The 72,089-nt window shown below is 30.6% G+C and overlaps 6 protein-coding genes across 10 annotated transcripts in view; 3 read left to right on the forward strand and 3 right to left on the reverse strand.

The window, feature by feature from the left end:
- Positions 1-12,151: 12,151 nt before the first annotated feature.
- LOC113846766 (serine protease SPPA, chloroplastic-like) lies at positions 12,152-21,414 on the forward strand. Its single transcript, XM_027475384.1, has 13 exons — positions 12,152-12,578; positions 12,666-12,849; positions 13,670-13,807; positions 16,499-16,669; positions 16,745-16,848; positions 17,176-17,240; positions 17,388-17,554; positions 18,247-18,316; positions 18,620-18,774; positions 19,600-19,705; positions 20,608-20,695; positions 20,783-20,926; positions 21,014-21,414. Exons 1-13 carry the CDS (start codon positions 12,264-12,266, stop codon positions 21,242-21,244), a joined length of 1,938 nt encoding a protein of 645 aa, XP_027331185.1. The 5' UTR covers positions 12,152-12,263; the 3' UTR covers positions 21,245-21,414.
- Positions 21,415-22,768: 1,354 nt separating this feature from the next.
- LOC113874797 (basic leucine zipper 43-like) lies at positions 22,769-23,422 on the reverse strand. The gene has a single exon (XM_027513011.1). The coding sequence runs from the start codon at positions 23,420-23,422 to the stop codon at positions 22,769-22,771; it is 654 nt and encodes a 217-aa protein (XP_027368812.1).
- Positions 23,423-26,102: 2,680 nt separating this feature from the next.
- Positions 26,103-27,588, reverse strand: LOC113846768 (E3 ubiquitin-protein ligase CIP8-like). Its single transcript, XM_027475387.1, has one exon. It carries the CDS (start codon positions 27,433-27,435, stop codon positions 26,338-26,340), a length of 1,098 nt encoding a protein of 365 aa, XP_027331188.1. The 5' UTR covers positions 27,436-27,588; the 3' UTR covers positions 26,103-26,337.
- An 11,791-nt stretch (positions 27,589-39,379) lies between these two features.
- Positions 39,380-42,377, forward strand: LOC113846767. Its single transcript, XM_027475386.1, has 3 exons — positions 39,380-39,812; positions 40,290-41,547; positions 41,834-42,377. Exons 1-3 carry the CDS (start codon positions 39,531-39,533, stop codon positions 42,067-42,069), a joined length of 1,776 nt encoding a protein of 591 aa, XP_027331187.1. The 5' UTR covers positions 39,380-39,530; the 3' UTR covers positions 42,070-42,377.
- A 13,075-nt stretch (positions 42,378-55,452) lies between these two features.
- On the forward strand, positions 55,453-63,685 carry LOC113845811 (transcription factor BIM1). 5 transcript variants are annotated; one of them, XM_027473407.1, is made up of 12 exons: positions 55,453-55,763; positions 55,968-56,456; positions 56,570-56,647; positions 58,471-58,866; positions 60,179-60,284; positions 60,426-60,553; positions 60,930-61,038; positions 61,304-61,373; positions 61,456-61,551; positions 61,822-62,270; positions 62,932-63,067; positions 63,198-63,685. In XM_027473407.1, the coding sequence occupies exons 2-12, from the start codon at positions 56,420-56,422 to the stop codon at positions 63,300-63,302; spliced, it is 1,710 nt and encodes a 569-aa protein (XP_027329208.1). In that variant the 5' UTR covers positions 55,453-55,763; positions 55,968-56,419; the 3' UTR covers positions 63,303-63,685. The 5 variants fall into 5 exon arrangements, with proteins under 5 accessions (XP_027329208.1, XP_027329206.1, XP_027329209.1 ...); XM_027473405.1 differs by having other exon boundaries at positions 55,470-55,763; positions 61,819-62,270; positions 63,198-63,620; XM_027473408.1 differs by having other exon boundaries at positions 55,470-55,763; positions 60,933-61,038; positions 61,819-62,270; positions 63,198-63,620.
- A 4,640-nt stretch (positions 63,686-68,325) lies between these two features.
- LOC113846848 (rhamnogalacturonan I rhamnosyltransferase 1-like) overlaps positions 68,326-72,089 on the reverse strand; it is a 3,875-nt gene continuing 111 nt past the window's right edge. The window contains exons 1-8 of the mRNA XM_027475539.1: positions 71,405-72,089; positions 71,231-71,298; positions 71,054-71,142; positions 70,755-70,920; positions 70,289-70,578; positions 69,960-70,164; positions 69,707-69,864; positions 68,326-69,414 (exon numbers count right to left, since the gene is read on the reverse strand). The exon at positions 71,405-72,089 is cut by the window's right edge and continues 111 nt beyond it. Of these exons, the coding sequence (XP_027331340.1) occupies positions 69,162-69,414; positions 69,707-69,864; positions 69,960-70,164; positions 70,289-70,578; positions 70,755-70,920; positions 71,054-71,142; positions 71,231-71,298; positions 71,405-71,726 (1,551 nt within the window). The 5' untranslated portion in view covers positions 71,727-72,089 and the 3' untranslated portion in view covers positions 68,326-69,161. The remainder of the gene's footprint in view (positions 69,415-69,706; positions 69,865-69,959; positions 70,165-70,288; positions 70,579-70,754; positions 70,921-71,053; positions 71,143-71,230; positions 71,299-71,404) is intronic.

Here is a 72,089-nt window from a genome sequence, read left to right on the forward strand (position 1 = left end):
ATTAACTTATCATGTGATACAATTATATATATAAGATTTTTAAATCATTTTAATTAATTGTTAATTTTATAAAAAGTCATCTCTTTTAGACTTCTACTTTTTTACTGTTATTTTATATTAAAAAGAATTATAAAATAAAAAACCAATTAGAAAATTTTTTAAAACAATCTAAAAGATAAATTTCAAAATTACTCTGGAATTTTGAGTTGTAACAGTTGATTGATTATCGTTTATCAATCACATTTTTATTGAGAAAACTAAAGAGTTAAAAATACTAAAACACAGACCTAAAATGTTATGTGAATAAAAATGAATAGAAGAATAATTATTTGTTGACAAACAAAAATAGAAATAGGTTAAGCTAGTTTAGACTTTGCATAAATAAATTTGACTTATCTAATAATTTTAAAGCTTAAGTCTTGTCTATTATTTGTTATAGACTTTTTATTAAACTTAATTTAACTTTTTTAAAAACCTAATTTGGTCTATTATCCTTTTTAATGGCCTACTTCATATCGAGACATTCAATAGATCAGGAACTTTCTTATAAATAGACTATTAAACTATCTAAATAGGTATATCTTTTAAAAGTCATAAGGCTTATATCTAAATAAAATATTAAAAAAATTATATAATATAAACAAATGCACAAGATTGTAAGAAGATGATAGATGAGATGAGACAAACTAACGATATATGTAATAAAGATAACACAATGTAAATAAGTGTTATTCATATAAAAAATGCAAAAAACTTTAGCAAGTTGAGCGCTTTCTCTTAGAGGGTATGTAGTAGAAACATTATTTAAGTCTAACAAAAATGATTAGGATTTTCAATTTAAGATTTTATTATTTTAAAATTTAATTAATTTAATATATTATTATAAATTTTCTAAATTTTAAATAGGTCATTTTAATAGGTTTTTTTTTAAGCTTAAGTCTGACCTGTTTAATTAATTAAGCTTTTCTAAAAATTATAAATTAAGCCTATTAATTAACTAGGTTTTAAAAAAGTTAGACCGTAAGAACCTGTCGAATAGTGTAGTCTATTTTTATGCCTACTTATAAAAGATGAAATTAACAAATTTCTTGTATATCATTTAATTTTTTAATTTTTTTTAGAAAAATAAAAAAATAAAAAAATTATTGATTAATAATTTTATGTATACTAAAAAATATAATAATAAATGTCTTAATTATTAATAAAATATTTTATTTTATTTAATATAAATAAATTATATAATATTTCTAAAATTAATTAAAAACAATAAACTCAAATTATTAAAACCAAGAATTATCATCTTTATATGATATTAAATTAATATGGCATGTCGAAATTAAAATTCGAAAACGCCTTTAAGTTGAAGACGATGTGTCAAAATTTTTATCTAAATAAAATTTTAATTTGCATTAATTAAATTCAAATAATAATTTTTTACAAGAAAAAATAATTAGTATAGAAGTGACACAATACAAAAAAATATATATAATTTTTAAAATTTTTCTTATTAAAAAATAAAGACACAAATTTATGATAAAAGAATTAATTATTACGAATAAAAATAAAGATTACAGTAACATCTTCAAAATTTTTCATAAAACGTTAGGGATTTTGGTTCTAAATTACAATACTTAATTTAAACATGTAGTTTGAGTTTTATACAAATTATTAGAAAAATATTACATTATTTTATTTTATTTTATTTTTACTCTTAAAAATAGAGAATAATAAAAACATAAATATTTATTATTATTTCTTATATTATTTATAAAATATAAAGAAAATATTTAAAAATAATAAATTATTGATAAAAAATGAAAAAATAATCAATTAAAAAACGAGAAGCTAAACTAAATAAAAATGACGCATAATATATTTATACAGTGTTACCATAAAATTTAGTAAACATATAATTTTTATATGAAAATATAAAAAATTATATAAATTTAGTATAACCACTGTTTAATTTAATTTTAATAATAAAAATTTAAAACTGAACTAAAGTACAACATAAAATAAAAGATTTTTTTAATTTTTAATTTTTTAAAAATTGATTTAACGGTTTGAAAATAGTTTGTTTTGAGGGGTAGGTTGAAAAGAAGCATAATCAATATCCGCAGGTGGAGCCTTTAGAAGAGAGACACTTGAAATAATAACAGTAGCATTTTGGAATGGTAAAGCAGAATAATGAAATTTTAAAGTGGGAAACTTCCCCAAAGTGTATCTTAAAGTGATAATGGGGAATGGCATGTCCAAACCGATACCAATGAAGAAGGGACCCATCTCTTGTTATTGAGTGGGGGACTGCATGTCAACAAATTTCATGAACAGGTTAATTTTAACCAATATATTAATAATTTGCTCCAATAAAGTCTCAACAGAGTGTGATAGAATATAGAAATATATAAAATGTGATTGGATGGGACAGTGGGTAATGGGATTAGGGGAAGGGAACCATGTACATTGCATACTGAGTGAAAATAGTCCTTTCAAACGTCAAAACGTCTACTCCTAACTCATCTGCCTCGTCATCGTCACTGTTATTTCCACCAGATATATGTTTTTTTAACGATTAAATTCTCATTTTAACCGTTGAGAGTATTTGAATCTAGTATTTTAATTTTTAAACTTAAATTTTGTTAATAAATTATAATAAAGAGTGTCATATCAAATATTTAAGTGATAAAAAAAATATCATTTAAAAAAATGCAATAAAATATTTTAATTGTTAAAATAACATCGTTTTACATGTCTTTAGTTGAATGACTGATATCCCTTAAAGAAGAAACTTTAGAGCAACTACCGAAGAAAGTGTTTCCTCTACAACAACATATTTTAAGTCATTCTTAAACTTTGACAGAGAAAGAGAAATGTTATTATCACTCATCTAACAATTTTAGAAATGTTAATTCAACACACCAAGAAATTCAAATAGTGCCATCACTTCAAAAGTGCAAGAAATACCCAATTTGTTTTGACAAAATGCAGCACTAGTTTAATATTAAAGACTTATTAGTAGAGTAGGAGTAACTAGATCTATATGTAGCAAAACCTCAACTACTTTAATATGATAATTACTTACTGCTTCATGTAATCTAGTGTTCACATTGCAATTTTTGGCTCTAATGTAGTTTTTGTCTGCTTCTATCTTATGCTCAATGGCAGGAAGGAAAAGATTGGCATGTTCAATTAGTAACCTTGCGATTCTATAGTGTTTATACTTAGCAGCAACATGAATGAACGTTTCTCCTTTAGCGTTAGGAAGTATAATGATTTGAGATCTAAAATTATATTTGTGAAGAACCCTAAGTGAATATGCCAAAATCTCATCCAGAGTATCACACAAATTCATGTTCACAGAATAACATCGTTTTTTGACAATTAAAAGTATTTTGCCACATTAATTTTTCAAACGACGTTGTTTCTTGTCACATAAACATCTGACATGACACTTAACGTGACAAGTCAGCTATCTGTTATAGTTTCTTAACGGGGTCTGAGTTTAGGAACTAAAATGAACGACGAAGAAGGAATTGGAGAATAACGTGATATTTTAAAATTTTTAAGAACTAAAATGATGGATTCAAACTTTCTCAAAGAATAAAAAAGGGTTTAATCTTTTTTTTAACACTTGAAAATTATTTTTTAAAATGCTTTTAAATATACTTTTATAAGTGTGTATAAATTGATCAAAATTATTTTATATAATATTAACTTTTGTTTTCGTATAATATAAGATATTGATTTAGAAGAAGAACATAGTATTAGACAAGGACTGAGCTTCAGCACATGTTACCAACCGTGTCCTCCCCCCAAATAAGATAATTTTGGATTTTAAACTTTTATTTGAATTTAATTTCTTCACATTTAAATTGTTATAAGAATTCTTTTTTAAACTCTTTTTCCTTTTACTTTTAAATTATCATGAACTAAGCTAATTCAATATGTAACACTATTTTTATTAAAAATTTATCAATCAAAACATAATATTTTTTTAAAATTTAAATCCTCTTTAAAATCTTAACTTCACATCCAACAAAAAATCATTCAACTTCAAAACCTTTTCATTATTTACCCATGCCATATATTCAATTACTTAAATTAAAAAAAAAAAAAAAACGATGTGAGAGTTTTGTGTACGAAAAACATAATAGAAAAACGATGACTGTAATGATTTTGAAATTTTGATTATTAAATTGAAACAAAAATTATCAATAGATGAAAATTGCACATCAATATTTGTAGGACACTATATATATTAATTACTTTTTTAATTATATTTTATCTATTTCCTATTTCAACAGAAAATCATATTGTTTACCACTAGTTTGATGGATAAGAAAAAAATTGAAAAAAAGAGTTAACTTTTTTATTGTTTAAATGTGAAAAACTTCTTAAAATAAGAGAACTCAACAAAATATAAAAGAAAAAGATTTTAGAAAGTATTTAAAAGTATTCAAATCATTTTTCTTTATTTTAAAAACTTTCAAATAAATAAAGGCATTTTAAAAGTTACTCCTTCCCTTTTCTTTAACTCTAACTTTGTGTTTAGAATGTATTTTTTATACACAAATATAAAGAATAAATAAAAAAATAAGTAAAAAATAGGAGCACTTTTATAAAATATCACGTAAAAAATTATTTTTTATTAGTTTAAATGATAAAATTATATTTTTTATTCTATCTCTCCCTTCCTCTTCTTTTTATTTCTCTTTTATTCAATCGTGTATATACACCTCAAATCGGTGACAATTTTTTTCCTAATATAGCTACGTTTCTTGTTTTCAAAACATCTTGTTCCTTAATTCTAGTATGTGCTTTTATAGTTACTTTGTCCTTTTGGATTGACACTTTTTTAGTTGCTCTAACTAATCCTATGTCTCGACGGAAGAAAAGCAAAACAAGAAATAACTTTTCTTAACATTAAAATCTTAATTATCTAATTAAAAAACAAATGAATATAGAAAAAGAAAAAAATAGTAAACACAAATTTTTTAATATTTTTTTTTCTAACTTATCTTCATCTTAAATTCTAATTTTTCTTCTCTTATTTTATTTCCTCCAGTTCAAATCAAAGACAAATATGAAAATGATCAGGACTAGATTACAAATTACGTTAAGTTTTAAGGTAATCATAAATTAAAGATATAATGCTAAAGCACAAAGGATTGGGCGAAAATAACCTGCGTAAGTAGTCCTAATTGCAAGTTCAAGACGAGTGTATGAAAAATATAAACTTGAAACTAAAAAGGCTATGGTGGTGGGATACACTTTGCCGAACAAGAAAAACGTGGGGCATGTGGTTTCTCATAATAGGAACTAGGATTGACTATGTTTATCCAAAACCATAAACCCCAATAGATAGACGTAACAATCCAACACTCATTGAGAACCTTGTCGCATAAAATAATTTCCGTGACATATATTATCACAAAATAGCTTACGTATAACTAGGTTTTATTTAGGAAACAAAAATCCTCATTGGCATTGAGATGACAGTAACTTTGGTTACTCCCCTGACAACCCAAAGAAACCAGAGGAATTTTCAACTCATCAAAGAGGTTCTCTGGCGTGGGCTTAATTAAAATTGTGGAACTCCAGTTGGATATTTTGCAGTTTTTGAGAAGAGAAAATAAAAAGCGCGGTTGTTTCTTACGACAGGACAAAAGAATTAAAGGTGCTAAAGCTAAATCAGGTAATGAAGAGGTCCTCTTGCGTACTACTTAAACAAGGGGTCTTATATTCTCTCCAGTTTTGTAGCCTGTGTTACCTGTGCCAATCCACCTATGCATTTAAATCTGTCTTTCTTATTTAATGACATATGCAGAGAAATAATGATGATTGCATCTTCTCTTATGAAACCCAATCACTAAGTGAACAACCCCCTTTGTCCTTTCAAATTCAACAAAACTCTTGTATTTATGCTTTCTGTGAGGTTAATTTCACTTTCATTGACAGCTTCTACCTGTCTGCTGCTGGGTAAGTCAGAGAATTAATGGGTTATTTGGATGCCCAGGTGGTGTGGTGTGGTGAGACTTATCCCTAAGCTCATTAAAGACACCTTCAACATTTTCTAATTCATTATTTTATTTTTTGGTTACAAAGAAGTTTTGGTGAGTTAGGTCATAGGATCTTATACTAGTACTAAGGCATATCTCAATGCTCAAGCAGCTCTTACACATATACTTACATATAGCTATCCACTAAGAGAGTTCTTGCATCGACAATGAAATTTCAACTCATCTCCATGTAGGATATGAATTCAATTCTTATCCAACTAGACCAACCATCGTTAGCTTTTAATTCACGATCTTGGTGTACATTATATTATTATAATTATATATGTGTTGTGTGAATTTAAAACCGTTTTGAGTCAGGTACACAAGAGATAAGTGGAGTGGTGTTTTCACTTTCAGGTGTCCATAAACAGATTGTTGTAATTATTTTTCCTATTTAAGAGATATATATCCTTTGGTTTAGTGGTTTACCATTCTCATTCTCCTTCTTCTTGGCCAAGTTCTGCAGGATGGAGCCATCCCAGATGTTTGGAGGTGAAGAGGAGTGTCACAGCTGTGAATCTGGATGGACCAGGTATATTGCATCTCCCATAGATGATGATGGAGACAGTGACAAGAGAGATGATGAAGGAACTCAAGATTATCCACATGATGATGATAGTGATGATTCTATGGCTTCTGATGCTTCTTCTGGGCCAAGTCATCATGGGATTAGTCATAGCTTTGCGGATTTTCAGCCAGGTGCTGAGGAGAAATATGATGAAAACAAGTGTTGCTTAGAAAAGAATGCAAATAAAACTCGGGAAAAGCAAGTGGAAGATAAAAAAGTGGAAAAGAAAGAGATGCTATTCATTGATAGCAAAGGTAAGTCTCCAGTTGAGGGCGGTGGCAAGGTGAGAAAAAATTACTGGGTGGGAAAAAAAAAGTAGCTTTATTCACTTCTTAGTTCTCAGCAGCTATAGTTTGTTGCTTTGGTTTATTTTAAAACTAAATAATAGGTGCAATTACTGTAGCAGTGATTTGCATTTCCAGAGTTGTGATGGTGAGATTTGAACCAAGAAAATTTCATGGTCATCTTAGCTACAGCATGCAAGGAGTAAAGAGTATGGATTTGCATATAGGGTTATTGCTAAATAGCTTGTTAAGATATGTACTAGTTTGTCACTGTTATATGAGCTGAGGCATTACTAACATTGAGGGTTATTTCTCTATTGTTTTGTTGTTGTAATTTTCATGTTTAGACTTCATTTTGATGTTCGTAAAACAAGGCTAGGTAAAGCATCCTCAATTGCATGGGATTCTTCCGAGTAGTAGTGAATTGAATAATTTTTATCATATATTGATTAGTTTTGTCAAGAAAGGGAAAGTTTTGTCAAGAAACTAGAAATCTTCATCTATTCACTTTTAACGAACCAAGATTCTCTAGAAAAAGGCCGACTCACAAGATCCAAAATAGTTTCAATTCGTTCAGATTGTCGTAATTGTATAGTATGACACCACAGTCTTCTATGCAAGGTTTATTACTATTTAAAGTGAACTATTCAGATTAGTTAGAACATTGTGACGGGCCTAGGAAAATCATTTGAAATCATACGTGCTTGTGACTCGCGGACACACAATAATCCCAATAACTTCAGAAAATTTGCTTGTCTATATCAATACAATTTAATTAAAATGCAGTGAGGGAACAATTTTTTTATATTGTAATTCAATCATGAATATCATATTAACAAATTTCATTTATTTTTATAATATTTAAATTACAAACTATAATTATTTTGAATGAAAAAAAATTACTGATAATATATCCAAATTCAACTCATTAATATTGCACTCTTTGAATTAAATTTGTTTAATTATTATTCTTTCAGCAATTAAAATAAGCGTTTGTTGATCTTCGTATTTTCTTCTTACATAGTACTACTGGTTACATTTATTCTTTTGCATGTTTTGAAATCAATGAATCATTGGGATGGTTTGTTTTGTAAACAGGAGAGTTTTTACGAACTGGGGCGATATATCAAATCATAATACTGCAGGAACTACAGTTCATTTTCGTTTGACGACAAATGCTAAAATCATTTCGATCTCACTATTCATATATAGCTCAGTAGAAAGGAAGAAGTAAGTAATACACAAATTAAAGAAAGGTAAATTCAGTCCTCAAAAGTATAAAACTCAGACCTCTAAATAAGTATTTTTTATCCTCTAGCATCTCAAAATAATTAAATTAAGAGTAGAACTATTAAATCTCTATTTTATACCAATAAAGATTGAGTCTTGTGGAAGGAGATAGTCACTCAATGAAAAATTACAGTTTTAATCAAAGATACATATTTAAAACCTAACTGTATTTTAGGTGGATTATCTTTTTTAAAATACTCTTTAATATATTTATTTATAGTTCTCAGCTTTTAAATATATACCAAAATTTTTAAGGCATAAGACTCTCATGCAGCTATACTGTCCAACAAGAAAGCAAAAGAAGCATATATCCCAAGTTCGGCAAGAAAAGAAGCCTGAAGTATTCACATCCATAGAAACTAACTTTCTTTCGATGTAAGAAGTGGCTTTCTCTGCATGTGATTCTCAGGCTTGGAACCACCACCACTGCTGCAGAAGGAGCCAAGAAATATCAATTAATTGCTCCCCCCACACAAACACTGAACCATCTTTCTGTTGCATTTCACTGACAAATACTTGAGGTGAACACAAACACGAATCTTCTCACCCAGTTACCCTTAATTTCACTAATACGTACTTTTTTCTATGTTTTGTATAATATAGTAATATTGTTTCTCTTTTATCCATCCAGTGACCAAACTAATTAGTAGTAATTATTAAAGAATGTCATTACTCATTATCAAATGAGGTTCTACTCTTGCATTGCTCATTTTGTGTTGGCTTGAGTTGAATTATTATTTTATAAAAAATATTAACCTTAATTTTTAGACTTGATTTTAAGTAATTGAAAATGATTTTTTATTAAATTTTTTTATTATATTAAAATATAAAAACAATAAATATTAAGAATTAAAATGAACAAAATCATTATTTTTTTACTAAGGTCACCAGGAGTAAATGTAACGGCAATTTTTTTAACACGTGGTTTAAAATTTCTCTTGGCGGAACGGATCTGTGTACAACTAATGTTCTGTATCTTGAAAAAGAGGTATTTTAATGTTTTATTAATTCCTTTTGTGCTTTAAGGAATTTTTTTCCCTTTTTTTTTTTTTACTGAGATCAAGTACGCTAGCATTTTTGGTAGATGGGATCTTTTATAAATTTATAAATTATATGAAAAATTTTAATTTTTTTTTGTGCTGTAAATTATAAGGATTGAAAATTAGTTGTTACTAGTTTGGAACGTGAATAAAAAAATATTAAAGAAAGGTATTTTGATATTTGTTCAGAAGAAAAATTTTTGAATAAGGAAAGTAATAGTAGGAAGTACAATAAGGGAATAAATGTAGAACAATAAACATATTTTCAATTTTTAAATTTTGAATTAACAACTATAATTGTAACTTCTTTGCTTTAAAGTGCACGTACCATTCATCATAGAGAAAAATAAAATAGAATACATATCTTCAAACTCAAAAAGAAATTTATAACAATTAACCAAAAAGGATTTTGTGTAATGCTAAGTGCACTCTCATACCAAGTCATTAACTAAATACCTCAAGAGGTTAAGTTATTTAGTAAAAATAAGGAATGGTCTTGTGCTTTTTAACGAGAGTCATTTTTTAACTTAAAGCGTGAATATTGACATACGCGTTGACTTAGAAAAGAAAATAATTGTTAAAAGGATAACATAAGGGATCGTTAATGAAAAAATGATACAGTTGAATATTAATAAAAGAAGCTACTAATTAAATTAAATGTAGGGGACGAAAAAATGAAATGAATCTGAAATGTCGTGTCGGTCTCTCCAAAGGACACACGGTTTCTTTTATTATATGATAAGCTTCATATGGTTGGAGTAAATGTTAATGTGACATTTAAGCTTGAAACCACAGTATGGTTAACATGCTGGTACAGGTGTTTGTTGGAGCAAATAGTAGTACGCAATTCGACATTATCAATGCTAATGTATTATGCAGGACATCACATGTGAATGAACTACTAGCTAGCTACTAGGTTCTACCATTAATAACTACTAGCGTGTCATTCAAAAAGGGGGCGAATTCATTAACTTGCTTTTAGGACAAAATCGTTTTCCACATGGAAAAGGGAACATCTCCATGGCCTTTAAAAGCATTTCAATATTTTAAAATACCACAAATTTAATAATTAACTTTTTAATATAATCTTAATTATTAGTTTAATTTTTTTTAAAAAAATACTAAATTATATATAAGAAAGAGTGAAAATACACGACAAATGTGGCCTATATGTAATCTGCAAAAGATAATGTCTAATGTGACTTTTTTTCTTTGGGTAAACTAAGGAGGCGAGCGAAGATAAAAGAATCTCCAGCAGTGTCAGCCAAACGTTAATTCAATAGGCAAGGAAGGGGAAAACTACGACTAATTAAAATTGAAATGAGTGATTTAGCAAGAATGTCCTTGATGTTATAGATTAAAGGAGAATGTTTATGAAAAGAAGAAACATTACCCTTGCTAATTAGTAAAACTACTTTCACACCATAATTTAACCTAAGGAGAATCTTGAATCACATAATCACATCTCCAACACCAGCAATGCCTGAATTTTCCTTATTAACGTGACTTTACAAACCAAAATGTGATTCTATTCCATTCATTTCACTAATTAATATTTTAATAAAACAACTATTCCATTTATTAATATGATATGTTTTTGGATCTCCAGTCTGAATTTTCTCTTTTTTTATTCAATAAAAAATAAAAAATTTGAATAAATTCATTATTTTCATACGGAATAGTATTATGACTGAAACAATCATCGTAGTACAGTATACAAGTTATATGTAACTCGTGCTTTATACAGTTTGTTAAACCTATACATTAAATAGTGTATTTTTAAATTTATTTTTTCATTTTTTAATTCATATTTTAGTATACATGATAAACTATTTACATTTTAATTTACATATTAATAGATGTAATTAACTAATCAAATAAATAAAAAGAAGAAATTTTTATTTTAAGTTTAGAGTTCGATTATCAAAGTTTTTGAATCATGCGGTAACAAATCAATTTTCGTAAATAAATTTATGTTATATAGGTATAGAATTATTTATTATAATAGTATAAAATATTAGTATAATTTTCGTATTTTTGTAATCCTCTTTATTTTTTATAATATAAAAATATAATATAGAAAAAAGTATATATTAAATTTAAACTTTAATTTGTTCTTATTATAAATTAAATTTTATTCAGTTCCTTGAAATTTATTTAATTTTAATTCATTCTTTTAAATTTGTTTGATATTAAATGTATTTTATGTTAAAATAAATAAAAATCATTTTAATTTTTTAAAACTTAATTAATATAAAGACATTTTAAAAATGATGCTAAATAAATATTTGAAGAATTAAATAAGTAGTTTAATATCTTTGAAAATAAATTATAGTACTCTAATTTTAAGTGTATAACAATTTAAATAGTATTGACTTAATTAATATTGCAATGATTAATAAATTTATACGTTTAAAACACGTTAGTTCAAATTTAGTTATTATTTTATTTATTTAATACATGAATTTGTTAATTTTAGACAGATTTTTAAACAGTCTTTACAAAAAGTAATATTATTTAAAATATGATTAAACATTAGAAGATAATTTTTTTTAATCAAACTAAAACTATAAAAAGTTTTTACTATTTAGTCTTCAAATGTATTGATTTATACACTTTTTAATTATTTAAAATGAGAGTAAAATATAAGTTGAACTAATATATTTAAAGGCTAAATTGTAATAATACTTTCGAAGATCATGTAATTTCTTAAAAAATTAAAATGTGAGTGAATTGATTAATTTAAAGATAAAATTATAAAACAAATTAAAAAAATCACTTTGAGGGCCGATTTCGAATTTACTCGAAAATTCATTTAAGAAATAATTTGACGTTATCCAATTTGATCTACTCTTTCAACCTCACTAATAAAATAACTATTTTATATATTTTTTTTATGTTTAAAAATTTATAGAATCTGGTTTGAGTCACATTACATTCATTGGGACGCATAGGGGAAGTTCTCTGGTTCCTTCCTCAGTCCCTCCCACACTCTGCGGTGTGAAGCGGCAAACTGAGTGAAATGTCGCGCACTCGCATTGCCGTTCACCGCTTTCGCTACACCTTCACCGCATCACCACCACCACCATCATCTTCTCCAATTACTCGCTTCCAATTCCAATGTCCCCAACAATATCTCACGCGCTCACCGTTCCATTATTTTCGTTATTCTTCATCCTCCCCTAAACAACGCGATTCAGAATATCCGAGTGGTGACTTTCATTTCGAGCCCGTTACGGGATGGAAAAAGCTCATGGTCAAGCTCAAAATGCTGGTAGCCTTCCCCTGGGAGCGTCTCCGCTACGGCACCGTTTTCACGATCAAGTTGCGCGGCCAGGTTTCACTGAGTGAAGATATTTGATTATGGTGTGCTAATGCTTAATTAACTAAACTAGTTTTTTATTATTTGTGTGATTTCGCATAGATATCGGATCAGCTGAAGAGTAGATTCTCCCCTGGATTATCTCTGCCTCAAATTTGTGATAATTTCTTCAAAGCTACATATGATCCTCGCATTTCCGGCATCTATCTTCATATCGATATTTTGAATTGCGGTTGGGCCAAGGTCGAGGAAATTCGTAGGCAAATATTGAATTTCAAAAAATCAGGTGCGTGCTTTGGACATTCTTACAACTCTCTCTTCGAAAGAGGAATGTAGGAACACGCATTATTGAAATTAGTGAGTTTTTAGGGAGTATTATTAAGTTAAAAAAAATTTAAATAAAAAATTAAAGATATATTATATGATTATTTTAAAAATTATAAAGTTTTTGAAAAATATTTTATTTATTAATAGATTGTTTTATTGTATTAAATAAATTAAATTAAAGAGATGGAATTTTTTAAAAAAATTATGAAAAATTTAAAATTAAAATTGAATTAAAACAAATAAATGTTTAATATAAAGAAAATATACGTAATATAATTAGGAAGAAAATTAATTCATAAATACTCTCGATTAAAAATTAAAGCTCACAATTTATATATAAAGAATAAAGATTGAGATGTAACATTTTCTGTTTATTAGTTACATTCCGTTTTTACAATATTATCAAATGAAGAAGTGTAAAGTCTAAGAAAATGTAATTTACTTTTTAATCAATGTATTCTTTAGAGAAGAGTCAAGCGAATTATTTATTTATTCAAAATGAATCATTATCTATGTTAATTGTTAAAAGTGGCAAGTGCGTACCATTCTTCTTTTGTGTCTAAGTCAGTATGTTTTCTCTTCTCCCATAAAACACCAATACATATGATTTTCTGAGACTAAGATGCAACTGAAGTTTATATTACGTCACGATTACATATGGGGATTAGTGATGTTAAATATACGATGTTACTCTTTGAATCACTAATATCTGGATCTATAAGTACTCATCGTTGTTCTTTATGAAATATGAAAGGCTTTGTTATATATGATGCTTGTAGGAAAATTTATTGTGGCTTATGTCGCTTCATGTCGAGAAAAAGAGTATTACATTGCATGCGCGTGTGATGAGATATATGCACCTCCAAGTGCTTATTTTTCTTTGTTTGGATTGACCGTTCAAGCCCCGTTCCTCAGAGGTAAGCTGATTCTGCTTTTCCTTGTATTTTTCGGGCAAAGGTTCACGTTTTAGTGATTGCTGCTTCCTACTAAATCAATAAATAAAAATTCATGGCATGTCAATTATTCAGATGTATGTATTTATGGCATCAGCTCAGATTTTAGGCTATGGAACAACCATAAGTTATAAAAATATTTTAGATTTCTACAGAAAAGTTAGTTTTTATGGCACAAAAATTAAAAAAAAATGCTTAGAATTGTGAGGAAAATGAACTCATCTTTATTTAATAGAATCTGTATTTTTATAATAATTCAAATAAATTAGAAACTAATTACATAACCAAAAGATTTTTAAGAAACTGGGATAATAAACCAAATTATTTCTAAAATGTAAGAACTATTTGTTGACTGGGATACTTGTGTAATAAATTAAAACAACAAAAAACAAATGAAAGCAATCAGAAAAGTATATTATTAACGCTACTTCTTATTTTTTAAACTGTAAATTTATTTTTTTTTGCAATTTAAATTTGTAACATAAAGTAAATTTATTGTTAATAAGAATTTTGTATTTTCATTTTAGTTCAAATTAGAATTAAATAAAATATTCTCACATTGTTAACTGAGTTATTTCAGTCGCTATTAGTAAAATCAGACAACTAAACTTTTTTACTCATCTTGAAGTTGATGCTTGAGTTACATGTGCATTTGAAATATTTAACTATTCACTTTGCAACTATAATATGTCTTTCATTTACAATGTAGATAAAACAAAAAAACTTACATTCAGCGTCAAGATATTAAGATGAATTGTTGTAATATTTTCTTTGCATAAGAAAATTGTTTGCTCCTCCTTCAATACATTTAGAGTAATTTTTTTTTATTTTTACTTTAAAAATATTTTGACCAACTTCATCTTTAATCAAACAATATTTATTTTCAAAAATAACTTTAAACCCTATTTCAATTAGTTGATCAACATTTGGTAAATTTTTGTCAATTTCAGAAACCAAAAGAACATAATAAATTAATTTTGTGCCTAAATAACTTTGCTATTGCTATTGTCTCCATTCTTTTGACTAAGATGGAATCACCATTACCTATTTTGACTTTGATGATATTAGTTGACATCATATCTTTAAAGAGTTTTTTTGTTGGTAGTCATGTGATTAGTACAACAACTATCAATTAGTCAATCTTCATTTGATTTAAAGTCTGAGAAGTAATTAGTAACAAATAAATGATCTTTTCTTCTTGATCAACAATTTAAACCTTTTCATCTTGGTGTTGATTTTTATTCTTACATATAACACTTTCGTGTCCAAATAAGCATTTATTGCATTGTGTATCAAGTCTCCTCCAATATTTGAAAGAAGAATAACTATTTTTTTCACAATAATGATATGGAGGATAAGATTTTTTGTTGTGGTATCTTGCACTTTTATGATGCGTGACATGTAAGACTCTTTCAAGAATACCTTATTGTCTCATTGCACGTCTTTAATCTTATGCTTATAAGACTTTTAAGAGTTTTACTGGTGTGATTTTGAACAAGTATTTAATATTTTCTAAGATGGTGAATGTAGCTTCAAATCTTTCACACACCATTACAAGGATTTTTCCTACCATTCTAGAATTAGAAAACTTAGTACTTAGTAATCTTACCTGGTTAGCTATGTCAAGTATATTATTTGAGTATATTTTGGTTGTCTAAACTCTTTTATTCTTAGAAGTTCAAATTCTTTCATCAAATTAACCACTTGCATGCTTCAAATTATTTCATTTCTTACATATTCTTCTTTTAAATAATCTTAAATTGCTTTTGTTGTCTTTAAAGTAATGATTTTTGGTGAAGATAAATGTTGAAACACCAATAAAAGGACATGATTTTTCCTTTGACTTTTGTGTTATTCTCTCCTTGTAACTTATTATTTGAGTTATGTTAAGATTGCGCGATAGTAAAAGAACTTTGTAATCATCTTCAACAGCTTTTTAAATATTTGAAGCCTCTAACTAAGTTTCCATTTTGATAGTTCAAAGATCATAGTTTTTTTCATAAAAAATAAAAGAAATAATTTGTGAAAAATTTGACTAAGCATCTATTTTCATAGATATGTAAGAAGACATCTCTTAATACCACTTTCTTAATTTTTATGACACAAAATTAAAAAAATAAAGAAGGAAAAAATGCGTAAAATTGTGAAAAGAATAAACTCATTTATTCAATAGAAATAGTACATTTATAATAATTTAAATAAAACAAAAAATAATTACATAATTGAAAGATTTTTAACAAACTTGGATAACAAATTAAATTATTTCTAAAATGTAAAAACTATTTATTGACTAAGATAATGATATAATAAACTAAAATAAAAAAAATAACTGAAAACAGTTGAAAAAGTATATTTTTAACAAAAATAATTAAAAAAAAAACATTTTCTTATATAAACGTTTAAAATAGTACAATAACAACAACAATCAAGTCTTATTCCATTAGGTGAAACTGGTTACATAAATTACACGGCACCGTTGAACTTGATTAAAATGAAGGAATCATTAAAACAGTAAATAAAATAAAAGTAAGGTTGCATTTTTATAATTAAAAATAAAATAAAAAAATTTATCAAATCAAATAGGCCCTTAAGTTCTTTGATGACTATACTTAGCCTAAAACTATTTCTTTTTATGTCATTTATTATTTCTCTCAGGTGTTTTAGAGAAACTCGGAATTGAACCTCAAGTGGAAAGAATTGGCAAGTACAAAAGTGTAGGAGATCAACTAACCCGTAGAACCATGTCTGAAGATCATCATGAGATGCTGACTGCATTGCTCGATAATATCTATACAAATTGGCTAGACAAAGTCTCCTCTGCTAGAGGTGCATGTTATTTAAAGACCTAGTCGAATCTCAAATTAAAATATTAACTTTCGAGCTTCTGCAAATTCTATACAGGAAAGAAAAGAGAAGATATTGAGAACTTCATAAATGAAGGTGCCTATCAAGTGGACAGGCTTAAAGAAGAGGGCTTCATATCAGACATAATCTATGATGATGAGGTGCTTGATGTACTCTGATGTTATATGACTGATTACTTGCATGAGTCAAGCTGTCACTTGCCGGCATGATTAATATAATCATATTAAGAGAGCATGACAGAATCTCATCTAGAGTGGATGCAAAGTTTAATGGAAACAATCTGAAAGGGAGTTTTTGTTCAGATTCTTTTGAGTTTGTTGGTTTTATTTGCTTCTTCTTTCAATTAACTTGTAGACCCTACTTCATTCATTTGTGTTGATAATTAATACTGGTTTACAAAATGATTTGAAGATACCAAATCACAGGATTAAAACTTAAAAGGATAGGAAACATTATATGTTTCGCAGGTTATCGCCAGGTTGAAAGAAAGACTTCAAGTGAAAAATAAAAATTTGCCTATGGTTGATTACAGGTAATTTTTTCCCCCTTCTAGGGCCTTAAGGAATATAATATGGTTTACATTGAAATTTTGAATTATGACATTTATTTAAGTTGATAAATTAAATATAGCAAATAGCTCACATTAACCATATGCAGATGTTTTTTTCCTCAAATACAGAAAATACTCTGGAGTTAGGAAATCAACTATTGGACTCTCGGGTGGCAAAGAGCTGATAGCTATCATCCGAGCCTCAGGGAGCATTCGTCGTATTGAGAGTCCATTAAGTTCCCGTAGCTCAGGTATCATCGGAGAGAAGTTCATTGAGAAGATACGCAGTGTTAGAGGTACACTTGAGCTAATAAAGTTACCTTGTTTAAATTTTAAGGAAGAGGCTAAGTGAAATTGGAACATAATTAGTGGAATGTCATGAGGCTATTTACTTAAATTATGGCAATTTTTGTTAGTGCAGCATCATAATTACATTTTTTTGTTACATTATTCACTGTTGTCATGTCACTATAACAGCTGGGAAGTGTGGTATTGCACTTAAAATTTTTCAAATAAACATGGGCCTTTAGAACTGATGTGTCTGTCCCAAGACTTTGACAAATGATTGTAGAAAAGAAGCTGCAAGAACATACTCAGGGATTACAGTTCTTATAAGTTCTTGCAACTAAAGATGGACCTTCAGAACTATGGTTTCCTTCCCAAGTCTGATGTATAAATTTTACAGAGACCTGTCTGCTGGAGGAAATAGGAGAAAACAAGTAAACAGGTGGATTGGAGAATCTTCATCCATAAGTTCCAGGATGTAATCAGTGCGGGTTAATTATGTTCATTTAGGTAACTTGAGTATCAAATAGCAAGGTGCAACTGATCTATTGGCTTGTGGGACCATAACACATGGATAGCATTGGCTTCCATTGTTCAGCTATGATGCTGTTTGGCAAAAGCATTGTCATGCTTTATTCTTTTTGCTTATTATATCTGTGCCATAGTTTGTATCCTGGTCACACTGAGCCTCCTTTTTCTACAGAGTCAAAGAAGTATAAGGCTGCTATTATCCGGATTGACAGTCCAGGAGGTGATGCTCTTGCTTCTGATTTGTAAGTTCTGGCAAATTTCCCACTTTTCAAATTGCACTCTGTTGATCTGACATACCAGCAATGGTTGGATGGATACATTTAGGAAAGATCTCTACTACAGCAATAATACTCTGAATGAATGTGTACTATTTGATTTTTCCTTTAGAACATTTTTCAGATGTTGCTTTTAGATTTGAGAGATATAGCTTTAGTTGTCTAGTTAAATTTGAAATATTTCTGTGATCTTTGTCATGAAATTGTGATGCTAATTGCCAAGTATTTTGATGTGATTTTTTGTTGAACTGTTGTTGTCATGATCTGCAGGATGTGGAGAGAAATCAGGCTTCTGGCTGCCTCAAAACCAGTCATCGCTTCAATGTCTGATGTGGCAGCAAGTGGAGGGTACTACATGGCAATGGGAGCAGGAGTTATTGTTGCAGAAAATCTTACCTTAACTGGTTCAATTGGAGTGGTCACAGGTGAACCTGGCTGATTCAGTAGGAGAAAGAAGGGAATGCAAAGATGATAAATTGATAAATTAACTGAAACTTATAATATAGATTTTAAGATAAGTCAAACTGACATAAACATGCTGGTATGTTTGAAACAGATTACCTCATCTGGTATTTTGCTCAATTTAGGAAATGCTTATTATGGGCAGGCACTAAGCTAAAATCAGTTCCCATCCCTCATCCTCCCTGCTTGTGTTAGATGCGTAGAATGTCACTAGATGTCCTTACTGATTAATGTGGTCGTGTAGCTATTTTTCCTTTTGTTGAAATTTTTTCTTGATCTTTCTAGCTCATCTACAAAATCAACTTAAATAGTAGATATGCTGAACAGATTGCTGATTTATGTTAGTGCTCCATGCATAGGAAAACCTTATTATCAACCTGCCTTAGATAGACATGTCAGAATGCTAGTTACAGAGATATCCAACTTATTGTGTGGATATAAATCTCTTCACACACAAATTGGTGTGTCATGTGTTAATAAAAGATGTAATTATTGTGATTTAACATTTCAGTAGACATGATGTTTAGTTATTTTCCATTTTCACTCTATTTTGTGTTGATACAGTACCAGGTATCTTGAGCATTTTATAGGAAGAACAATATAGCTGTTCGAAACAATATTTAATTGGTAATCAAATGCGATCAAAGGAAACTGTAGCTGAAAAGAAACTAATAATTTGAACTCTGAAATATATAGGGAAGAAATTGTAATTTCATTTAGTCAGTGTTCCATATATTGTCCTTGGGTTTTGTAATCTATTAATTTGATGGTATAGCATATTTTTGTAGGAAAGCTTAACATTGGGAAACTTTATGAGAAGATTGGCTTTAACAAAGAAATTTTATCAAGGGGTAGATATGCTGAGCTCCGTGCAGCTGAACAACGTTCTTTCAGGTAATAGAATTAGTTCATTTTCAGTTTTAAAGATTCAGGTGAAGCTGGAGAAAGTATTAACCCTTGCACTGTGCCATCTGATATCTAACTGTGAGGCACTTTCTGTTTGAGAGCTGAAGACTTCTGTTTCTATCTAACTAGGCTTGGAATTCCAATTTTGGGTGATAGAGAAATTCCAATTTTTTTTCTGCAGTATCTGAATCCAGTTAAAATCCTTTTATTTAACCCACCTTTTGGGTTCAATATATTTCTCGTTCTTTGAATCCAGTTATTAGGGAAGTTCCTTAATCAGGTTGTTGAGAGTGTGAACAATTGATTAAACTTGGCTTGGATTCCATATTATTTGTTAATACTTGCAACAGTTATCGGGCTCCCTTTTCAGGATCCCTGAAAAGATGACAATGGTACCCCTAAAAAGCAGGAGCAGAACCAGAGCAAAGACTTTGGAGGTGCTGAAGGTTCAAATTTATAATACAAACGTGTAGAAATGTTTTTCATCAATGGATTGGAGAGTCCCCCTTGCCACCAATGTAGTTCTGCCCCTGACTGAAATATTTTTCAATCTTTGCCAAGTTGATTGTAGCAAAAGAAGAGAGAATACACGGAACAATTTTACTGTCTTTACCCTCTAGGCAATAATGATCACCCTAAACAGGCTCAGGGCTTGCAGTATAGGAATATAATTTTATTAATGCTGATGATGATTTCCATCTAGGTTCTATTTTATATTGCCTGTTTGTCAGTAATGCCTTGGTCTTTCTGTCATTCGTACCTTAATTTTTAACTTGTTGATTGATTTCAGGGTTGGTACTTATCTTTTGTATTAAGTTCATATTTGATTCCGGGGGCAGATTGATATAATCGTTCTCTCTCTCTCTCTCTCTCTCTCTTTTTGGGTACAGACCGGATGAAGCAGAATTATTTTCTAAGTCTGCACAGCATGCTTATAAACAATTTCGTGATAAGGCAGCCTTTTCCAGATCTATGACCGTAAGTTTTAAATCAAATAAGCTATTTTGCATGTTTTCTGTTCATCTTCTTTGTAATTCCAAGTTACAATTACTATTCTGCCACTAGGTAGACAAAATGGAAGAGGTTGCACAGGGGAGGGTGTGGACTGGTAAGGACGCAGCTTCTCATGGTTTGATTGATGCAATCGGTGGGCTTTCTCGAGCTGTTGCCATAGCAAAATTGAAGGCCAATATACCTCAAGACAGACAGGTTGGTCTGAGAATACCTTCATCTTGATATTGAGTATGCTTATACCTCAACACAGACAGTTTGGTTATTGTGCTTGAGCTATTCCAGGTTACTATTGTGGAGCTATCACGACCCAGCCCTTCTCTACCCGAGATTTTGAGTGGTCTTGGTAGTTCTCTTGTTGGAGTCGATAGAACTTTAAAGGAACTATTACAGGACTTGACATTTTCCGATGAAGTCCAAGCAAGGATGGACGGAATCATGTTTGAGAAATTGGAAGGATATCCATACGCCAATCCCGTTTTGACATTGATAAAAGATTATCTCAGCTCCCTGTAGTTTGTTTTCCTTCTATTTTGTGCTTTTCGTTTCAGTATAATATGAAATCTACGTGGAATCCATTGTAAAGCACAGGCCCATGCGTGATAGTGAATAGAGCTCTCATTATGTTGTGTATATGGCTGCCGAGAAAACTATATTCCAAAAACAAATTAGAAATGCTATTTTGCACGAATACAATTTTACGAGGATACTGTGCTCGTTTGTTGGAGTATTTTCAATCAAAAAGTCACTTCTAAAGATTTTGATGTGTTTAATTTTTAAAAAAAAATCTGATTATTTTGAGCAATAATAGAGTAGTTTATATAAATTTGAAATTAAAATCATAATTATTTTTTAAAAATAAAACTACTAAGTAAATAAAAACAATTTCTCCATTATATAAATTTCAAAAATATAAATCATTATTTTATATAATCTTTAAATTACTTTTCTTAAAAGCATAAACGAGTGGGCTCGCAATCTTTTACGCTAAATTGGTTGTCGGAAAAGAAAAGGAAATACAATCGAAAAAATATTGTGAAAAATACCCTAACCCAATATTAGCTATATTACGGAGTACTGCAACAGTGCAATTGTATATTCTTTTTAGTATATAATACATGATATTTATTTATTATATTATGAAATTATTTATTTAAATCATTAAAGACTTATTTATTTAAATTATTGAATCGGATAAAATGGTAATAAAACTCATTTTTTGAGTATTTAACACAATAATATTTATTGAGATTTGAACTTGTAAGCATATTTAGAAAAATATTTTAAATGACTCTTCGAGTATTATTATTAACAATAATAATATCTTGTAAACTTGTATTTTTAGGATACTAGTTAAGAAATTAAAAATTATTAAAGAAATTATGTTAGAATGTATTAAAAATTGTTACAACTAAAAATAGTATTTTTACTAAAACTCATTTAATACTGCTTGTAATATAATTGGACTCGAGGGAGAATTTTGTGTCAATTGCTTATCATATTTTTTCACGCACCCATGGACACAAAATAAACTTTAGCCATTTCATACGCTGAGAGTGTACAATAATTTCGTATTTTCTATTCTTTTGGTTGAAGAGAGGTAAAGTTTTTACAAAGCCAAGAGAACTGGATCTGAATCACCCATTCAATGGAAATTCAGTATGGTATATATGATAATCCCATGGTAGAGTATCTTATCAAAATCATATTACAGGTTATAACATAGGACCACGAATATTATAACATTGTCATATTAAACAATATGTACCATTTCTCAAGCCCACAAGTAACAGTGTAACACCTCTAGTAATTAATTATCTCTTATACTTGTTCAATATTTACCTATGAGCTAGATTTCTGGTACTACATCACTGAAACCGACCACAGCTTCAGGCTAAAAGAGTCTCTGAGTCAGATTCAACACAAATGCTTAAAAAGCACTGAGAATGCATCATAAAAAAACAAAAAGATATAAATGACAAAACAAGTGTTCTTAAAATTCTGATGTACCTGTACCTCAGAACCTGCTACTTAAAATGGCTATGCTCTAGAAGTTGCAATTGGTCGAGTTGAAGGCTCAGCTAGGAAACCATTAGGGATGTGATGAGGTTGTTCAGCACTTCCAGCAGGAACTAACAAGTCAGAGAGGGCTACTTGAAGAGATGAAACTTTCTCTTTGAGTTGAGCATTTTGTTGATGGATTTGTTGGTTACATTCCAACAAGTAAATGATCTTTTGGGACAGTTGATGGTTCAATGTCTGCAGTTGATCAACATGATACTGCAACACTTCAATCTGTTGCTTCTTTCGCATTCGTGACCGGCGAGCAGATTCTCTGTTGGAGAACATTCTTTTCTTCTTTCTGTCTTCAAGGAGAGCCTTTGCTTCATCAGAATTGTTGTTGTTGTTGTTGGTTGTGTTATTACTATTTGATGATGTGTTTGGAGAGGATTTATGGAGTGGGATTTGAATTGGATTGCTGCTGTTGCTAGGAAGGTGTAATTCGGAGCAGTAAAATGGAATATGATGTAAACCATGAGATGAACCCACATGGGTCAAGGTATGGCCTTCCCCAGTTTCCATGTTAAGGAGGCTTGAAGCCATGATTGGTTTCTGGGTTGGAGGGTAGTGAAGATACTGAGTTACGGAAGCATAAGGTACTCCATGGAGTTCATCATCTTCATTGCCTTCCATGTCTCAAATTATCATGTGAGACAAAGGGAGAGCTGGAATTAATGGACTTAGAGCTTTTATAGATTAGATAGTTAATGCAAGTGGAGCACTAGTTGGTAAGGATAAGGGAGTTTCTTGGCATTTAAGTTTGTTGATGTATTTTTAGATATGTTAAGTTCCGTAGATCATCTTGGTTCTGCATACTAGGAAAGTTGAGAATACGGGTGTGATCGAGATTAATAACAAATAATGGCTAGATAACATTTACGCTGCAGTATGGTCTGGAATAATTGACATAGAGACCCAAGAAAATTGAGAATTAAGATGGTTTAATAGCTGGGAAGGCAATGCCATTGAACTTTTTGACTAAGTGAGCCTGAAACATGGTTGAAAGCAACAAATTCAGTGATTCTCCAACCTAGATGAGAGCCGGAGGAATAAATAATGCCATATAAGCGCATAGCCTCATACCCAATTCAGTAAAATGCTGGCTAGGTGACTCTATCTGCAGTTCTTTTTTCTAATTCTGGTCTTAATCATGTAATTATACTCAAAGAATAAATGGCAATGCGCGTTAACTTTTTCTTTTAACTACATCTATTTCAATCTAAATTTAGGAAACAAAAACTGAAGCTCATTTTAACCCAATGAATTTGCTACTACTAGAATTACTGATATTTGAGGATATACTCAAAAATTGAAGACGCTGTTTACTGTAATTTCACGCTCTAAATTAAATAAAATGCCAGGTACTATGGGGAAAGGAATGAAATAAATGGCATTCTTGGCGTCTTCTTGGACTACTCATCATAAACTTCAATTATTCCTTGGTGGGCGATGACAGAGAGATATTAACTTACACGGATTACATTTACGTGCCAAGGTTAATGCTTATATTTAGTATCTGCACTTGCCATTGAAAAGTTCTTTTCTTCCCTACTTATTGCGTATACAGTGCAGATGCTAATCAAAAGTCTAATCTTTTCTATGATACGTATTCTCATCCATAGTAAATCATTGGTTTTTTGACAATATTGTAATGTAGAGCTTCAAACCTATCTTTCCAGCGTCATGTGTGGATGAGTGGATCTTTTAACTCTCGGGCAGTTTAGTTTACCATCAAAATCAGTTTCACTTACTGAAACATATTTACGACTAAAATTTATTTGAGTTCACGTCCCAATTACATTCAACAATATAACATTAATTTTATCAAAATTTACAACAATCAGACACAATTTATAACAGCAGTCACCAACAAACAATAATCTGTGCAGTTTAACTTCTGGTAAAACTGATGTTTTAGTTATTGATAATGAAATAATTGATATCAATAAATTAATTTGCTTTTAAAAAAATTATAGATACACTGATAACAAATGTTTTTATTTAAATAACAAAATAAAATTACTTTTAAAGTATAAAAAAATCTTTTAAAATTTTATGAACCTCAGACATATAAATCAATTCTATTTAAAACTAAAAGTTTTTTTGTTTTCAAAATCAATTCTACTTGTTTTTTGGGTGCTAGAATATTTTTCACCACACAACCAGACACCTATAAATGTACAAATTCATTAATCTCAAGGTAAAAATGTGTTTAATGTCCAAACAGACTAATAATACTCGGGCATAACACGAAAACTCGGAACAGGTCCGGTAGTGTTAATGAAGGTCAGGTTTTCTTCATCTGTCTGTGATTAATCGATTTAATCAGTTAAAACCAAGATGTGCGATAGACATGAAAATCGGCTTAAACTGCTAAATGCGCATCATAACGAAAAAAAATGCTACGCAAATCAATAATAGCAAAAGATATTGAATGTCAATCGGCACTATCTATCCTTACTGATATAATTTTATCTTAAATATCATTATTTGGTAAACAAATTAATTGATTAAAGAAATTATATTAAATTTCTTAAGTACATAGGAGTGACGAAAATCATCGACATTAAAGAGTGAATGGACACTTCAGCTAATATAAATGATCTTCAGCAAGTACCTCAACAAGCACACCCCTAAGAAAGGAATGAACCTCTTTTGTTTATATCATCCAAAATAATATTTTCCACAACAAATGTCAAATTTCGAGCAACTCTCAAAAGGATGCAATCTTCGAATTCCCACATCATAACATTTTCAGGCAATTGCACCAAATTTGACTATACGCAAATAAAATTCCAATTATGAAAGTCACAAAGAAAATGCCAGTTATATCAGAAAATGGCCAAGGCATAGTTATAGTAATCTCCGCGAACATAAAAGAAGGCCATAAAGCTAAACTCTGGTTGTCAAACCTTAGTACTGCAATAACAAGTCCTAGAAAACACAATCCAAACAAGAAAAGAGATTCAGGTAAAAAGTTTCTTCCCCAAAGGCACATAAAGCCACCAAGACTTGTGACACACCATGAAAAGATAAACAGATCAGAATAGAAGCACCGAGCTGAAATAAAGCTAAGAAGCAAAGTTGGTCAATTCATCTATTAACACTAAACTAAAAAGGGCCTAAAGGCTTTTTTTTTCCCAAAACACAAAAGCCTCATCCACGCTCTCTATGGTGGAATACAATCATGATTACTATTAGTCGACTTCATCAATCATTTAGGTTGTCAAAGGGACCTGCTTACACTTGAAAAAGTTCAATCATGCACGTGACTCAGAATGACACAAAGATAAACACGAGCAGAAACATTCAAAAAGCACCACCAAACTATATTCCAGCGAAAATTGGTTCATTTCTATGATGTATCCCAAAGTACAATTCAAAGAGAAAACATTCTCAAACTAAAATCCCAATGAGAAAATTTGAAAATCAACAAACACATGCATATCTTCAGGACCAAAAAATCTATACTTGGAACAGCCTAACGCTGAGAAATTGTCAATTCCCAACTGACCCTAATAACCATATACCACCATCATTCATCATCATCACATGCTCCGGGCCGATCTCTGGGCCTTCCTACGCTCATAATCAGCGTCATCAGTGGGAAACTCGTAGCGACAAACGGGGCAAGTATTCCGAATCCCCAACCAAGGAACGATGCAATCACCATGATAACGATGCGAACACGGCAACAGCTTCGGGCATTCCCCAACACCAAATTCCTCCTTGCAAACAGCACAGAAAGCATTGTTACTATCGACGTCATCTTTGGTCACAACCACCGATGGAAGGTTCTGCATAACGGAAACAGAAGCAGGAGGCCTTCCCATTATGGGGTTATCGTTCTCACCCAATTGCCCAAACGTCATTTCATACTCTGCAGTGTAAATGTATGCATCAGCATCAGCGAAATAAGGCTCTGTATCGTTTTCCAAATCAGGGTTTGTATTCAACAACACTTGCCACTCCAGATTCTCACCAAGGTTCACTTCCTCTTCTTCTTCATCTTCTATGACTTCTGTTATTGGCGAAACGGAAACTGACCTATCGTCTTCGACGGCGAGCATGTTCAGAACCTCTCTCTCGTCCACTCTACCGTCCACTTCCTCCCACTCGAAATCTTCGTAGTTGTCTCTGTTATCCTCTAATTGAAGCGAGTCCCAGCAGAGAGGAATGCTGGAAACGTCGTCGTTTTCGTTGTAGTCATCGTCCGAGTGGGGGCAGATGCCGAAAACGACGTTGGCTTCGTCCTCGTCGGTGTCAGAGAAGGCAACGAAGGGAACGCGGTGGTCAGGGGAGTGGGATCCGGAGAGCGTGGTTCCGACGAAGTCGTCGGCGTCGTCGGCGGCGGCGAAGGCTAGATCGAGGGGGAAGCCGTCGATGACGCCGAAGAGAGAATGGTTAGGGAGCGGATCGGAGAGCTGGGACTGTTCAACGCGTTGGTGGAAGAGATCCATGACGAAATTGACCTTGTTTTCGTTGTCGGAGAGGGAGAAAGGGTTGGGGGGGAATTCGGGATCGGAGGAGTAGAAATCGAAATCGAAATCGAAATCGTGAGGGGAGCAATAGGGGAAAGGGATAAGGGTTTGGTCGTCGTCGGGGTCGCAGCGGTGGTGGCGGAGGTAGGTGGTGACATCGGCCATTGATGAAGCAAAGTGTGTGTGATAGAGAGAGGGTGTTACGCTAATGCTATAACGGGTGGGATATGTGGAATGACTGAAATGCCCCTAGTTAATGTTCAATGTGCATGCCTTGTCCCCTCCGGAATGCGTGGAAGAACACCGTCTCTTTCGCTCTCTTTACGCACACACGTTGTTGCTTCGTCTTCTTTATAAACCTCACAAAATCAAATCAAATATCAAATATATATATATATATATATATATATATATATAATTATACTACTAATTAATTTTCGATTTTGGATCCCCCTTTCTTTCTTTTTATTATTTATTATTTATTATTATGCTTAAAATTTAATCCATTTTTACTGTATATCAAAATAGAATTTTTTTATGCCCCTGCATCTGTCTATTTATTGTAGCCATTTAAATAGTCGATTTATGGCGAGCATAGAGATATTATAACTTTAAATTAATACCACAATAAATGTTAATTGATTGGAGAGAAAATATTTATTTCCATTTTTCTTTCCTGTCACGTAATATTAAATTCATTTGTTTGAAATTAAAGATAAAAGTTAGGTATAATGTTTTTAATATTTTGTATTATTTTTTAAGTAAATTTGCTGTGGTAACGTTTATTACTCTTTGATGTTCATTTTTATTAAGTAAACTGTTAAGATAAAAATTTAATTCTAATTAGAAAACAGTATTAGAAGTCGTTATTATATTGTATCTAAGTTTTATTTTAAAATTGATTTTTTAAGATTTTAAAAGTTAACAAAATATGCTAGAGTAAAAATATAGAATTGTTAAATTTAATTTATAAAGTTGATTTTAAATAATTAAAAGTGAATATTCCTTTACGGCTCTGAAATAGAGGTAAAGGGAGTGATTTGCTGCTCAATTTCTTCAACAAACACAATTTCATTAGAGTTTCACTTTGCTAATTTATGATAACAATAAATATAAATATTTCATTGAATAAAAATGTAATTTAAATTAATAAGAATGTCTAGAAAATAATATATAAATTTTGTAAAATAAAAAAAAAAGAGAGGGGGTTAATTAGATTTTGCAATCCAAGTTGGTAGTACTTCATTGGGACATAGTATTTGTGAAAGGAATAAAATTTGGCTCCATAAATATGTTAATTTCTATTTAAGTGGTAAAAACTTACACTATTGTTCTTGGAGAGTAATAGAAAATATGATTATTGAAAAAGATGAAGAGGAATTGAGATAAACAAAATTGTAAAATTTATTCATATATTACAATTTCGAATTCTTATCGTTGAGAAGAATATTTAAATAAAATATAATTCTTGTTAAGTAAAATAACTACTATTGCATTGAATGGGTGATAAAACGTCATTTTATCATTATTATTTATATGATTTTAGGTAAAATAAAAAAAATTAACTCATTGATTTATTTGTTTTACCTATTTTTCCTATTTGATAAACAAATAAAGAGATTAAATGATGAAAAAAAATATATAAACCATTAAAATCTAAAGCCAATAAAATCATTCTAAGTTAATAAATTAATTTTTTAAATTGAAATTTTACATGTTTTATTTTATTTATCTGTTATTTGTATTTTATGAATTATCTATTATCTCTTGGTTCTTATATATTATCATTTTACTTAGCGACTTAGCTTTTATTTTGTTTAGATTTGACTTGTTTTTTCAAAATCATTCATATATTTTTTTTACGAAGTGATTGCAACTTTTAAACATAAAATATAATCAACTTAGTACATACTCTCTCCAATTGAAAATAATATTTATTTAAGGTCAAACTAAAAAACTTATTTAATTGTCTTGTTTTTATAAAAAAATATTATTAAATTTCCTATTATATTATACTCTTTATATCTCATTTTAATTTTTCATATTAAGTTATCTTTACATGTTAACTTACGTTGACTCTTCGTATATTGTTTTTCATTAATTTTTTTATTATTTATGGGACAGTTATCACATGAAACTCAACTCTATCGTCTTGGAAATGACTGTAACAATAAAGGGGCGATGAAAAAAAAGAGCGAGTGGTTGTTGAGAAAATAAACCTATTAAAATTTCCATAATAATCATATAAAGGTAAAATTGGAAAAAAATTAACGTATAATTGAAAAAATTAATAAAGTGACAAATAATTTGAAAAAAATTAATAAAGTGACTATTATTTTAAACCGTAAAGAATATTATTAATTCACAGTTGTTGAATAATACTTAAATTAAAATAAGATATAGTTAAGAAACAATTCATGAAAAAAGTAACTTTCTCCGATCTATAATCATTCAATCGTAAATTTTCCACTTTTTTTTTCCGACGGTATAATTTAGTAAAGAAAGAGCTACAAAATCCTTATCATTAACGCACAATCACAGAACAGAAACAATAGGGAAAACGAGTCATGAGCAAAAATATTAATAATAAAAGGTTTGTGGCCTGTCGTTGTATTTGGGAAACTAGTCCATTGGACTGAAATGCACACATTATAATGAGCTTCCTTAGGCCCATACTTCCCCAAAGTTTTATCTTATAATATATCCGCAAACGTGGATGAAACATGGGGAAATTCTTTGTATTTGGGTTACTCAGAAATTGGAAAAACTGGGATATTCTAGATTTTTGATCATATGAAGTTAAATATTTTGTATCAAATTCAATAATAATATAGGATTATATTGTTTGGGATCCATCCGTTGAAAAAAGATAGAACAAAGAAAATAGAAACTTGAAAATTTCAGAGAAGAAATAAGTACAAGAAAATGAGAGATATATTTAAAGTTGAGTTGTGAACAAAGTGTTGCTTTTCAGCTCATCAATTTTGCTCAGTCCAACCGTTGCTTCTAAACAATAGAAAGTTAACCATTGTTTTTCACCAGGATGAGGAATCCATAGTTGAAGATACAAATTCCCATTGCTTGTCAACTTTGATCAACCTACTTGTTTCCATGAGATAAAACCCAAAAAAAGTAAAAAGTAAAATACAATTAAATAATGGTTAACAATTGCCGTGAAACCCAACAAAAGTTGAAGACCAATGCTCTGACACCTTCAACTGCTCTCTCTCGTGATTAGACAAATTATTGGGTAATCGAAAACTATCACATGTTTATGGTTTCCATCAAATATTATGCTAAATACGTGGTAATATTTTTTAATTAATAGAATAGTATTATATTTTTCACCACATATCACATGATAATTAGTTGAGACAATGGATATATAATTGATTTCCGAAATTAATATAATTGTCTTTTTAATTTACTTTTTTTAAAGAGCAACTACCCGTACCAATAAGATTTGTCTAAAACATTTTTAAGATATATTTTTTAACTTGTGTTTCTGTTGAAAAGAATATTTGTCTTGTTAATATTTTTTTATGGATGAATCCTCCGTCGCGCATGAGCATTTAAGGAATAAATAAAGGAACATGGACAACAGTTGAAAAAAAATGAAAATCAAGTTGAGGAAATACAAAAGAGTAGAAAAGATGGGTCACACATAGCATCACAGAAAGGAAGAGAACTTGAACAAAAATATAACAAAATTGTAGGGACCAATTCTATGCTTTATTTTGGAAACTTGTATTTTGGTGATATATTGTGTAAGGGAGGGACCATGATTTTGTTTCTCAATATCGTCACTGCTTGCTTATATTTCATCTCTCGTGTGACCACTCTTTTCCTTTCCATAATAAGAACTCACCTCGAATAGTACCTCTTTCCACGCAAAGTCACCCACAATGTTTTCTTCTTGGAGTAGGAGGCATGAAACTAAAGAAAACAAAGGGACTAGGAGCCAAGGAAAAATTATGAAATTTGTTTTTTCGCATAAACTTAAGTGAATAGGTCACATGTTTGTCTACGTCAACTTAATTTAACCTGACTCATTTTGTATGATATGTGATTTTTTTTAAAAATATTTAGGAAAATTTTATGGTATCTCTAAATATTAATGAATTTAGATACTCTTAATAAGTGAATCATGAGAAATTAACGTGTCTACATTTATATTTTACATAATGAAGGACTATTTTTTTTTAATTAAATGTTTTTAAAAGTTTAAAAGTATATAATAATCTTAGGATCAATTTTGTGAAATTATTAAATCAAATCTTAGCCCTTTTTGTAAAAACAATTTTAAGGTATCTTGAAAACTTAAGTTGTGAACGAATAATTGTTAGCATGCAAGGTTAAAAACTTAAAACTTATTAGTTTAGAAACAATTGCAACAATTAAATAAAGAATAGGCCTAAATCCAAAAATTCAGTATAGATTGTAATTTATGTATCGTAAGACACTAGATTATGTTCGTCTCATCTACATTTACATAAAAAAATTTCATACATCTTCTACAATGTAAATAAATGAGTTGTGACTGTCCACAGCAACAACCAACCTTCGCTTGAATATTAAAAAAAAATGCTCCATTTCAATGTTGCCTTAAAAAACGATTCTTAGATATTACAAATGGCCGATTTATATGTTCTTCATCCAAACACCCCCTCCCCAGTGGATTTCAAGAGTTGTGATATTAATTTTAGCAAAATAGCAAATAATTAATTTTAGAGTAAAAACATAATTAATTATCAGTTTTAACATTAGATTTAAACAATTTTGAAATAAACCTTGAATGATTATTTTTCTAATTACAATAGTTAAAAAATTAATTTATCAAATCTAAAAAAAGCTTTTTCTTTTCACACACAACAATTCCATGCTTCAAACTTCAAATCCAAGTTTTTTCAAACTTCACGCCCGCTGTTATTTCAAGCCTATTGACTCCACGTGTATGGGAAATCTAACCTAAATAGTATATTATTTGTTTCCATTCTTTTTATTAAATTGATGGAAAATTATTTTATTTTACTATCTTTGCTTTTATTTTTCTGTCTAAAAAGAAAAAAATACTTTTATTAATTTGAAAGTTTAATATAATATTAATTATTATTCTTTTATTGATGTTCTTTTATGCATATAAGATATTATCTCTGAACTTTATTTATAATTAATTAAAATATTAATTAGTATTATCCCGGTTTTTATTTATCTAGCGGCAGAAAGAAAATTTATTTAAACCAAAAAATTCAATATTTTATCATAACTGTTTGGTGTACTTATCAGTACACCCTTTTATTAATGGGTTTCTCTTAACTTTTAGATTAATCAAGTAGTGTAAACATTTTACTTATTATACTTTGAAATTTCTATACGAGCAAAAAAATAATTGGTGAAATATAATAATTAATATTATTTTATTATTTTCATATAAAATATATAAATAAAAATAAAATTCATTTTCTTTCTTGTTGTAAAGAAAAATAATAACATAGGTAACATAGTACATAAATGTATAATAAAAAATAAGTGATAATTTTTTTAAAATTTTAAAGTATTATATATACTTTATTTTTGTAGAACTTAAACGTCCAAAGTAATTAAGATTTCAAAAACATATGGATTCACCTAAGTAGCATGAGTAAAAAGTTATATAAAAACTTAAAAAAAATTGATTAAAAAATCAATAAATAACATTTTCATCTAAAAATAACTGCAATAAAAAGTATTTTTTTTTAAATTAACAAAAACATATTTATAATAAGTTTCGAGAAGCTAATAAGGAAAAGTCAAAAAGGGCAGCAAATGTGGCAAGTTAAGTTCAATGTGTAACCCTAAATTAAGGGGAAATTAGGTAAGACTTATGAAAATTATTCAGTCTATTTATATACTAACATATGGCATCTTAATTAATACATCACCTTCACACTCAAGATCGATCGGAGATCCCGTAATCCACGAGTGACCAACTTAAAAACAATATAGAAAATCGAACTGCATGTATACACATAATTAAAATGACTAATTAGTTTAACTACTTTAATAAATTTGATCAGAGTGGAAAAACTAACTAATTGTTCACACATCATAAAAGAAAAGAAAAGAATGGTCATTCGTTTTAGTATAAGGAAAACACTTTAGAATTTAAATAATAATTAATTTTCACTTTTTTAAAGTGAATATTCACATTATAGTCAAAGATAAAGAAATTTTAATTATTAAAAATAAATATAATTTAAATTACACATTCATACATAATAAATGACGAATATATCGTTTTATTATTATTATTATTTGAGATGATTAAAATATAAATAAATTACTTGTATTAAAATTGCATATGTATTAGAGATTTAGAGATATATCTAAATAATTTGTTCTTATATCCAAATAAGATGAATAAATTTAGATAATAAAATTGCGATGTGTGATAAGATTAAAAGTTTTTTTTTAAATCACGTGGTTATTTAAAAATATTTTTGTAATTAAAAAATACATAGTTTGAATATTTTAATATTGACATATAGTAATTTTTAATGGTCAATATTTGTTTATTTTATTCAAATATTTTTGTAATACAATTCATTATCATGCAATAATTTTCTTTATCATGCATGTCAAATTTTAAATAAATTAAATATTCATATATATATATATATATATATAATTAAAATTTGTTTATATATCTCTTGAAGTATAAATTTTTTTGATAAAGTGTCAAACAGATACAGAGTACCAACTAGTTCGGCCGATTGAATTGATGATGGGTTTTAATCGATTTGGGTATAAAATGCTTTTTTGTTTATTTATTTTGTACATTATTATAAAACAGATTTTAATATAGATGATATTTATATATAAAATTTCATCTTATAAAATATGTAATATAATTATTTTATATTTTTACTAATTAAATGATCGGTTGAATTTGAAATACATTATATAAAAATGCTAATAATATATTTTTAATTATTGACTAATAATTAAAAATATATTAAAAGTGTTATATTTCCAGCCATGTGATGGCCGCATTTGTCGCTTCAGCTGTCTTTCTTTCGGTGTTTCAAAACTAAAAAAAAAAAAAATCATATATAGTTAGCATTGAAGTTGAAATTAATGTAGTCTATGGTGTTTTAAACATTTTACGTTTCCCCATTATTTAGAATCTTTGGCTATTTTAACCCCTTTTCTCTTAATAGGGGCACCTATGACTGTGGTGGCCTAAATGGAGGCTCCTCCCCTAACCAACGTGGCAATGTCTCATAAATTATGTTAATCGTTAATTAAAACACTCGAATTGATGGTCATGAAGTAATTAGTTAACGTGGTTTGTATACAATGTTATTGTTTCAAAAATTCAAGAGTTTTGTACGTCAAACTAGCTATTTGTGGAAAAAAGTTAATGGTAAAGGTTGTTTGATGATTTTATGGCAACAATACTAATAATTAAAAAACTATTAGTGACAATGCTACTGTGTCTAGAGTCGTTCTTGAATTTAGTTGGTGTCACTCGCGGGATTTGGGCATGTCTCACTCGGGAGAATTATGCTTCTTTGACAATGTTTGAAGCTGAGTTTCTTAAATAGATTAATGTTGCACATACTATAAGATGATTTAATATTGGATTGATTTTTATAGATATAAATATTTTTAATAAAAAAATAAAGTATTAATGAAAATATATTGAATATTAGTATCTTTTATCATTTGTTAATATAATTTTTTAAATTTTTATTACTAATTTAGATTGTATTTGAAAAAAATACTAACAAAAATCAGTTTAACACACAATAGTTTTTTTATTAATAAATAATAAAATTTTCAATTGTTGCAACAGTTATTTGCGTGGCTTTGTCCAAATCTCACTTTGGTCAAATATAGAATTTATACGTAGAGTAATATATTACTCGTTAATCGTAATGGTCAAACCAAGACACTTCTCTCGAAGTGTGAGATTAGTCTAAAAGCTACAGGTATGGCTGTTGGTCTCTAGAGTACTCTAACTAACTTTATTTTATATAATGCACAGTACACACACACACTACCACAAAGCGTGCCCTAATTTATTTCTCCCATTAGCACTCAATTGTTTAAAGCTTAGCTACAAAGATTAATTACTGTTTAATTATATATTAACATGTACCTATATATGAATGAGCTAAAATGCATTTCCAAAGTGCTTTCTAAGATCGAAAAAGGTATGTGAAGTTTCATAGATCGAAGATGGACCAAACAAGTTCTCCTCGTTGCATGCATGACGGCCGACAAGGGCTGAGCAACTCGTATCTTCCATTTCACGCGATCATACACCTTTTTCTTCCCACAATATATTTTTATTTGAACCCAAATCTCAGTCCCACAAACAAAACCATTTTCAACATTGTTCTTGTTATCGTCGCTTAGTTTTCCCAAGCAACGACTGTGGAAGCCTCAATTTTTAATTAATATTAATAATAAATCATCTTTTGTCAATTCCCAAGGGGAGAGAAGCTGGTTGGCTTTGACATGGGTTTGGACCCTATAAAGAAAGACTCCCTTCTCTTTCGCAAAATTCCTCCTCTTTTTGTTCAACGACATACCCTTACCACCCTTATTTGTTATTCCATTAGCAATAATGGTGTCGGCAAGGTCCACAACCTTTGTCCTAATTTTCATTTTGCTACCTCTAAGATTCTCCACCGCACGTACCCAACACCAAGGTTCACTAGCTTTTCCCTTTTCCGATCTTTTTTGTTGTGTTGTTGCCATGCATAATTTTCTGCATAATCAATTTTTCTCGTCTTGTTCATTATTATTAATTGCTCAGGTAAGAAGACATTGGTGGTTGCCCCCGGAGGTAAGCTTGAACCGGCAAAAAGTTCAGTGAACTTGGCGGTAAGAATATATAAGATATGTGCGCCCGTATATATTATACATTATATACCAGATATATATGTTATGAAATCATTTAAGTAGAAAAAGAGGCTGAATTAGTTGAATTTGACAATAATTTTCTACAGCGGATTTATTATCATGGTGCTCTAGAAGATGCTGAGACTGATCAAAGAACACGTTTTATTCAAGGAAGGAAAATTATGTCCAGAGGAGTACTCACAAAGTCATATGCGGTGGAGTCTAAGGATGAAATTAATAATATGGAAAAAAGTTCAACCACCAAATGGAAAGCACGTTGCGTGATTGGAAACTGCAACCATGAAGAAGGGAAAGCAATTTTGAGTGTGAAGCATAAGTTCAGTAAAAGGAATGAGTCTGGTTTGGTGCCTCTAAATGCTGATTATTTTGTTCCAAGACCTCACCCACCCAAGAATAACTGATTGTGGTAGCTATAGCTGGAGCAACTTTTTGTTTTGAAGCAATCATCATATCCTCTCACGATATATAGGCAAGTATGTTGGAGTATTTTAAGGATACACACTTTTGGCCAGTATGTGGTATCTTTTAGCTTGGTTAGTTTTGACCATTTCTGACCATTTGCTTTGCCCTTGTTTTCAGTTTTGTAGTGCTTACTGCTTAGGATAGTTACAAGAAAAAAAAAATGCAGAATAGATATATCATACTTGTACGTAATTAAATTGAGGTTTTATATGTTAATGGCTTGTTTGAATTTTGATAGAATTGATTTAAAAAAATAATAATATTAAAAAAGTTCATGTTTGAGAACATGACATAAGTCAACATTTCATATGAAAATGGATAAAAATCTCATCTATTAATTGAGCGTGGAGACTGTCATGCTTGTCTGAAAAATCAATTTTTACATTTCTAATATAAAAAACACGTTCTAATAAATATCTACAGTTTAAATTAATATTTTTTTTATAAACAACGAAAAAAACAAAAAAACAACGATTTCAATAATTTTCTTCTTTGTTCACTTCAAGTTCAGTCATTACATTAACATAACAATTTTCTTCACGAAAGATATGTAGAATTTTCACGTATCATTATCTTGCTTTTAAAGCAAGAATGTCAGCCAAGATGAAAATTATGCTGCATTGAATTAATCAATCTGCAAGCTTCCAAAAAAATCTATTTCAACAATGACATCTCTAAAGTTTAGCTGCCAAACAATCATCAGGCCTATTCTGGTCCCCAATAGCTCAGCAAAGAGAATGTCAGTATTACCAAGATGCCCTAAGAATCCATGCACCCAATCTTTCTGTTGATTTTGTAATACTCCACCGTAACATACAGGCTTGGAATTTCCTCTGCAGCTCCCATCAACATTAACCTTGAGTTTGTTAGAAATGGGTTTGATCTAACCAATTTTCCTGGGCCGCCTCACTTGGTGTTGAGTATGCAATCTAAAAACCAAATTCATATCTTGCATAGTAGTACCAATGAAGGATAAAATGCTATAAATGTTTCAAGAATTATCTCCGAGAATTATATCATTCAGCCAACCCTGAGACCACCACAAGGTAGCTAAGAAAAGGAGATTAAAGTCCTTCCTCAGAAAGTGCTCACACCAAGGTTTCAAATCACTACAATTAAAATTTATCAAATTGGATAAACTAATACTGCTCCAAAGATGCTTAATAGAAAGACAGTATCTGAAAGAATGCAATATTTTTCTATTTCACTTGTACACCTTAAGCACCCAAGAGAGGAAGCCAAATGCCTAGCATGAAGGAACGCCTTAGTTGGAAGTGCCCCGTGCAAACAAAGCCAAACAAAGAAAACCATTTTGGCTAGAGCTTTGATCCTCCAAATCTAGCTCCACGAATCCATTGCAACCATAGCTGGGTGGTTATTCAACCACTTATACTCACTTGCGTCAGTGTAAATCCCTGAACAATTATCTTTTCAAACCAAACACTTGCTGCAAGTACTAAAAGAAGGGATAGGAATTTGAGAAATCTTATTTTGCAAATATTGTGGCACAGTGCGTAGTGGCAATCCTTTGAAAATTTCACTTGTCATCCTCCCAAAGATCACAGACTCTTAAGTCAAAGTCACTAATGTATACATAATCAACCTCATGACAAAGCTTACTGATACCAATCCAATGACCATACTAGAAAGAATATTTCTCATGCCCATTCAAAACATAAAACCATCCTTAAAATGATCTACCACTTTTAAAATTCTCTGCCAAACATAAGAACAGTTTTTATGAGGACAAGACAGAAATATAAAGTTTCTATGCAAGTATTTTGCAATCATCACTTCTAAATTCAACTTAAAAGAATGATTAAAAATATTTCAAACCAACTTCTCATTAAGAGTCACATTAGCTTTCTTGCTGTCTCTAATTCCTAAACCACATAATTTTTTAGAGATTGGAACACTTAACAAAATGAATCTCTTTAGATTTGTCATTTTTGCTCCAAAAAAATTCTCTAGTTAGCTTGTCAATATCAGTGCATATTAATTCAGGTAGCCAAAGAGACTACATAGTGTAAGTGGGCATGAAAGATACCACAGATTATGCAAGGTAAATCTATGCATGTGTCCCAATTACATTATTAATTTTATTAAAATCAATTTCACTCAGTTTTAAATTAAACAAGAACTAAATAATGCATCACTCAAAGAATATACAGTTGTAGGACTTCTAAACCCTAGTAAGCAAAGATCAAGAGTGAGAGAATAATAACTTAAATTTTCTTGCTTCATATCCTTAATACAGGAGGAATGATATATTCATAAGGTGGTTTCAGTTTCCACTAAAAGGAGCTCCTTGTAATTGCATATAGCTTGAGGCCTTGGATGATTTCAATCACTGAAGTTCCGCCATAAACTAAATGATATTTAAAAGGCAAGTTCGAAAAAAAAAAGGATTTTATTTTGATTATAAGGTAATATAATGATATTTTTTAAAAAAAAAAATTATGAGTTTCATATTATAAAACTGATTTTTAAAATCTTGAGTCAAACAAATGAAATCGATTACTTTGCAAAGTCATTCTCCTTTTTCGCGAACATGGTTAGTATTTGATCACATTTTAATTTGGAACGCAGAGCAAACACCAAAGATGTGAATGGGTAAACCCAAATAACTCAGAGAAATCAGCTTGAAAAAAAAGGGAAAATAATCAAAATAAAATAAAGAATACTATTGGGCCTTTGGTCCTTTCTTATGAGCGTATGAAATAAACATGACTTGGGCCAGGATGTTTTGGACCTGGGTTGTGTGGGCCTTGCCCGTCGTCGCGTTAATCCTCCTCACCGGATAATCATTGTCTGGCTCTGAATTCTGCGGGAATCGGAATCGGAAGAAGAAGTGGAGCGGGAATAGGAGTTGATCTCCGACAAAGATGTCGTCGTCGTTGGGATCCCCAAAGAAGCGGCTGAAATTGGAAGCGGAAGATGACGAAGAGATCGTTTATTGCGGGATTTGCTATGGCGAGCGTGGGGTTGCGATCGCCGGGGAAATCGATTGCTGCAACCACTACTTCTGCTTCGTTTGCATCATGGAATGGGCGAAGCACGAATCTCGATGCCCACTTTGTCGCCAGAGATTCTCCAACGTCCGCAGGCTCCCTATGCATGGCGTCTTTTCCTCCTCGAGGGACGTTAAGGTCCCTCTTCGTGACCAGGTTCTTTTCTTCTATCTCTCTCTACTATAACTCAAATTAATTCAAACGAAATTAAAGTTAATTAACGTTCAATTCTCCATTTGCATTCAATTAATGATTTATCATTTTATCCTCTTGCTGTAACTGCGTATATCGCTGGAAGGTTTAAATCAATGCTTAAATATGACCAATTGATATTTTAAGTGCTTTTCCAAATGTTATTTTATCTTGAAGAATGGACAAAGTGATGTTTTACAGTCAATAGAGGGCTGATTTTGAAGTTAACAACCAGTTAGCGATTAAAATTTAAGCCTTAATTGAAATCAAATCCTAATTTTTAAATTGATATGATCGTAGTTTGTGTTGCCGCATCATTAAACGAGTTTGACAAGATGTTATCTAACTAAATCGTCAAATGATGTCACATGTGGCAATGGAGGATAGTATTTATGTAGATGTATTAATGTTAATATGCAAGCGATATCTTATGTTTTGTAGGTTTATCATCCATATGGAAATATGGCAACTGGTCCTGTTGATCCCTATGCTGAATCCAAATGTTGTATCTGTCATACTGGGACAGATGAAAATCTTCTACTACTTTGTGATCTTTGTGACACTGCTTCACACACATTCTGTGTTGGCCTAGGCTATACTGTTCCCGAAGGTGACTGGTTTTGTCATGATTGTGCTATTTTGCGGAAGGCCAATACAAATGAAGAATCAGACCAACAAAATGTTGTGCCAGCAGCTGAGTCAAGTGTAACAATCTTTGATATTGTCAGAGAAACAGGCAACCAGGTGGTTAGAAGACCAAGGGCATCTCCTTTACAATATAACCAGTCATCTCCTTCTGTTATTCCTTTACGTGATAGGATGAGTAGATTCAAAGGTAAAAATCCTGTCTTAGATGTCCATAACGCGCAGCATAATGTACAGGCACTTCGCGACAATTGGAATGCTTTGAGAGGTGGTTCATTACAGTTTCATTGCAATTCATTTCAACCCGGAAGCACAGTTAGTCAAGAAAAATATTGTAGTTCACTATCACTTGTCAAATTAAATGATTCACATTCTATGGCTTCCACGAGCCTTCAACAATCCACTGTCCAAGGTGGTCCCTCTAGCAACATGGTGAATGAGACATGCTTTAAAGATGCTGACAAGGCCTGGAAAATGATGGACAAGGCAAAGAAGATTCAACAGACTCGTCACAGAGCTAGCAGCATTCCACCGGGAGCAGCAGATAAACCCTCATGCAGTGGAGGAACAAGGAAAATATCATTTGCACCTTGTAATTACCCAGAATTGAAAAATCAACATTCCAAAGCATTAGATGTAAGGAACACTAAAATGGAAAATCACAGGTCTCTGAAATTTGAAGAGAAAAAGAGAAGTAGGGATACATGTGAGGAGATGACACAACATGTGAGAGACCGTACCCCTCATTCAGAAGGATACCGTGAATGCCCATTGCCCAGAAAGGGCCATACTAATATCCAGTGTGTTCCCTGTCATGAAGATGGAGAGAAAAATGTTGCTAAGAAAGACAGCTGGCCTGCTTGCTTGGTAACTTCACTGGATTCAGCTCCCTCCCGTTGCAGGTCTGGTAAGGATGTGGATCTTGTCCATGAGGAAAAGAGGTTGACTAAAAGCTCTGGGGATGGCAACACAAAAAAAATTGACGATGCAAAAACCGAGATTCAGTCTCTTGTTAAACTGAATTTGAAGTTCCTTACTAGAGATAAACATATTGGTAATTTGTTATTAAGTTTTTTTTTTCCCTCAATATTCACATGGTAATTGTTGGCTGAAATATTTATGGGTTTTGTGTACACTGGTACAACTCATATCTGATCATTAATTAGGTAGTGTAAATTCATTGGTTTCTCATTTTGTCTCATGCAAGAGAAAAATTGTTCGGGAGAAACTTCTTTTAGTTTTTTTCCTAGTATGTATTTTGTATTCTGTTAAACAGGTTGCATGCAAGTGATAACTGTTACTTGAATGAAGTATTTTACTTGATGCTATTGGTGATGCAGGTGTCGAAACCTTCAAGGTAGTTGCGAGGCAGGCCACCCATGCCATCTTGGCTGCTTGCAGTTCCGAGCAGCAAAAGTCTAATACATACTCGTCTAGCTCAATATGCAGCCATGCCGAACACACTCCCCAGTTTCAGAAATCTACTTTAATGCCTAATTCTTGCCGACAATGCTTTTATGTCTTTGTAAACAATGTTGTCAATTCCATCAAGTTAGAGAAAGCGGGTTGCGCTTGATCTACATTTTTTTTCTGTCGTAATAGTACACCATGTATTTTTATTATAGTTATTGTTCTCATGCAGCTACTCTCTGTAAAATAATAAATTTGGTTTGCTCTGTAGCTCAGGCAACTGCATTGTAAATTTTATGCCGGTGTTAAGGGATACCAGTGTTACACTGGCAGCGTAAACAATTTATTTTCCACCTCCAGTAAAGGGAGTTGAGAATATAAGCTGAAAATTGGAGTATTGTTTACTAATGATGCTTCTAGATTGCAGAATAATTATAATGCAATACATGGAAGAAACACTATTATTTTGGTCGTGAAGAAACACATTTCTATCCGTATAATTTTTTTTGGGTGTTTAGAATAGGGTGGTACAGAAAAGGGGTTTGGTTTAAGCCCAATATGGAAAGAGCCGAATGCTATAGCTATACAGTTGTTTCCAATGGTCCATTGTATCCATAACGTCACGAATTATCAAATCACTTAAAACGTCAGGAGGTTAATTCAATTGACCCGATCTCTGGTCTCCACCTAAGCGATTTGAGTTTGCATCCCCTTCAGCTAAGGATAGTGCTATCTCCAATTCTTCAAATTGCACCGGTTTAGTCCATGCGATGTTCTTTTTTTTTTTTCAGTCCAAAAGTGTTGTCTCAAAAACAGTAATGGTTCTAGACTTGTCGTACGAAAAGTAATTGTTTTAAATGGCCCGATCCATAGAATTTTTTAGCAGAAGAGTTGGGGAAGAGATCGCTAGAGGAAATAAAGCTGTTGCAGGTACGGGGTTAACTTCTAATTTAAAGTTTTTGTCTGTCGTCTGTTGCCTTTTGGTTCATCTTTAAATTCTTTTTCAAATAGCCACAGTAATAAACCTGCACAGCACAAACACAATGCAAGGGTATAGTTTCTCCTGTGACGGCATTGTTTACTTTATAAATTATAAAAAATTATAAAATACAACTTTCCTAGTATAAGAAAACTCAATAATATTTCTATTTTTCTCAGCGAAATGTATTTGAAAAGGAAGAAAAGAGATAAGCTAGAAAATCATTTAAATTTAAGAATTGAAAATAAAAGGTGTATATACATTATGTTTTAAAAATTATAAATGATTTGGTATTTGAAAAATTGAAGGGTGGGAGTTAAAATAAAAAGATGTAAAAACGATATAATTAAAAAAGAAAGAAAGTAATCAAAGTATAGTATGTAAAGTGGTGGAAACAATGGGTACAGTAAAGTAATGGAATGTGGGAGTGGGATGGGGGGTAGTACTAGTCTATTTTATGTTGGAGATTGATTCTAATCTGTGCCAGGGTCGATGGAGACACTTGTCCTACCATAGGTGGGTCCATGGTGTAGGCATGAGCTATGAGATGCAAGTAAACGACAAACGAAGGAGGGGAAAAAAAGGGCACGGGAGAAGGGCACGTGAGTGAGCCACGTCATGTGAGAGAAGGAACAGTCTCTCTCTCTCTCTCTCTCTCTCTCTCTCTCTCCGCTTGGATCGCTTTCAGATTTGAATGACCCATAAACGACAGGTCAGTTGAGAAAGGAGAGCACATGCCCCCACTAAGGTTTTGCCTTCCCTTTTCTTTTTCTTTTTTTATTTTTAGGTTTGCTTTTTGATGGGTGCATTAGTGGGTCCCTTACCCACCCCCCACGTGACACCGTCACGAGAAAGAAAGCGACACAGAGAGAGAGAGAGAACACCGCCATGCCATCCCATCCAATCCACCAAGTCCTCTTCCTCCACGTGCTTTCACGTAACCTTTTATTATTTTTCCTTCCATTTTTCCCATTACACATTCCTTCGCTTTTTTCCTCTCTCTTTGCCACACCAGTAATCGCTTCATTGTTCAATACCACAGCTTAATCAATTATTATTATTATTTAGTTATGGTCATCGTTTAATTATTGTCTGTTCAACTCATCCACTTGTCTAGTTGATTTTTTTCTCTTCGCTCTCCCACTTCCCTATCGTTAAATGAAATCAAAGGAAGATTATTTCTTTATGGGATTTTTATTTTTTATATTTATTATTAAATGTCAAATATTTGAAGGCTCTATATACAAATAACAGATTTTCACTAAATTTTTAAATTGTTAAAAATCTATATAAGCACACATCCCGTACAATTCTCTTACGAAACAATCTGTGCTGTTGACAAAAAACAGTCCCAAAATTAATAAGTAATGTTGAACAGTGTAATTTCCACAGCATTATTTTATATTTCATAAGTTGATGAATATTTATTTGAATATAATTTACCTACATAATATAAAATATAAATTGTGGGATGTATTCAAATTTGGTTACGCATAGGGTACGCAAAGAAAAGTTTATTTTACGCAAAGAAAAATGTTGGCCTGGTAATAAAATATATTTGTGTTAATCTTTTATTTTAAACCCTTAAATAAAATTAACATCTTTCATAATTATTAATACGTTTAAACTCATTAAACAGGGCTTAGAGTAAAAATCGAATGATAATGTAACAATAATGATATATTTCAAATTTAGACTTTGTTAATTTCTCAATCTCAGACTCACCAAAATAAAATAATTGGAGAAATACTCAACCAACAAGTTACTTTTTCTTTGGTGAATAACCAAGAAGTTACTGGTTGCTAAAGTGAAAACACCAAAACTGTCTGGTATGAAGGCAACAGGAAATACAAAAAAAAAAAAAGGATCAAACACTAATAAATAAAATGTTCCCTCAATTATAATCTACAATAATATAATTATTATTATGGCATGAGATTAGGGATTAGTAAGGGGTAAAGTGGGATTTTCAGTTGAATGGTAAAACAGAAGTCGTAACGAACAACACGGAGAGGAAGTAACGATCCATAACAGCGGTTAACGACGAATGACGACGTGAAGTTGTAGCGAGCAGAAAGACAAATAAAATAGAAAGGGGCGCCGAATGTCGCAACATAAAAGTGGCGAGGGAGGGCAAAACTAGAAATAAAAAAAGGTCCCCACCGCACGCGGGGTAGACCAACGGCAGGGGATATCGCACGTGACTACCTGCTTGCTCACGTGCTCTGATCACCGTGCTCCCGTATTTGTAACAAACTAACCCCCACCCGTATGTAATAATATTAAATTCATTATTTTTACGTTACAAATTATTAGTAATTTTTTTGTTACATTTTCCATAATTTAATTCCATATAATTTTATTTTAGTTTTTACGTAGCTACACTTTAATTTTATTGTGAAAAGGAAAACCCTCACAAATTAAACATTATATTTTCTTGTTCCATATTTGTCTTCTTCTCTCTTTGTATGCCATCTTATTTCATTGTTTTATTTACCTTTTTATGTTTTTTTTTCCACAAATCAAATATTTTATTTTGACTAAAATTATATATGGTATTATAATTATTTTTGTTATTTCACAACTAAAATTAATGTTTGATTTCGATGACATATATTAATATTTAATATTGAACTTTATCACGTAAAATTTTAAAATAAAACCCTATTTTTCGTAAAATATAGCATAAAAAATTTATGAATTTCTAAATTTTATCCTTTTACTCAACTAAGTAGTCAGTAACAAAAATGTAAACAGAGTAATGACTGCTTATATATAATCTATAATGTGTTATATTTTATAATACAAAATGTATTGCACTTTAGATACAGTTTTTTAAGGAAGAAAGAAAAAAGATTCAGTCACGACAAAATTATGGAACAAAAAGTAATTGGTGCATTTTTTTAAAAAGTTTTAAACAATTTTTATTATTATAATGCAGAATTTCACTTTGTTATTATAAATTAGCAATGTGAAAATTTAAAAAAATGGGTAAGGAGGACAATATGATATAAGTTTGATCTTGAATTTATGTACCAAAAAAATAAAAAATAAAAAAAGTAAACTAAACTAAAACATACATAGAAACAAAAATTTACTCTTCATAAACTTATTTCATAAAAAGCTTTTAGGCATGCATAAAAGTTCAATTAAGCTTGGGCTATTATTTGTGATTTAACAAGTTTAAAGAGTCTTTTTTTTTTTTACGTTTTTAAACCGTCAAATATTATCTACATTTAATTTGTAATTAATGTAAATTAGGTGCACTTTAGAAGGTAAAAAATTACATATATTTTTAATCTTTAAAAATATACATATTTAATTTGGTCTTGTTAAATTTTTTAATTTAAAGAATTAATTAAATTTTGAAATATATATATATATATATAATATAATTTTATTGCAATAATATGTATGACGTACACGCAACACTCATTAATACAAAATGATATATATATACACACACGCACACTGTAAATTTAAAATATTGATATTATTTTTTTGTATAATTTTTCATAAAAAATATTTATAATTTTTTTACAATATACTTTAACTCTAATTTATTTTTAAAATACGAATATTTAATTTATCCTTTCATCTTTCAATTATATATATATATATAATATTTAATTTTTAAAAAATTTGTATCAAAATTTAATTACGAGTTACATAAAATGTAAATTTTATAATCAATTTTTTAACTAAATTTATTAAAATTAATAATTTAAATTTGATATTAATTTTTTTTAAAAAAACAAAACACGTAAAGATCACACTGACTACTAACTGATTAACATAAAATAAAATTTGGTGGAGCCATTAACGATGTTGTATGAGTTGGCCACGTGAAGAGAGAAAGTAGGGAAACATTTTAATCAGGTGATGGGCTGCGGATTATACGGCAAAACCGACACGTGTCAATCCAGTTAAGACGTGCAGCAACCCTATAGGATATTCTATTTCATATCGGTTGGCTTTAGGCCTAAGTTGTAGTCGTTGCTACTTAGCAGTTATTTAATAATTAAAATGAAACAATCAAAGAGAAAAATAAAATGTGAAGGACAAATTACACAAGTGGTTTTCGTCTTGCAATGCGCGTGTCGTGTGAGTGACTTTGTAATTAGATTATTAGCAAGAATGTCTCTCTATTAGGATCAGAGACTATTAAAATATATAATGGAAGGGAGAGGGGGATGAATTCATAATTATTATACAACATCCTAATTTAATTTGATTTGTTAACTGATCCCTAAACTGATTCCTTAACTGAGGAATGTCACCACCTTCGTAGCCAGCACATGCCATGGATATTATAATATTTTAAAGCCAAAAATAGCTCAAATTTTATGTATGTTTCAGAATATATTTACCTTCTTTATATATATTTGCCTATAAATATTTCTAAATTTTAATTAAAATATATTAATTATTTTTAACATTATCATTCAATTAGTAATTATTGTATTAATAAATCTCTTCTAAATTTAGATACGTTTCGAGATACATGCAACGATGGTTCAGTTTTGAAGACTTACCCAGTAAATATTTTTTTTTATCAGAAAAACATAATATATATCTATACAGTCTTTTCCTCCATCCATATTACCGTACAAGTTGAAGACGAAACACACAACTAATGATTGAGATCTTCTTTATATATAATATTATACAAAAAGAGAAATAATTAATACTCGAAAAAATGCATTGCACTACAGAATTAGAATGTCACGTTCCTGGTTGAATATTTTATTTTTGCTTTTTATGGTTTAAAAAAAAGTCCGATTCTGTAATCCATCCTCTGATAAAGAATTATATCGTCAGAGTATTATAGTTTAAACGGCACTTTTTTAGGGTTTTATATATATATATATATATATATATAGAGATGTTATTTGATAAGGTTTAATGAGTCTTTTACATTTTATTTTAAATTTGTTATGAAGTTTACAAGAATACCACTGAAACAACTATTGTAGCCAATCAGAGCCGACGCAGATAAAGAGCTTTAAGGCTTTAAGCAATTCTTTGATGATAATCTATTTCAAGTTATTATTTTATGTTCTGGCAGCGCAGGGTTGCGATTGCATACATGAACTTGGTACGCTGTCTTTATGCATCAGAATCTTTTCTTATTTTAATCTTATTAAAAAACAAAAAACCCCGTTTGCTTAAAGTATACATCGCTCTTGTTTTCTTGAAGAGAAAAAAATATATTATAAAATATATAAAATTTTTAGAATTAAAATTAAAAAATTACGTGCAGAAGACATGAAAGAAATATTCAGATAAAAATAATGAGCTAATTTATCAACAACTAAATTAATTTTGTAAAGTTCTTTTATAATTTAAAAATAGTTTTATTAAATTTTATTTTATTTTACTTTAAAACAATTTAGTTTAAAGGTTTCAAGTTTGGTCAAATTATTTTAGAAAATTATTAAATATAATAAAATACAGTGCATAAATTAATTTGCATTACACGTTATATCGAAATATATAAGAAATATTTTTAAAATTTAAAAACAAGATAAAATGAAATACGACTAGTTATTATTTGTATGTGGCTATCAGAAGTAGAGATGAGAATTGATCATGTTGTTGATCAACGACTTATGATGTAGGATTAATAAGGATGATCAATAAAAAAAATGTCTGCTAATTAATCCAAGAAGAAGAAGAAGAAGAAGAAATTAAGTGTGAATAGGATTAATAAGGATCTTTTCAATAAATTAATCTAGTCAAATATTAAATAGTAATTAAATTTCATTAACAATGACATAAACAGAATTTATAATCATTAAGCTTGAATTTTGGCATGGATCTAAGATGTTTGCCACATGTAAGCGTCTCTTTAATCAAACGCAATGTGCAAAGCCGTATACACGTTTCAAGTTACAACTAAGGAATGGTATATTACTTTGCAAAATTATAGGCAGCGTGTTATTTCCGAGATTAGCCAAAAGTTTGTTGATTCAGAAAAAAGAAAGCTAGACGACAAACTCTTATCCTTTTGAAGGTATATATATATACAACTCGAAGTTGCTCTGTCAAAGCGGCGTAACAAAGCCGATAAATTATAACAGAATACGTAGGTTATTTACATTGCGTTTTTCCGCGCTTTCCTTTTGCGTTATTGGAAAGGAACAAATTCAATTGTCTTTCTACTCTTTTAGGTTCTAACCGAGTTCGTCGTTTTTTAAGAAAATCCAATGTTTTTCTATTTACATATTGAACATATCTTTACTGTTGCCCTATCGTATATTTAAAACCAGACATTTTAGGTATTTTTTAATGTTATATTAGGTGATTTTTAATATTAAGTCTCTTCGTTTTTATATATAAAATTTAATTTATATTAGATATTTTATTTAAATTTATTTAATTCTAATTAAAATGAAAATCTGAATCTTATTAAACATGTTGTATGAATTAGAAGAAATATATTTTTCTAAAATTAATGAAAATTTAAGATGATTAAAATCTTAGTAAATGAAAATTTAGAATTGATTTTTAAATTTACATTCAAAAAATTCATTTATAAAATTTGGTTTTCAATTTTTAACTTCGTTGTCTTTTAATATATATATATATATGTGTATATATATATATATATATGGGACTAAGTGATACTTTAACTTAAGTTAAACTATATGAATAATGAGGATTATGAAATTTTAATTATAAATATTTTTAAAATTAATAACAATAGCGAATTAACAATAAAAATTTTGGATAAATGAAGAGATAATTTAAATTATTTTTAGATTAAAAAATATTCAGAGATATAATTATATTTTATATTATATAATTTTTGTAACTTTGTTGAATTTTAAACTTTTACTCCTCACGTAAAAATATTTTTTATTAATAAATGTCATTAAAATATTATTTGTTTATTGAATTTTTTTAAAATATCATACCAAACACGATAATTTAATATTTATAAGTCAAAATTATTTAAAAACTAAAAACAAAAAAAAACCCCAAATAAAATTAAAAAAAAAAAAAGTTAAGCCGGCCACGGGTTAAGGCTTAAGGCAAAGGAAGTCAGGTTCGTGCTTGTAATTTATTTACTTAAAATTATGTCCTGAATAGTATGAATATTTTGAAGCAACTGGGAGTTGGAAGAAAATAGTTGACATTTACCTATCACAATGCATGACTCTTTTAAATTTAGGTAACATTGAAAAATATATATTAAAAAGTTTAAGTGCATACTTTTATTTTTGTTTTTATTTATTTATTTATTTATTTATTTTGATAATATAACTTAAATTTTCAAAACAAGTTAATTTTTCGTTAGTTTTGTTATACTCCGTTAGTAAATCAATGAAAAACTTTGGTCATGTTTGGATGTGACCTCGTCTTTGATGTCGCCATGGCCTTACCACATCCTCTATTTGTAGGAGAACCACTAACTTCTTTCCCAAACAGTCATAACACCCTGTCTATACCTCATTCACACATTAGCCACCTAAACGACTATATATCACTTGTCTCAACACCTAAACGACTTGAGCTTGATTGTCTTGGCCTCCAACCCACACCCTCGAAGCCATTACATCATTAGCAGAGTCACCCTTGGCTATATACTAAATCTACCTCTACTAGTAACTAGTCCTTCTTCCCCACCAACACCGCCCCTTCCATCATATGATCAAACCAAACCAACAAACACCATTGACTAAACCTCCGTATTATCCTTATCTCACTTCAATAACAAAGCACCCGACAAGTCATGCTGAGATTTGCACAATCGTTTTAAATCATTTCAATTATTCATTATGTTATTAAACCTTTTCAATTAATATCAACAATAATCCTAATTCAATGTTATTTTAAAGGACTTATGAACATAATTAATTGAAACTAAAAAATGGCTAAATTAAAATAAACAAGATACCAGATTAAGTTAAAAAATAAAAGGGTAAGAATACTAATTTTACCAAGTATTAATAAAAATGCCCATAAATAATAAATGCAACTTTCCATTTTGCATTACGAGTTTTGTTTGTATTAATGTACGATTTTGCTTATAGTTTTCTCTCTTGATATCTTAATTGTTCCAATTAAGGAGGCAGCAGTAATTTTATCGTTTTGCATGTGATTCGAGGAGAGATAAATATGGATTTGGATGGCACTGGTATGTGTGAAAGTAAGCAAGTGGGGGCATCCCGTGACATCCAAAGTGCAGCAGGTGCAGTTCTGTGATCCTGTGAGTGTGAATTGTGAACACTTACAATAGGTTGCCGGTTATGTTATGTTGCGCATAGTCCTTTTGTTTTTATGCACGTGAGTTGGGGTCAACTCACGTGGCCCCCATTCCCTTCCATCCCTAACCCCAGTCACGAAACTGACGAAAGTGACCGCTCAATCGCTCCTCACTTTTTCACGTTACATTCATCATTCTGTATACTAGTAATTATAAGGACTGGTATCTCAGTTTTTTTTAATGAAATTACATGTATTTTTAAAAACTATAATTATACCTTCTCGATATATTATTCTTAAATATAAATAAATGTATATTAAGAAAACTCTATGTATATATACCAGTAATAAGAAAAATGATCCAAAATTTTTGTTTAAAATGCAAAGTAAAATTAGTTTATTCTAGGATATGCAAATACCAAATGGATTTATTCAAAACTTGCATGCCAACTAAAATATGTGTGGTATTTGAAATGTGGTTCTAGTTATATTGCAATTTTTTTAATATAAGTCTATCTCCTAAAGAATTAAAGGGTTTAATGCACAGAAATATGTGATTTGGACAATTTTTTTTTATTATTATACGAATTTTGAATGAGAAACCATCATTTCATTCAACTGAACTGAGATGTCTGAAATATAAACATCTCTTGAGATGAACAATAATGGCATAAAGTTCAAAATTATGGACGTATTAAATACTCTCAGATACAAAATGATTTTTTTTCCCCTTGCTTCGTATGTCTTCGTTGTCTGGCACGCCAACAAGGAAGTTCGATAGGTTTACTGACTTTTTAATCAATTTATCATTTTGATCTGCCAAAGCCCAAAAGGTATATGACATAATAAATTATTAGTTTCGTTCCTTACGCTTCTCTGATGAAATGGGTTTGCGTATTTAAAATTTTTACTTGTGTATAATCTATGACTAAGTATATATCATTAATAATTATAACTTATTAAGAGTACTTAGTTAAAGAAGTACTTTTTTGCAAATTGAATTATGCATACGAACCAAGAAACGAAGTACTTTTAATAAATATCGGCTATTAGGTATCAAACTTTGAGCTGTTTAAGAAGAGGTCGCTCAGTTGTCTTGGACAGCAAAGTATAGCTATGTGTCCAAATGTGAGTGATAGTATTTTGTAGAATGTATAAAGAAGTAGAGATGAATGAACATGGTCCATTCGCTATTGCACGGTATAATTAATTAGTTCACTTGGAAACACAAGATGTGTGTGTATATATATATCCGAAAAGAGAAAGAAGAAAGATAAAGATGTAGGATATCGTCACTCCAAGCTGTCCCATTGTATCTTTGCATCACAGTGTAAATGCTCGCCATGATTGTCGGAGGGCTAAAGAATCATTTCATTAATAAATTAATATTCGTTTGTTTAATTCAAAGTGATAGAAATAATTATAAAACACGATTAAGAAAACAAAACAAAACAAAGAAGGTAGGAGGAAGCTGCATCCCGCGGAAAGAGAAAGGCCGAGACAAAGGTTGAAAATTCACGTGCTTGTACATGATCAACTTAGTAATGTGGCGTATTTGTTATTTTTCTGTTAATTGCGGATTATGTAAAGAAACTATTTAATTTCTTTCAAATATATGTATGGGAGATTATATTATAAAATGTATGAGTTAACGTAATATGTGTTAGGTTGTTTAGATGATAATACTTGCTATGACTTGAGATCAAATAATGCTTATGCTTATTGTATTAATTTATTAATGTGAGTACACTTATTTACAGTTTAATATTTATGTGATCTTAATAATGTGTTTGGCAATACTGTTTATAAAATTAATTGTTGAACTAGTTATCAAAGGTAAAACAACAGAGAAGGATGTAATTAATTGAAATTTGATAATTATATATTTTTTAATTTAATTTAATTTAATTTTTTATTTAAAAATTAGGATAATTTTTTAATTCATAAATTAATAGAAAAATACTAAAAATAAATTAATGTTGTTATTTTAATAGTTTTATACTATAAAAATAATTTCTAATAATTTTGTCAAATCGTTTTAAGTGATTAACATTTATTACTTTTGGAGGTAATGAACGTTATGGTATCTATATATTTGTTATTTGTTATATAATTGTTTTGTTTTTAGTAAAAAAATTTAAATTTAGTTAAATAATTTTTAAAAAAATTGTATAAAAAAATGTAAATAGTATCTTTATGAAAAAAATTAGTATTTAATATAATTTAAAAATTTTGTCATTAAAAATTAAATATTTTTGGTTCAAAATAAATGGGGGGTTTATGAAAAAAAAAAGGGATAAATGTATGAAAAAAATTTAATTAGGAGTTAAAAAGCTTCAAGTTATTTAGCATTTTAAACAATGTTACTAACTATTAATTTCAGTTATTTATAAACAAAATTAATTTTTTTCAACCAACATTTTAGTAAAGAAAATACATTTTCAGCTAGCTAAAATATTCTACAATAAAAATTCCTACAGTTAAAAATGGATAAACTAATATAAATTCAAATAAGAATAGTACTATAGTTAATTAATGGCGTATCCTATCACAACAAAATGAAGAATGAACAATATAAATACGAGCATTACCTTATTTATCATTTTTCCCATTCAATTCAAATTTTCTCATACTTTTATTTTTAATAGTTTATCTACTTATAATTTTCTTTATCATCTAAGACTGTGTACACGTAATGGGATAAAAAAGAAACATTTTCTACATTAAAACTGCAATTGATGGGAGTATGGTGGGTATTAGAGAGAGAGAATCTTGAGGACCATGCACATGGAGGCATAGGAGAAGGCATGATAGAGAGAGTAAAGAGCAAAGAGTTAGATTTAAAACCCCAAAAAAATAAAATAAAAAATCCCGCGTTTGACGGCACAGCCAAAAAGATCCATCATCCATCAAGATATCGAGATGGGAGGTGGTGCAGCACGTGACATTTCCTCCCTTACCGCCAACATCTGCTGTTCCTTTTCTCTGTCTTCATTCTTAATTTTTTATCTCTTCTGGATAAAAAAACAAAACAATAAAAATGTAAATCCATTTTTAATTATAAAAATGCTAGAGTTTACTTAAAGTAATTTACTCAGATAATACTGCTAGGGATCTGTGCACTAATCATCAGCTCCATATTTATCTCTTTCTTAATTTCATCTTAAGGACGTCAACTGCGTTCTGTTCCCATGTCAACGCTCTCGTTACCCTTCTCTCTCACGTGACTTTTTCAAATAAAATTAAATCATTTTTAGTTTTAAATTATTTAATCGTATGTTTTTCCCTAAATGTTTGTAATTTTCCTAGTTTGTCACCTGGTTTTTTTAATGAAAGTAGACAAAATAAGATATAAAAATATATAAATAATTCACGAAACATAATATTTTTATTTTAAAAATGTATTTTAATTATTTAATATTCATCCATAAATTAATTCGTTGTTTTCACTTTAGCTTCTATTTATAATTAATTTTAAATTGTATTCCAGTTTTAATTACTTTATCCTTCGCTACAAGTTATTAAAGAGAACAAGTGACTATCCTAAAAATAAACACAAATGTAAACGACATTTTATGTTTTATTGAGATGAAAACTTAGACACAAAATTAAACTTAAAATCGGAGTTAAACCTTTAAAATTACTATTTACATACGAGACACTTCTCATTGGCAGTTTTTGGTATGGTCTCGAACAAGTTGTAAGTAGGATTTACTTAATTCATGTTAAAACCGAAATAACTTAACCATTACATAGTATAATTATACATTTTAACACACAAATTTGTCTTCACGCGTTTCGCATAATCGTATAACGGTAACATTGCACTTAACAAGTCACAATAAATATACTAAATAATAAAATTATAATCGTTTATATATAAGAGAGAAATATTTCGAAGACAGATTCAATGGATATAAAAATTAATATATATTTTTACAATAATTAAAAGCTAACAATTTTCTAATAATTTCATATATTTTGTTATAAGTTTAGTTATTGACATATAGATATGCCGCTTTGTACTGTCAAATATCTTGTGAGCTCAAGAAAAACTGGATCACTATTACTTTTTTTTTTTTTACTGACAGGACACAATTAAATAATACTATGTATATTTTTTTAAGAAAAAAGTTTTCTGTAGTACGTCACGTCTCCCGGCCCATATAACCGTATATTGAAGTAAACGGCGACGTCTGGCACAGAATAAACCGTTTGTCAGGGATTAAACGTCGTTACCCGCCGCAACGACGTTTGTAAACGGATTTGACGGAGAAAAAGGAGATGAAAATGGATGGCGAAAACGGAAAAAAGAGAAGGGAAGAAAACTATATAAAAACATCTTTGATCTGAATTATCAATTCTGAACTCAACAGACAAAATAGAAAGAGAAAGGGCAGGGTCCGACCCGAAACCCCATCTTTCGCCGTAGTGCTCGTTTTCAGAGCTACGAAGGAATCCACAGAGAAAGTAGTTAAAAAAGGCCAGACACACACAGAAGAGCAAAGAGAGATATCTTTGGTGTCAAACCTCTCTCAGATTCTTCTGCACTTCGATTTTGCTGTCCACTCCACTTTCTTGTTACTGTTCCAATTCTTGCTTTGCTTCAACTTACTCACACGCTACTTCTCTTCTCACTGTCCTTCTTCCACTCCACAGCTATCATTCTGGTAATTATTGTAATTTCATGTTTCTTAATCGTTTGGATCTTTACGTTTTCTCCTCTCTATTTGTAATTGTATTGACGATGTTGCTGATTTTTCGAGTTGGATTGTAGTTTTGCATGTTTTCTTCTTTTTGATAATTAGAACAGAAATCAAATTAAATTTTGGATGTTGAATTGAATTGTGATTCTCTGTAATATTTGATTTCAGATTCTGGGAAATCTCTAACTGGACGCTCTGTATTTTGATGATTCTGGAGCCGAACTGTTTTGTTCAATTACTTTCGTGGAAATAAATCGTGAAATTTTCATTTGATATATGAATATATACACGACAAATCGTAGAAAATTTACTACGATTATTTGTTTCAGTTGCTTTGGTAAATAGTTATTCGTAGACGAAATTGAACGAATGCGTCTCCGATCTTCAGCCGGCCGGGAACGTAATCTAGAAGGATCTGATAATTTTCAATCGGCGAGATACTGAGTTCTGAATCCCTGCGTTGGCTTTTGAATTCAAAAAGAATTCAGTCGTGCAACGCGGTAACGGAATTGAATTATATGAGATTTTATCTTCGGGAGGACCGAAATTCAAAATTCCGTTGAATTTCCGGGAAGAAAAACGAAAACAGAAAGACGGAAAAGCATAATATTCAGGTTTTAATGGAGCTTCCTCAGGCGCGTCCATTTGGAACAGAAGGTAGTTCCTGATCGCAACTGATCCTTTTTTCAAAAATAAAAAAATAATGATAATAATAATTTCTTTGATTTTGTTGGTATGAGATTATCTGATTTTTCCGGGAACACGAGCAGGAAGGAAACCGACGCATGACTTTCTGTCACTCTACAGTAATTCAACTGCCCAACAAGATCCAAGGCCATCTTCTCAAGGTATCCCGCTTTTTAATTTTTGGTAATTATGCAAAACGATTTACTGTGTTTTTTTAAAAAATTTTAATTTTGTTATTTTTCTTTCCTCTGTTTTTCCATGTTTTATCTGACGTGGGATCGTGGTGTAAATATCGTATAAATTCCACATCACGGTCAATTTCGCAAATAATTCAATTGTGAAAGTAGTTATACATCGTGGTTGTTCGTGCACGTGACCGATATTTAATCAAAGCATCTGGGCCATGAATCTCATGGACTGCGTATTTATTACTTAACAAATTTTCTGTGGCGTTTTTATTCATATCTGTCTTCTGAGGGCTTTCCCATCGAATGGAAAAGTGTCAATCACAGCGTATTTAACACCGTCTGATAAAGGGGTGGGTGGGACATGAGGATGGTAGGGGCCCCAATTTGGAATTGGACTTGCATATGATTTGACGTTTCGCATCAGGTCTTGACGGGGAAGGAATAGCTTTCCCGTGTGGGCGTAGTTATCTGCTTTTTTGTTTCTCTTCGTTCGTGAAATTACTCTCCTTAGCTCACAAATGCCGTCAGGGATCGAATGAAAACGAAAATGAAAGACTTGGATAAAACTGTTCTTTCGTTATGCGCTATATATTTACTTCACTCTCTTTTTTGTCAAAGCGAAAAAAGGTTTGTCTCTTTGGCTGATAAACGGTTTTGGAATATCCCGGTGGCGGGCTTGAACACTGTCTCTGGGACTTTAGGCTTTGCTTTCTCTCGTCCCTGTCCCATTGTAGTTTTCTCTCTCCCTCTCTTAAAAGTTAAAACCTAGGCACATAAACTAATAATATGGTTAAGAATACTTTTAGTTCACAACAGGTAAAATCTTCGTTACGACAGTTACGTACTATATATATATACAGTATAATGTGGTCTGCTCGGTGTTGGGGTACGACGAGAAATTTGGGCGGATAAAAACGAGGGTAAGAAAAAGTAAATAACTTTGATTTTGGACATTCAAATTATTTAATTATTTTTTTCTTTTTATCATATTATTTATTTATTTATTTATTTTCAAGTGTAGACACTCCAAAAATATCTACCACTATTTTTCAAAAGTATATCGTTAAGCTTCTCTTGTTTGCGAGCCTTTTAAAAAAATGAAAACAACTTTTTTTCTCTAAAAAATTATCTTAAGTCATCCCTTGAGTACCTTTGAATGTATCCAATTGAGAGGTTTTAGTGAAATATTAAGTTAAGTTATTAGTTTTTCAAAATTAATAAAATCACAAATTTGTAATATTGCTAATTGTTTTAATTTAAATTAATTTTTTATATATAAATTGAGTACATCTAAACAAGGATATAGGAGTATAGTATTCTTTAACATAATGTTTTACTATAAACTTAACTTGAGCTTTATTTTCACAGAAATTTATCATCTTGTGTTGATAAGTTTTTATCGCCCTAAAAATGAAATTATGAACAAATTTTAAAATGAATCAATATACTGTAGTGAATTAAATTACAGGTGATGCAATAATATTATTTCATATTTAATGTTCTGGAATATTACTGATTACCTGAACGCTAACACCTTAGTTACTGTCATTTTGTGTCCACTTATTAGGCGCATGCTCACGAGTCTTGTGCTTCATGCACTATAGCTAACTAGAAATGAAAACGATGGGTCAGCTTTTCTCAAATCCGTCTCCAAGCTAGCGAAGCTGTTTTTGACTCTTATACTTTTTGTGTGATTTGTTTTCAATATTAAATTGGGTTGAATGAATGAGTCAGTTTTTTCTTCCCTTGACCTGAACAGTGAACAGTATCTTATTGCCTTCTTCACGTGTGAACAGGAAGTTACCTCAAGACTCATGATTTCTTGCAGCCACTAGAACGGCAAGAAACAAAAGCCAGTGCTAAGGAAGAAGCCACAGATGAAATATCATCAGTGGCGCAAAAGCCACCATCTTCAGCACCACCACCTTCAGTTGAGCACCTCTTACCCGGAGGAATTGGGACATACAGTATTAGCCACATTTCATGTTTTAACAATAATAATCAAAGGGTTCCAAAGCCAGAGGCAGCCCTTTACACTGTGCGTCAAGCAACTACCAGTACGGATAGGAATGATGACAACTCCAACTGCAGTTCATATACTTCAAGTGGTTTCACTTTGTGGGAAGAGTCATCGGTAAAGAGGGGAAAGACAGGAAAGGAAAATAACGTGGGCGAGAAACCCACTTTGGGAGGTAAACCATAAAATTTCTCTTTTTCATGTGTCTTGCATCACCGAGTATTTGAAAGAGCTTCTCGGAGTCCATTTCAACTTGTATAAATAATATACGACTTATGAGCTTTTTTTTTATTTATTTAAAGAAATTATTTTAATTAAACTTATTAAAAGAACGTTTTCTTTTTTATCTTAAATAAATTTTATGACAAAATTTATAATATAAAATTTCATGTAATACAAAGCCATTAAATAAATATTTAATTATCCAAACACACCTAAATGTTTAACGCCACCGATTTATTGCATTTTCTTGAGAGTTTTTTTTTAATAACTCTTGTTTACGCATGCATGAATCTAAATCTAAACCTAAACCATCACAAGGATTAAACAATCAATTTTGTTTCTCCATTCCTCAAGATTGAAATAGAATTTATAATTTATTGTACAATATTATTATTTTAATTCAATGACATGTTCGTTGTGTTGTTTTTACTGAAAGAATATAATAGGTTTAGAATAATTATCTTACCCATGTGTTTATAATTTCAGTGTTGGAAAATAATTACTTGTTTAAATAGTATTTATGCAGTGATAATGTTAATAAAGAAAATGTATGCATTATCAATTGCACTATTAAAAAATTGATTTAAATGAACCATTGAAAACTTGACTTGTAATATTTTTAATAATTTCATCCAAGCATCTCGAGGAGTAATGAAAGTACCGCTTTGTTGATTTTGTATACTCGTCCCATTATTCTGGAAAGGAAAATAGTGTGTATTAAGCTCTTTGAGTGTATACATGCAAAAAGATATAGAAAGATTAATATATATATATAATGTGATTGAAAGAAAGAGATAAAAGTGTTAAAAATTATTATTATTAGACAGAACAGATTCCACAATATATAGAGTTCCTCACCGAAGAAATTATTTGACCGTATCCAATTAATGTTCTTATCAATTTTAATTGTTACTATTGTGAGATTCTACCTTCTGTGTCTACGTGGGGCAAATCATCTCAATAGTTTTATAAATTAATGGATATTACACTGATATTCAAGCGTAAATTGTTTGACAGAAATTTTTTCTCTTTCTGAAACAATTAGATGGAGAAATCATCTATTTACAATATGTCGTCTGATTACTTTACTCATCCCACATTATTTATACATAATAGATAGACCGTGGCAGTGTGCTGGACAAATTAGCCAAATTTAATGTTTGTCAGCATTCAGCATTAAAAAGTAGTAGTAATAACCATGATAATGAGTATATCAATTGCATGGTATCTGCAACAGTAATAGTTTTTGGCCGCGCTTTATTCAGGGACAGAGTCTTCGGCGAAGCTAGGGCAGTGGACACTAACGGAACGAACATCACAGTCGTTTCCCAACAATCGTCACAGTAGCTTTAGCTCTCGTTCTTCATCTCAGTTAGTCACTTTGTCTCTCTGCCTCTTGTTGGATGTTTATACGCCTTTTTTTTTTCTTCTTATTGTATTCATCTGAAAGAGTTGCTTTTAGTCGGGGTATTTACATGATGTATATGCTGGATTCTGGAATTGGTTCCACAGGACAAATGGGCAGAAGAACCAGAGTTTTATTGAAATGATGAAATCTGCAAAGGATAGTGCGCAGGATGAAGTGCTAGAAAACGAAGAAACATTTTTTCTTAAGAAAGAACCGTCGAACACACAAAGAGGTAAGTTTTAAAATTTCTTTGTTGAGAAATGCTGTATATATATATATATATGGAGAGTCGTTAATTATACGTAAGACTTGTAAAAGTTAAAGGTAAGTCCTAGTTACACTATTTTTATAAAAGATTAAAAGTTATACTAAAAGTTATAAATTTGTGATGCATTCTGGTGAAACTGTGTAGCAACTATATTTTTTTGTTCTCTAACAATTATTCTTCCTGTTCTTCACCATTGTTCTTGTATGTTAATTTTAATATAAAGAAAAGGAGTAAGGAGGAAATCTTGCCAAAACTTTTTTAATTCTTATTTACTTACATTGCCCTCGAGGTCACTTGTTTGAAATTTTCTTACGAGGTTAACGAAAGTGATTATTTACAGCCGAACTGAGGGTGAAAGTGGATGGGAAAAGTACTGATCAAAAGCCCAACACACCAAGATCAAAACATTCTGCAACAGAACAGCGGAGAAGAAGCAAAATTAACGACAGGCATGTATTACCTTCTTCCAAGCTGATAGTTTTTGTGGATGATAGAAGAGGCTCTTGCAAGTTTAAATGCAGGCGTAAATGGAACTTTCACTTTTTTAGTTATGAACTGAATATAAACTTTGAATAATTCAAAAGAAATGTTCCTTACAATTGGGAGTAACTGTTGGGTCCTAGTGCTTAACTTGTAACGAAAATTTGTTTCTTTATTTTTAGTTGTTATAAAAGCTTACTGTCATCTGACAGAAAATTCGAATTAATCATGCAGATTCCAAACTCTACGAGAGCTTATTCCACACAGCGACCAAAAGAGAGACAAGGCATCTTTTTTGTTAGAGGTGCATTCATATGAGATGACTTAATTTTTATTTTATAAGTTTGTGTTATTGCTTATTAATGCTTAATCTGAACTATTTGTAGGTCATTGAGTACATTCATTTTTTACAAGAGAAGGTGCATAAGTATGAAGGTTCATTACAAGGGTGGAGTAACGAGCCAGAAAAATTGATGGCATGGGTAAATACCATACATGCCTATCATAAGCTGTGTAGAATTTAAAGAAAAATAATATCTTCCTTAAGAGATTTACTATTCCCTACCACTTAATTCGCATTTCCTTGTTGGAATAGACTCAAGAAGGCAGATGTGTGTCTGTTATTCAAGTGGATTCATTCATTAGTATCATATATCCTGATGCAATGGATTTGAATTTAGAAGTGACTATAATGATTGTGAACTCTCGTATCCAAACACTTATTTTGCACTTTTTTTTTTTATTCAAAGCAGAGAAATAATGACAAGCCAGCAGCTGAAAGTTTTCAACCTCGTGGGACAGATAGCGGGTCATGTCCATCTCCAACACTGCTATTTGCTTCAAAAGTTGACGAGAAAAATATCACCATCACCCAAACAATACCTAGGGGTACCCAGAATTTAGAATCTGGCTTTAACACAGCCACTACCTCCAAGACAATGGATCATCAGGCTGGAACAATGAACAAGGCTTTTCCAATTCCTATTTCTTCACAGCTAAATTTCTTCACTCCCACCCAAATCGGTGGTCCAGTTGGAATAGTGTCTCAGCTGGCACATAGATCGGCATCTGATGCAGAGAACACCAAATATCATCCTTCAGTGGAATGTCAGACGATGGCTGCTACCAATGAAAAGCTGAAAGAGAAAGAGCTCGCCGTTGAAGGTGGTGCCATTAGTATATCAAGCGTGTACTCAAAAGGGTGAGGATTTTTATTATATTCATTTGATTTGTGCATAGTTTCTTTTAGACCATTTTGAACTATTGTTGGACATAAAAAAATATGAATTCATCCCCTTGAGAGCATTGATGGATAGAGAATAGAGATGTGGCAGGTGATTATGGAGACAAGTTCTTTAATCACCGACTAATGTCACATCGTACTTGTCTTGTCGTTGGCATGAGGGTTAAGAAATGATTTGCCGCAAAGTCATTGGATTGTGTTATGCAATCTAAATTTGGACTTAATTCACTTTCTTTCCCTGATTAGATTTGCAATTCATGAAGCTGGATAATTGGGGAAGAAGTCTATAAGTTCAGTCTGCAGCTTAAAAACTCCCATCAATTGTCGTTTAAGATGGTTTGTAGGGCTCCTCTGTTTCATTCAGACAGTTACACTATCGTTAGATATTAGTCCAAATATTTGCACAAATTTGGATGGACCTAATCAATATTTGAACAACTTTAGAATCAAGATTGTAAAATTTTAAATTTCTTCTTGTTAGTACTTTTCTTCTGTGATCTTAGTGAACTAGCTAACGTCTTTTCTCTGAATGCTTTTGCTAAATTTAGGATAGCAACATTGATTCCTTGTAGCATTTTGGTTGTAATATATTTAAGTAAGCCTTATTATACTTGGACAGGTTGTTGCATACGCTTACACATGCACTGCAAAGTTCAGGGGTGGATTTGTCACAGGCTAGCATCTCGGTGCAAATTGAACTTGGTAAGCAAGCAAACATCAGACCAACTGTACCAATGTCAATGTGTGGTGCTAAGGTATATTTGACACTGATTGTCCAGTTTGCCTCATCTTTCTTATGAACATAACTAGATTCTATCATTACATTAAATTTTCACATTGTAGAACCGTGTAACAGTATCTAATTTGTCAATCATGTTCCCCTAGGATGATGAAGTTCCTTCAAACAATCAAAAGATGATGCGCTCTAGAGTTGCTAGCTCCGGGAAGTCTGACCAAGCAGTTAAGAAGCTAAAGACGTGCAGAAGTTAATTCGACCGTTATATTCATTCTTTTCTTATTATAACTTTTATTTAATTATTTGGGGTAACTTTTTAAAATTAATTTTTTGAAGGGGCATTTATGTCTTCTGCTGGCTTATTATCCAGCGAGGGTGAGATCGACTGTACATTCAGTGTCTTTTTAGTTTGTTGGGATACTTAGGCTCACCCCAACAAAATAATATGAATTATTTTAGTTTCTAAATGATATAATTATAGAGGCTTCCATACTAATTGAGAAGCTATTCTTTAACCTAGGCTTCCATTCTTGTAAATGTAACTTTCGCTCCTTCATTTGTTGCACATTTTTTTAATATTGCTTTTGGTGGTCTAGTGTTATGAAATAATATAAGCTATAATGAAATCAATGGTTTTTTATTTATTTATTTCTAGAGAGTATTTTTAGATAATAACCAGCACGAGTTGAGTGGAATAATGATAAACAAACCTCATTCTTAAAGAGATCGAAATTAAAACACTAGAAGAACGCAACTATTGAGAAGATTTTTTAATCACTATTAGTGTTCGAAGGATTGTTCTATAATACCTGTAGGAATATTCCAGTTAAGATTTTTTTAAAATTATATAATAAGGATGAATAATGAAGTTATTGAACTTTGTTTACTTTACACGTAAGACTAAATAAATATTTTTAAATTGAACCAGGTGTACTACTTTTAAGTTTAAATCCAAGGTGGTGAAACAGTGATATCGTGATGGTTGAGTGATGATCCGGGGCGTGGGTTAATGGTGGAATAGACAAGCTCAAAAACTGAAAATAGTGTTTAACAACTTTTAACTTATTTCGGAACTTATATCTTATTGATTTGTTCAAATAAATAATGAGTTTATAACTTTTAAAAGTGTTTTTTTTTTAAATATTTAATTTTTAAAATATATTATTAATATGTTTATTACATTTTTATTTTTTATATTAAAAAAAAGCATCTTACTTACTACCATTAAAATCTTATATATATATATATATATATTAGTCTTATTATCTTTTTATTCTTTTTACGTTTGTAATAGTTTTATTTTTTATTTAAAAGTATTTTATATTAAAAATATATAACTTAAATTATTTTATATTTATATATATATATATAATATTTTTATATAATTATTTAGTTAATTAATTGATAATAAATAAATAAAAATAAGTGATATTTAATTTTAATATTATATTTTTTAAGTCATTTAATATAAATCAATTTCAATTATAAATTCAACACTTTTAACTTAGCTTTGAGCTCGTTTTATTAAATATAATTTAATTACATTGTTTATAAATATAAATATTACCGATACAAAACTCAATATAACAAGGGAAATTAATGTTAATAAATAATTATAGGTTATTCATTAAACAATTAAAAATGAAAAAAATTATTCATATATTTTTTAGCATAAATTTACTGTGATTTATTTATAAAAAGTATAATTATAGATTACTTAATCGTTACCTTTAACATACTATTTAACAAGACACAATATTAAAGTCTATCTTAATTAATGTTATAAGAATATTAATTAAAACTATAACATTGATGTATTAAGTAATATTAAATGGTTTTATTTATTGACATTTTATATATCAAAATAAATTTCACATTTTTCCTAAAATGCTGATAATTTTCTGAATAGAACTGACGTAGGTTACTGTGATGAGCACATGGAGCTTCGATGCCTAACCAAATTTTTTTTATGGCCATGATAAAATATATTTTTTATTTTAAAATACAAAAAATTATTTCAAAACATAAATTATTCATTAATGCTCAAATATTTAATTAATTTAAAACTTTATTATAATTTTCTTAATAAAGGTATTTAAGTCCAAAACATTTTATCATAATAACTAATATAATTCATAATATTTTTTTAGATACATGCATTACCTTAGGGGATAAATAATTATAAACGAAAGTATTCGTAACGAAAAATTTCATTCCTCTTAGTTAGATAATTCCCTGTTTACTTAACAAAACATGAAATGAATACTTTTTTTTAAAAAAAAATTAGTATATTTATTTTTTATTTAATATTTTATTGATAAAATATTGCTAGAATGCGTAGAATGATATATTATTACTAGTAGGAAAGAAAAATGCTAGTAATACTTTTTAACTCAAATGGCACCATCTATCAGAGTGTCGCATGAATCACATTTTCTCGGTAGCAGTGCTAGTTAGCTAGCACTTAGTAGTCCAAGTCCAAGAGTTAAAATGTCACGAAATCACCACTAAAATGAAAACAAGTTCATGTAGTTTCTACTTATAATAGTGTGAAATTTAAGAAAGAGTTGAAACAATACACAGCACCAACCATCACCGTCACTATATAAGTCATAGCGCTGCCTCGTTGGTAACAAAGATTGTCGCTTGTCTTGCATTGCAGATTAGGATTTGGATCTCAGCAACAATCACTTGCTTTAAGCTAAAGCATTTCAAACACAAACTCGTTGTCTTAGTTTAATTAATTAGCATTTACTTAATAATGGCACTAGTGAAACGGTGTTAATTAGAAGAACTTTGTGGCCGAACTTGACGTGGCGCCAAAGCAACATCCATTGAGTTAATAATATGTAAAGTATCGTCAAGGTGATTAATATTAATTTGCTAGTTATGAAGTCCCTATGTTACTACTACAAGCATTATTAACCAAGGACCAGTGATTAGTGACACTAATCAATGTTTTGGGGTTTAGATAATTTATGCAACTGGACTCTTTCCCCCATTTGGGGTTTCTTGGATCATTCAATCTATATTAAATTTGATTAAATGTAAAAGTTAGTGAGGATTTTCTTGGGATCTACTTCATATTCAATTTCCCATTAATTTTCTTGATTTTTCCAACTCGAGTATAGATTATTCTACAACAATTCCGTTTTAGTTGCTCTCTGTTCAATTTGTGTTTGATTTGACGAAACAATCTTCTAAGTACTCAAACTTAAAAAAGATACTTACATCATATCTTGCCTTTAAGTTTTTTTATTCACTATTGTTTATATAATTTTTTAAATGTGTTTAAATTACACGGCATAAATTTCTGTATCAATTTATGTATAGTATATTGTTATTAAAATTATATAATATTATAAAGTTTAATATATTAATAATACTAAATGTTATAATTTTTAATAAAAATTTTATTTATTGATTTGTTATTATGTACACTTACTTATACACTAAAAAATTGTTGTTAATTTTATTGAATTAAATCCTAATTTGGCAATGACGGATTGGATTATCATTTTAAGAAAATGCTGGTTTGAAATTGTTTGTCTGCCACATTTTGCTGTTGGCAAATTAGGCATTGAATACGGTGATCCACTAGTACTGATACCTTGGGAAAAAAAAAGTGAAGAATAGTAAAATACAACGCACTAGTTTTATACCATAGACAATTGAAAAAGACCTGATCAATTGGTGCCTTTCAATTGTTAATTTGAATATGTTAAAAGAAAATGATAAGCGTGATTTTAATTATTTTTAAAAAAAATTGTAAAAGGGTATTATAAATTTTAAAGGAAATTTAATAATAAAATAAATTAAAAATAATTTATAAAAATCATTAACTATGTTTTATGAACTAGGTGAATTCTTCTAACTAAACCGTGTGTCTTTATTTGTTTGGCTTTTAAGTTTAAAATCTATAGAATTGCTTAATTATTTTGAAGGATGGGGGCACGTTAATCAATGAATAAATGAAAGCAAAGACCCAATCCCGAGTCAATAATATTGTTCTTCTTGCAGCTTTCTGTGGAATAATTGACCGAATCATGGAAACAATGGGATAATTGAAGTCCAATTGTTTATAATTGCAATGTGCTGCGCAATATCTTAATGGGGCCCTCACTTAGTCACCATCGCCATTATCTTTATTTTTTAAGCCCTCAAATTATTTTAGTTTCTCAACGTATGGTCCTAGTATTCACCAAGTCATTAAGAGCATTTGTATCAGTGTAAGTTCCCCCATTATATATGTTTACCCACGTGGCCCCTCACTCATTCTCTTGAGATTTTGAACCCAAGATAAATATACCCAAAATCTAAATTCTTTTCACTTAAACCACCTAATGATAATGTAAAGTTTAATGTCGCTGGGATCATATAATAGAAATGGATTTGGTGAATCGTTGGATTAGTAATTAAAAGATCCTCTCAATTTTTGAATTATACTCATCCTCCTAGAACGACAGCTCGTTTAATATTGCGCCTAAGCTTTGTTGGTATGTCATTTTTTATGATTGAATGAGTAAATTTATGTCAGTTTTTTAGGCCCAAATTAATAATACATTTTTTGTGCTGATGAACTAAATTGATGTGAACTTCTTCGCTAGACCAATATGGTATACGGCCAATAATGATATATATTTTTTGGGTCATAAATAGCTACTGATTTTACCAAAAACAAAGAGAGAAGCAATTGATCACGATTAAAATAAAAAGCAGCTTAGTCCCTCCTTTGATAGTTTAGTTATGAAACCTAAGAAACGTGCTCAAACCATGTTATATGCAAATCTTTACCTGTAATATTAAAATAAATATCAATTTTTAAAAGCATAACTCTAGGTACAACTTTTAACTTAACCATCACTTTTGGTCCAAAAAATTAATCTTACAACTGTGCTTGTTAAAATATAAATATTAATCCTCAAATTTATATAGACTCGATAAAATCTTTTAATTAGTTAATGTAACGCATGTATAGTTCATTGCATTATTAATATAACAATTTTTATCAAATATTATCTACCCTTTTTTCATTTAGCCAATCCCCTAGAAAGACTAATTTACATTCTCCTATAATAAACAATGAAATACACTGGAAACAGCAGAATCTTTCTTATACGTATGGATTGAATACAAGAGCACCATCTTGGCAAGACGTCAAAAGTAACGGTAACAAAGTATATTCCTCCAACGATCACGTGACTCAAATAATGTGGAATAAACCAATAATCATAGTGGACCACTTTTACGTTTTGTCATAGGCTATGTTTGTTTGGCACAATTGACCACTGGCTTTTATTGGATGTATTTGTTAACATGTCTCTCTCGGGGAACATAGGCTCCCAAGAATAAAAGCCTACTACAACTCCACCTTACCAAAATCATAAGCTTATCTATAACCATGACACTTACACAATTGAGAGTCACATGAGGACAAGAGTTCCCTTCCGATGTGTATTATTTGGTCTTTAACCACTTCAGAGTTGATAGATAAGTTATCATCAAGCAAATGTGAATTAATTAGAAATGACACATTGTCAATATAAATATAAATGTGACATGAGAATAAACAACCTGAACAGACCCAGAAAAGAATATGAAGTTAGGAGGCATTAATACACTAATAAACAAATTTTATACTGTATAATCCTGAAAATCATCATGGAGGTGGGTTGAAAATAAGGTGGCAAATGAGGGGGGGAAATTATATATTTATATCAAAAAAAAAAAAAAAGAGGCAGATACCAATGAATTAAGCTTCCACGAAGTGCAGTTCCAGTAATCCAAATTTGTATATGAATTTCTCCGTGTACAATGCAATGCTGTTTGAACTGCTCTCACCCTGTAATGGCAGGGTAGCTTCTGTACATGAATGTGATGATGATGGATTATTTGAATATATAAAATATAAAGTATCGCTGCTTTGCTTGACTAGAGCTTTGTAAAGGTTTATCCCACCAAACCCTCTTTTCTTTATGGGGGTCTTGACTGTGCCTCTGATAGAAAGCTGTGGTCTTTGCTAAAACTGCGTGGAAAACTATCTCAATATCTGGTAGAAAACCAAGTGCACCAGGCAATGGCACAGGTAATTCCACAGTTTTCAAACACATAACTCATGTACTACTCAACGCCAATGGATTGTCTGATGCCTCTAAACACTCCTGTGGGTTGGCATAGAAATAATCCTCTTCTTTGGGCTTGTCAGGGATTACCAACCTTTTATTTTGGCTACCCATTCGATCGGCATGAGCATCCTTTACGGCTGATGAGAATTCATCCCAGTTCAGTACACCATTATGGTACTGATCTATTAAATCGACAAGGAGCCTTCTGTTCAATAAAATTGTCTTCTTGAACCCAAGATATCTGTGCAAAAATTGGAGGGTACAAAGTCAACTCACTCAGCACTTGGTTCGATCAGAGGGGGGAAAAACTAAAAACTGTAGACTATGCCAGAAATTGTTGTTAGGTGCAAAATTGGTTACAGTAGGAAGAGAAATGCTTTTACTATTTTAACAGAACACACCAACACTGACAAAGAAATATAAAAACCAGTTTACTATAGTTATTGATAGAAACAAAATCATAAATTTGTCATCCAAGAAGGAGGGGTGAAAGTAATTCAAAGTTTGGCCATATAGTTATAGTAGAACTATACCTGCGATGGCCCTCAACAACTTTGGCCATATTTCCATCATACGTGGGGACAAAAATATCACTCTCTAATGAGACAAGATAATCCAATGCTGCCATCTGAGATGAATGATTTTGGAAGAACTGAAGGTCAGATGGCTCCAACAGCGTTTCCTTCCTGACCTGTTTTGACAAAATGCAAACGCAGACAGTAAGAAAGACATTGAACAAATATCAAGCATTAAAATTATCATGCTGCATTGACCATTGATGTTTACCAATTTTGGGTATTCCTTTGCTAGACTTTCCATTCTCCTTTCCCCACCATATATTTCCCCAGCTGCAATGTAGATTTGAATGCTCCGATCAATGTCCAGAGCTTTAAGCGTAAGGGCGGTCTCCTCAGGAGTTAGAGGACATAAACCATCTTTTCTTTTCAAATCAGAATTAATTATTTTTTCTTTCCACCAAGGATAAGCATATCTGCCAATGCACCGAATATTGACTCTTATATCAAATCTCAATTAGCGTCCAATGTGACTGAAAAAATAAAAATAAAAAACCATTGAAAACAAGAAATAGCAGGACTACGCAGGTCAATAATCACCTCATTCTTGTCAACTCTTCCACCTCATCACTGTTACAACCTTGAGTACATCCAGAAAATGCCAACATGTCCATCTCATACCTTAAATGAAGCACCAGAAATGGACCGTTTTGCCTTAGGAGCCTGATCACCTTTCTGCCCAACTCCTCTATCTGAGAAGTAAATCTCAAAGCACTAAAATTAACTCGGCACCGCAACTTCTGAATCTCTATAGGTTGACCATTATTGGCAAGCCGAGCATCAGTTCTATTTAAATGGACAACTTTGTACTTTTGTATTAAGGGTAGAATCTACAAGAATAAATAAGCCATTCGCTTTAAATTAGTAAAAGGAGAACCTGGAAACAACATAATTGAGTCACATAAGATGAAGATTACAGCCACAAGCTAAGCTGATAGTTGTTTAGGTTAAAAAAAAGCTTTAACTCCTAAACAAATTGGCCCTAGAATAATTCAAACAAACTGACCTGGTTCTTATAGTAAGATATGTCAGACCAACTAATGGGAGGCATAGTGTAGAGAAACCCACGTTCCACTTTCAGCTTGAGTCTAGGAGGCAACTCTTTCAATATCCGCACTTCATCTCTTAAGGACGTAATAAAATGATCCACATCAAATATGTCTTGGAAGTCACTACAACATAAAGGTAATAAACACAATGAGATAAAATCCTCAGTCAAAATAAAGAAATCTTTCAACCCTAACAACAATCGTAACGAGGTGGTTGTTGTTAAAACATATTCAACAACAATAATAAAAGGCTCACCTGGGATCAGCCCAAAAGGATGTTTTATCCAGTTCAGGGACTATAAGCGTGACATTCAGATATCTAGCAATGGCTACCATATCACATATCTGCAAATTTTACATCACAGAATCAGACAAGTAAATTCAGTCAACACACCAACAAGAACAAAAGCACAAACACGCATCAGCCACTCACAGCTGCTCTCATTTGGTTCAATCCTCCATTGCAAGAGACCATAAGGTACCCATTGTTCTTGTAAACTCCTGATGAAAATACAAAGTAACAAAAAATTGAAGAAGTAAAATAACTGAAAATTGGGAAACAATAAAACCGTTTGAAAACAAAAATGGAAAGAAACAAAGTACTAACTCTTGGGAGGTAAAAGAGGTGGACGTGGAGACGGTAATTCAACATCTATTGCTCTGGCCGCAGATTCGTGAGAAAAACAAGAAGGCCAACCTTTCAAAACTCTAGGCCCCCACATGTCACCCAAAGCCGTTAACTGAACGATGCAAGTCCACAGTAACACCGATGTGGTTGCCCGTATCATCCATAGCTTCATTCTAGACCTTGACGACCCAGACCCTGAACTCGACCCGGATCCTAACCCACCCATGCCCACCTTCTGAACCTTACTCTCCCACGTATTCGAACCCATATACCCAAAATCTTGTAACTCCGGCTTGCACATTTATCCTCACCCCAATGCCTTCTTCATACCCACCAAACCCTAAACGTGGATTCCACCAAACAAACCCCTTTTCTCCAAAGGGTATCTCCAAGATCCGAGCTTGCCCAAAACGGTGCCGGATCAAACCTAACACCGACTCAGGAAACCACCATTCGCCAATGCCGACAACACAAAACACAAAGATTTCGAGTTCTCAACGAAGCAAAATTCTCAAGCACATTCACGCTTCTTCAGCAGAGAAGCACAACGCTTTTCCGAATCGAAACCACCCAAGCTATTTTTTTCATCCAAAAAATATAAAAAGAAAAGAGTGTTCGAATTTGAGGAAACGACAACGGAAATTGATAATTAAACCGGAAAGGG

Source organism: Abrus precatorius, unplaced genomic scaffold, assembly GCF_003935025.1.
Source record: "Abrus precatorius isolate BTA unplaced genomic scaffold, Abrus_2018 Scaffold8, whole genome shotgun sequence".
Lineage (NCBI taxonomy): Eukaryota > Viridiplantae > Streptophyta > Magnoliopsida > Fabales > Fabaceae > Abrus > Abrus precatorius.

Coding starts and splice junctions, on each gene's coding strand:
- LOC113846768 (XM_027475387.1), bottom strand. CDS start 27,435: ATGGCCGATGTCACCACCTACCTCCGCCACCACCGCTGCGACCCCGAC.
- LOC113846766 (XM_027475384.1), top strand. CDS start 12,264: ATGTCGCGCACTCGCATTGCCGTTCACCGCTTTCGCTACACCTTCACC. Junction 12,850..13,669: donor ATTGAATTTCAAAAAATCAG/GTGCGTGCTTTG, acceptor TGATGCTTGTAG/GAAAATTTATTGTGGCTTAT. Junction 17,241..17,387: donor TTGCCTATGGTTGATTACAG/GTAATTTTTTCC, acceptor CCTCAAATACAG/AAAATACTCTGGAGTTAGGA.
- LOC113874797 (XM_027513011.1), bottom strand. CDS start 23,422: ATGGAAGGCAATGAAGATGATGAACTCCATGGAGTACCTTATGCTTCC.
- LOC113845811 (XM_027473405.1), top strand. CDS start 56,420: ATGGAGCTTCCTCAGGCGCGTCCATTTGGAACAGAAG. Junction 58,867..60,178: donor CGAGAAACCCACTTTGGGAG/GTAAACCATAAA, acceptor CGCTTTATTCAG/GGACAGAGTCTTCGGCGAAG. Junction 61,552..61,818: donor CAGAAAAATTGATGGCATGG/GTAAATACCATA, acceptor TTTTATTCAAAG/CAGAGAAATAATGACAAGCC.
- LOC113846767 (XM_027475386.1), top strand. CDS start 39,531: ATGTCGTCGTCGTTGGGATCCCCAAAGAAGCGGCTGAAATTGGAAGCG. Junction 39,813..40,289: donor AGGTCCCTCTTCGTGACCAG/GTTCTTTTCTTC, acceptor TATGTTTTGTAG/GTTTATCATCCATATGGAAA. Junction 41,548..41,833: donor TACTAGAGATAAACATATTG/GTAATTTGTTAT, acceptor TTGGTGATGCAG/GTGTCGAAACCTTCAAGGTA.